This window comes from Anastrepha obliqua, chromosome 2, assembly GCF_027943255.1.
Source record: "Anastrepha obliqua isolate idAnaObli1 chromosome 2, idAnaObli1_1.0, whole genome shotgun sequence".
NCBI lineage: Eukaryota > Metazoa > Arthropoda > Insecta > Diptera > Tephritidae > Anastrepha > Anastrepha obliqua.
This window is the reverse complement of record NC_072893.1, coordinates 96,910,152-96,976,985: the sequence shown is the minus strand read 5'-3', so window position 1 is coordinate 96,976,985 and position 66,834 is coordinate 96,910,152. Positions and strand designations below refer to the sequence as shown.

At 37.9% G+C, this 66,834-nt stretch overlaps 1 protein-coding gene across 1 annotated transcript; it reads right to left on the bottom strand.

Moving 5' to 3' along the window:
- Window positions 1-21,912: 21,912 nt before the first annotated feature.
- Window positions 21,913-53,896, bottom strand: LOC129239399 (protein eyes shut). Its single transcript, XM_054874865.1, has 7 exons — window positions 53,765-53,896; window positions 41,665-41,803; window positions 36,561-36,719; window positions 36,168-36,359; window positions 23,520-23,580; window positions 23,285-23,415; window positions 21,913-23,163 (listed from the first exon to the last, which is right to left on the bottom strand). Exons 1-7 carry the CDS (start codon window positions 53,894-53,896, stop codon window positions 22,115-22,117), a joined length of 1,863 nt encoding a protein of 620 aa, XP_054730840.1. The 3' UTR covers window positions 21,913-22,114.
- Window positions 53,897-66,834: the final 12,938 nt, after the last annotated feature.

Genomic DNA, 66,834 nt, shown 5'->3' with positions numbered 1-66,834 from the left:
TGTGTGCAATTACAGTGGGATCCCGCACCTTTTTATTATATCCAAACTTTTCGAAGGAATTGTAAATTAAAAGATGTACTTTGCGACTAAGAGCTTAATTTCGCTTAGAGTTTCCAATCTAGCTGCTTTTGGTGAATATTGTTTTTCAACTTTTGCTGAAGGTTTTCAAGTCGACGGACTTTTCTAAAGGACAAAGGATTTAGTACCTGTTTTTTGTTTGTCACTTTTCTTCTACAAGTACAGTGGTCACACAATTTATTCGTACACTCACAGTTTACACGCACAATGTATACAAACGAACAAATTTTTGATATACATATATATATACAAAAAAATTTTGATATACATATTCGTAAAGAATAACATACCAATCCAAGGTGGAACAGCACACGCCGAGGGATGCATGGCTTAGGGTGAGCTAAGTCGTTAGTATGCGGACTCTGGGGCACCTGTTGCACCCCAGTTTCAATTCGACTTACCACGGCATAGGGCTCTGGCGTGGCGAACCTCATTATTTCCCTACCTAAATCCCAGGTTACGACTGCTGACACGTCAGCTGAGTGACCGCACCGCAAAAATGTTCAAATCAACAAACACGAAACAAACAACAAATCAAAAACAACAAATTCCTTCCCGACGCGGAAGACCTCTTGGCTCCACCAAACTTATGGCGGGGTCAAAAACCACCCCTTCGGTGGCGAAAGTGCTCGCTAAGAGCAAAACCGTCAAAGAGACACCACCGCATTCCCTTGAGGCTTCTACTTCCTCCAAAACCGACTCGGTTGCGGAGAACCAATTGATCACCAAATCTGTTTTGCCAGAAACTGGGAAAACAAGTCGGACAGAAGTCTCCAGAAAACCCATCCCTCCTCATCTCCGTCGATACAGAGATCGAAGACGCGCCACTTTCCTTATGGAAAAGCTCGGCAAAACCCCTGAGGAGGAGCTGTCCGACCAACAAAAGTCAACTCTCGATTCGGCCCGGGAGTTCCTTCGAAAGTATGAGACGTCCAGAGAAAAACCGAGTGGAGCTAAGCGGCAGCGGTCTTCAGAGGATCCTCCTAGTTCCAACGACCCCAAGAAGCATACAACTTCCTCTGAGGTCAAATTACGCAAGTTCTGCGAAGTTGCCAGAGATAGTCTTCAAAATGTTTAAATATAGATGTTTGTCCGTTTCATCATCAATAAAAACCATTTTTCCTACTCCAGATGTAACTATGCACCCCCAAACCACTGCATTTCCTCCTTCAAGCTTATCGGTAGGAATACGATTTTTTTCATTATGTTCTGTATTTTCTTTTCGCCAAACTTTTGGAAGGCAATCTGATGCGAAAACATTAAATTTCGACTCATCACTGAATATGATGTTTTCCCAAAAAGAATCTGGTTCATTTATATAGCGTTTGGCGAACTCCAATCTCTTCTTTCTGTTAATATCTGAAATGTAGGGCTTGCGGCGTGCCATTCTACTATGATAACCAGCGTTTTGCATACAATTACGGACTGTTTATGGGCTTACTTTTTTATACAAAGACTCTAGAATATTTTGGCATAGTATCGTGGATGTTATTTTGGGATTTTGCGCGACTGATGCTACTATGTTGCGTTCCGCGTGTGAAGTCAATATTTTTCGCTTTCCGGCTTGGTGGTGATTAGCTTCCAATTTACCAGTATTAACGTAATTTTTTGTCGATTTCGCACAGAGACTTCTTTTCCATGTACAATTTAATAACAATTTTACGCATTTCTAATGGTAAATCCGCACTTCGTCCCATTTTGCCACTTTCAATGGAGATATCATGTGCAACTGAAACTGAATCAGCGAGTAAAACTAAAAAAAACCTCTACAAATAAATTGAATGACCATTGTATATGCTGATGATTTGCAAATATTTTCTGGGATTAGAATTACTGAGGATCCGAGGATGACCATGCGTGACCTTTGACCCTTGCTTTTCAACTTCTATATTTCGAAGCTCCCCCAACAACCATAGGGAGTATTATTGGTCTCTTTTGCTGACGATTGTTCGATAATGACGTCGGGCAATGAATTGGATGGCTTGTGTTCCGAAGTGATTATATCACAAGCCTTTCTCATTTTTTCACTGTGAGGAATATCCAAATTGCGATAAATCTACGGTGACCCTCTTTACCACTTAAACCAAGGAGGTAAAAGGTGATGACCCACCAATACCCACAGTAAGCAATCCTAATTTTCGATGTCACATTTGATAGTTTGCTCTCATTTTCTGCGCACGCAACAGCAATTCCTACTAAGGTCCAAAACCGCAACAAGGTCCTCAAATCGCTTGCCGGCAGTACTTGGTGCAAAGACAAATAAATGTTGCTGGCGACCAGTGATTCGCAGTGGATAAAGCTACAGACATGTTAAAATACCACAATCAGGACAGCTGCGGGATGTCTTCTGATTCCCCCCTGCAACACCTGTACATTGAGGCACCATTGCTCCCAAATAAAGAGCACAACAAAATGCTAAGCAAGCAGTTTCTTCTTACACATTTGCTAAAGTCTGAGGTATCTTTTTAACTACAGGACAAAACACAATTAAAACTACTGAACTGGATAGTATACAGACAGATACTAAACGACATTCATCGGGAGACCCTTACCACCTTCCTAAACACACGACCCTCGAATGCCGTTATCGAAGCCCAACCAACACCTGTTGCAGACGAAGAGCTTGAGCAATTGCGATATTGTAGCAGCTCAAACTCCTACTTATCCAGAATCGTCCCCGAGATACCCAATATATGTTCAGCCTGTGAATGCACACCGCACGGCACTAACCACCTATTCACATTTCCTGTCAAACCTACTCACGTAACATTATTCCCCCTCTAGACTCAATCTGTGGAGATAGCATGTTTTCTGGTTCTAGCGTTAGATAAAGTAGACGAAGACGACCAGTCACTACATGGCACTGACAGGGTTTAGTAAGTTGCTACAACAACAACATGCCAGGATGAAATTAATGCGCTCGTTCGCTGGCGCAGTCACTCTGGCATCTCTCTAAATGCTTTCACGTTACTTCCGCCAATCTTCAAAATGTTTTTCAGTCATCTTCAGTCCTAATACTTTACTTCAATCTGCTCATGAATTTTATATGATCTGTGATTTCCATTTTCCATTCAATAGTCACATTAACTTTGTTGTATCCACTTCTTAATCAAGCCTGGATTTTATACGGCGCATTACCTCGAAGTTCTCGGACCTTTAGACTCTCAAACTACTTTTAACTTCCTTTGTTCGCTCTAGATTGGAGTATGCAACATTTATCTGGAGGCCTTGCCACTAATTCGCCATTGAGATAATTGAACGTGCATAGGTCGTTGAAATCCTCAAGTTCCTATCCCTTTCTATAATTTCAAGTCTGTAAAGAGTAGAAGGTCTATAATCTCCCTGTATTCTGTTTTTGGTGTCATTAAAAGAGAATTTGATTGGTCGTCTCTACTATGGACAAACAACTTTGTGAAAAAGCATTCTTTGTTATACCAAAATCTAGTGCTTTTAGTGTGGTAAAACGCTTTTTCCAAGTTTTTGATTACTGGCATCACGAATGTCACCACGACAGTTTGCGTGAATATGAATAAATGAAGTGTGCGCACATAAATGATATTATTTTCTCCAATATATCGTGACTGATAGCACATTATTTTTTTCTGATTGCTGTGACAGTTTGCTGGTGCCAGCTATTTGTTGCCTTTTATTTATTTAAAGCAAAAACGAGCGGTCGACCAATTTTTTATATATACCGAATATACTATGTGCTTGGCGGCCGCCGTAGCCGAATGGGTTGGTGTGTGACTACCATTCGGAATTCAGAGATAACATATGTTCGAATCTCAGTGAAACACCAAATTAAGAAAAACATTTTTCTAATAGCGGTCGCCCCTCGGCAGGCAATGACAAATTCTCCGAGTTTTTTTCTGCCATGAAAAAGTTCCTCATAAAAATATCTGCCGTTCGGAGTCGGCTTGAAACTGTAGGTCCCTCCATTTGTGGAAGAATGTCAAGATGCACACCACATGAGGAGGAGGAGCTCGGCCAAACACCCAAAAACGGTGTACGGCGCCAATTATATGTGTATATATATATACTATGTACTAAGTCTTGTCATATTTTCTGTGACAAATTTTACAATGCATACGGCGAGAACAAATTTATTTTTCCGTTTGTTCATATCCGTTGTATGCTCATAAATTATACTCAGTTTCGTTGCAAATTTCGCTTGTTAAAAATGGAGTAGGGTGCTAAGGAAAATCCCATTGCAGTGATTGCATTAAAAAGTGTGGTAAAGGTGCAAGCGAGATTTACAAATCGCTGAAAAACTTAATATTTCGAGATTGTTTGTTTCCGTACGATCAATTGTTTTTACCAAATGTCTGAAGTGATAGACAGAAAAAGAAGCGATCGTCCTTACGGGCTTCGAACCAGTGCATTCATAAAAACCATTCAAGAAAGAATTCGCAGAAATTCCCTTAGAAAGCAGACCAGATCCATGTCAAGACTAATTAGAGATGATCTCCACATGAAAGCCTTCCGACGGTCAACTAGTCATATTTCGACAACGCACTTCAAGAAAATTAGATTCGACGCATGCAAGTAGCTTCTTCGGTGGCACGCGGTCAACGAAAATTAAAATATTCTTTTCACAGATGAGGAAATGTTCACTGTTAAATAATTTTTAAATAAGGAAAATGACAAAATCTGTGCTAAAACTTCTAAAGACGCAAAATATGATATTCCAAGGGTTCAGCGTGGCAATCATGCAGCCTCCGTAATGGTTTGGTGGGGAATCTGGTAATTTCTGTGAAAAGGCGGTTAAAAGTGGGGCAAAAGTATACCAGGAGGATGTGTTAGAAGGCGTGGTGAAGAAGTTGAGCAGTACCTTCTTCAATGGAGAGCGTTGGATGTTCCAGTAAGATTCCGCTCCATCCCATGAAGCAAAAATCACCCAACAGTGGCTAAAACGCAATATTCCTGGGTTCATAGCCTTAGAAAATTGACCGCCTGGAAGTCCTGGTCTGAATCCATTGGACCCCAGTTTGTGGTCAGAAATTTGGGCAGTCTCAAACAATCTTTGGTTCGAGCAGCGACGTCAAAATCCATGGAAACCGTGCGTGCTGCAATATATGACTGGCTGAATCGTTTGAAGAGGATGGTTCCATATGTAGAAGTCTACGCAAGTGGGGAAAGTTATTCATCGCCATTCACTTGGGAGTGGCAAGGTGGATTCCGAACATCCGTTTGGGGCAGTACTCTCTGAGAGCAGGAGTGAGAGTCGGGTGGCGAATCTTTTTAAGTGGCGGGTCCCTAACCCAGCGCACAACCAGCTATCCTAGAATGTTTCGCCTTCTCACGTTAGCTCACTCCCGAACGGGTGTTCGGAAGTTACCTAGAGGATACGTGGGCTAATCCCAGACGTTGTAAGCTGCTTGAACCATATGCGGAAGAATCGTCCTGCCCACTCCCAAGTGAATGGCGGTCAGTAACTTTTCCCTTAACTTGCGTGGACTTTTACACATAGAACCATCCTCCATATCTATACGTACATTTTGTTAAATTGTGAACCAATACATACACCAATTCATTTATGCTCAAATTGTTAACATTATACCTAATTAGATTGGCTGGCGTAACAACTAAAGTGAATATTTAAATAAATGGTAATTTATTTACTTCTTCTTTGCTTAATGTTTGAGATCATAATTGTTACAGCATTTCGGGTTTCCACAATCGACTAACCAACCAAGCAGTCAACATAATAGAGATTTGAGCAAATGTTGCAACAGTGACGTTGACGGCAACAGTTGCAACATACTCATTGGTTGCCACTTTGTGGCCAGCGTACTGCTAACTACTGGTTGCAGCCTCTTTGTCACTGTCACATACTACTGGATGGAAGGACGGATGAGCGGATAGACACCTGCCTAGCTGTTTGCTCATTGGAAGCAAACATCCATAAATACTCGTACCTACATAGCAAGCAGTTGCAACAAAAGCAAGCGTGGCATAAATCAACAGTTAACAAGCACAATGCGTGGCATTTGCTCGAACTTGCTTACTCGCATTGCTATGTGCTGTATGTTTGTACGCAGCGTAGCTGTAAGACGCTTTCTCAGCATTGCTTGCTTAGATTCGTTGCTTACTTGGCTGCTTACATGTGCCAAAATATGATAATAGTAAATATTGCTAAGACTTAACCATGTAATTATGCCGTGAACAGACTCTGAGCTTGCACCTGCACTCCTCCACTTCCATTTCGCAAGCTGCTATTTCCTCGCAGGAAAATCAGTATGGGAAGCATTCTAGTTCGGGTACTGGTATTTAATAGAAGAAGTCATACTGGTTTTTCGTTGACTAGAATAATACTTACTTACTTGTGTTATCTGTTTCTGTCCTGCACTTGCTGATGCCAGATAAAAATCTCGTGTGTTGACAGGTCCTGTAGCGGAGATGTGGTCTCCCTCTTCCTGGTCTTCTTTTCAGGCACTATGTCGTAGATTCTCCTTGCTGAGGTGCCTTCTTTCATACGCGTGAGATGGCAGAGCCAGCGTAGCCGCTGTATTTTTATACGCTTACCTACGTCCATGCCCTATATAGCTCATACAGCTCGTTGTTCCACTTGCCGGTACTTCTCACTAACGCGGATCGGGACAAAGATCTTACAGAGTATTTTTCTCTCGATGACTCTCACAACTTTCTCATCTGCTGTTCACATCGTCCATGCTTCTGCACCATATAGCAAGAAGGGAATGATGAGCCTTTTGTAGAGTACCAGTTCGGTCCTTTGAGAGAGAGCTCTACTTCCCATTTGCCTACTGAGCCCAAAGTAACACTTGAGTTATACTCCGTTTGATCTATTGGCTGACGTCAATTTTGTTGTTAATGGTTTATCCAAGGTAGACAAAGTCTTCCACAACTTCGAATTTTTGGTTGTCAACACTGACATATTGTTCAAGATGCGAAGACTCGTGTGTGTTGACAGTAGGCACTTTGTTTTGCCCTCATTCACCGCAAGACCCACATTGCTCGTCTCTCTCTTGAAACTCTCTGAAACAGAAGTATGCCGAGCATACAGCGTGGTTGGAAGATCTGGTGCATGGTGGACTTACCAGGTCTGAAGTCGTACTGATAAGGCCTAATCAGTAATAGAATAATGTCAGTGGTCGAATGATCAATTTGCACCAATGCTCGGTCGCACCAATGAAACGTGATTAGGGTATTTTGTACAAGTAACTTCTGCTCAAATATGAACGAGACGGTATCAATAAAACGGTCCGCGGATGACATATGGCAAAAATAATTTTTTTGTTTTTTGGTAGGACTATTATAAGCTTACATGGCAAACTTCAGCGTGATACGCTACATAGTTTGTTTTCTGTGCTACTGTAAACAAGTCAAGCTCGAGTGTGTTCTTCGAATTCTCTTTTATGACTTCAATTGTCTCAAAATATTTTCCACGGAGCGACAACTTGAGCTTGGGAAACAGGAAAAAGGCACATGGAGCCATATCAGGCGAATACGGAGCTTGCGGAACGATATTAACATTATTGAGCAGAAGTTAGATACTGATGAATACATTTATATAAAAACCCTTTCTCCAAGTGATCAAATAAAGGCATCAATAGTTAATATTTGCATGAAATTTATTTATTTTTCATGAAGCCTCGCGCCAGAAGGCAATAAGATTAGAGGAGCGGATTTATAATATCACTTCATAGCTCAGTTTAAGCTTTAAACCGCCAAAGGAAATAAATATTTCACACCATTTATGTACGATTTGTTTCCATACATTTACATATCAATTCAATAGACACCATTTTTGCACTCGGAGCAATTTTGTTCTCCACTTATCGCAGAAAAATCCTCGTAGCAACCGGTAATAATAAAATATGAACTCGAAATTTAACAAGCATTAATTTTATTTATGCTCCTCAAGTGCCTTAAATTTTATTTGTTTAATAGTTTTCCAAAGAATTTGCTTGGGTTTTTAGTGTAAGTTGAATCAATTACTGTACCTGAAATGAGTTGCATTTAATTTAAGAAAAAACATATTCTGTATATACTTTTAATATTAAATAAACTACTTTAAAACTTTGGAATCGAATTTTTTTATTTTTTTTTATTTTTTTATTCCAAACATTTAACTATATATAGGTATACAATGTTTGTTGACACTACAACTAGTTTAAGGGAAACTAACAAGCAGTATGATTTTAACAATTATGTGGGGTTTTTATGAAGAGAATTTTAAAATCTCTTCTTTACATTAACTTCCGATAAGATCATATGGTTTTTTTCGCTGGAGTCGTCGGGTTAGGCCTGCGGTGTTGAGAAGTTTGCTGGCTTCCTCGTTAATGTGCCTCTGGAGCCTCATAGAGTGGGCTTCTGCTTGAATTTTAATAACTTCAGCGACCGTAGGAATGCAGAGGTCACGATGAATATCTGCAGTGCGAACGTACCAATATTTTTGATAATTTTATTTTGAAATCGTTGAATTATGTTAATATTACTTTGACTTGCACAGCCCCAAATTTGAGCGCCATAAGACCACACGGGTTTGATAATTTGATTGTATATCATTATTTTGTTATATATGGAGAGTTTTGAATTCCGTCCAATGAGCCAGTTAATTTTTAATATTTTCAAATTAAGTTCGCTTCGTCTTCGTTCCTACTGCGTCTATAGCGGTTTGAAGTTTAGTTGCAGCTACTTCGGCGGTTTTTCCTGTTGCGAGGATTGCTGTGTCGTCAGCAAAGGTGGCGATCATAGTGCTTGGAGGTATTGGTATATCTTTCGTATATATAAGGTAAAGAAGGGGTCAAGGATACTTCCTTGCGGCACGCCAGCGTTTATTTTCTGCAATTCGGAATACTCATTCCCTTGTTTTACGCGAAAATATCGTTCAGTTATATACGATTTCATAAATGCACTATATTGAAGTGGCAGGCATGAGTTCAATTTGTTGATAAGGCCTTCATGCCAAACCTTGTCAAATGCTTTCGCGACGTCCAGGAAGACTGCTGAGCATATGTTTTTCTCTTCGAACGATTTTTCTATTTCAGCTGTAATTCTGTGCGCCTGATCTATGGTGGAGTGTTTACAGCGGAATCCAAACTGGTGTGAAGGTATCAGGTTGCGAAATTCAATTATTGGTTTTAAGCGATTTAGAATGAGCTTTTCTAGTAGTTTGGAAATTTGTGGCAATAAGGAGATTGGGCGGTATGAAGAAACAATGTGTGGATCCTTTCCTGGTTTGGCAATCATAATCATCTCTGCAACTTTCCACAGGCTTGGAACATACTGGAGTCGGATCGACGAATTGAATAGATTGGCTAATTTTACTAGACTTTTGTTGGGTAGTTGCTTTAATACTTCCGCTGTGACTAAATCAAATCCAGGTGCCTTTTTGTCTTTTAGTTGCTTGATTTCTCTTTTCAGTTCGCCCACAGTTATATGTGGGATTAGAGTTGTTTCTTGATCTAAGGAGGGATATAAGTCATCGGATTGGCTCTCGTTCGGTTGAAAGGTGTTGGATAGATGATTTGCAAATGTTATAGCTTTATCTTTATCACTTCTCGTCCAGGTGTCATTTGCATTTAAATATTTTGTGCATTTCCAAAGAGAGTAGTAATTTCTTTTATCAGCTGTCAACTCAGATCCAAAGAGAGTGGTCATTTCTTTTATCAGCTGTCAACTCAGATAAATATCGACTCATTGACTCATTTTTTAAATTATTTATTTCTCGTCTTAGTTCCTGAGAAGCTTTGTTAAGAATCGAATTGAATGGCTGTTTTTTTTATATTTATTTTAATTGGACCATAAATGTTTATTTTAGAAACATATTGGACTAGATTTTTTGAGGTGTTAAACTGAAGTGCCTAACTGATATTTGGCTGATGCATGGCCGGACAATTGACATTTCGTAGCAAATCGCGGAGTTAAAAACACCACCGGCGAACGTGGAAAAAAGATTGAGCCGTACTGGTTGCGCTGAAAAGTGAACTGGTAGTATTCTAGTTACCAACAAGTACTTTTTACTGCAGGGTTATTAACTCATGAGTTGAATAAAATATATTATATAAGTATATATATATTTCTATCTATAGCCCAGTGCTTAGTGTAGACATTGGAGCATATATTAATATACGTATTTACATATGTACATATGCATGTAGATTTATTAAGAATCTGCAGGAGTAAATAAAATACTTTGAGCACTCAGCCGTGTTACATTGTGGTCATATTTATGGGCTTCCTTTGTTTTATGTTTGCTTTATTTCACACTGATTAACTGAATAGTTATTTGTTCGTGAATTTAAGATATTTCAGCAGAATTTAAATTAACTATACTTTTAGAGAGTGGATATGTATCGTATGAGTTTGTACATACATCATAAATCAGAAAAGCTGTTTAGAAATGTGATGACATGGATATGTTGCTATTTTGTATAAAAATTTTCGAATAAAAAATAGGCGTAAAAACACATCACTTCACAAAATCACACAAATCCTGTTGCAATAAGCGTCCAGTAAACTTTGATATTTAAATTTACTACTATTTTTTATTTGTCTATTTTATCTGATAACTAGCTGTCCCGACGAACTTTGTTCCGCCCTAGAGGCAATAAAAAAGCAGGATTTTGATTTTATTAAGTTTATTTTTTTATTAATCAAGTATTTAATAAATTTAAGTTAGGGCTTTTTGTTGTAAGTTAAAATCCGGACAAACTATTATAATAATTCATGTTTGAAGTAAAATAAATAAAAATTTAAAACTAAAATACATATTTCAAGGCAGATGTTATTATACTGAAAACAAATTAGGTTTTATAAGGTAAATTATCATAAAAATGGTGGCAATCTGCTGGAAGAAATTTTTTTAGATCTTGCAAATGGTCCCACTTGTTTTTAGATATGGCTATTTTCTCTTTATAAAGACAATCTGGGGACACATTTTTAATCGGAAACTTCGATCTCTGTGGGAGTAACTGATATTCATCTGTTACATTTGTTTTAAAATAAATTGATCCTGACGAGACATACGCCAAGGCTCGAAGCATGCTTAGTAAGCTTAAGTATATATATCTAAAGAGTTGTTTCAGTGTGCAATATTCACCTGGTCGTATTGATGTGTATATCTATGAAATATTTTCGAAATTTAAAAAATAATCATAACGCAAATGGTGCGCTTGTAGAGGTGCTGGAACTTTTCTAGCTTCCTTAATGAGTTGAACAAATTGAGACGGCAAGTTTATTTGTTTTTTATTTATTTTTCTCTCTATAATGCGTTGCATCACATACCATTTACGTATGACCACTTATTAAAAACTTCTGTTCAATTGTTATTTCGGTTTCCTTTGAAAAATTCAACAAGGCGTTAGACAAAACAGTATTACAGTTTTGGTGAAAGCAACCATCCGAGTAAATAATAATTTGATGGGTTTCAGGCTATCGAGCATGGAAACTCCTTAAGTGCTTAATAATACATGTAGCAAAAACGGAAGAGACTAAATTTCCATCTGTTTCGTCCCACACATAATTATCTGATTCATGCGTTACAATATTATAGCCAGTAAAGTTATGTAGTTGAAGCTTCATTTTATAATATGCAGCACTCCCGTTTAGTTTAGGCACTAATTTAACTGCCTGCACATCCATACAGAATACTGCACATAGTCCGGATTCAGCATTTTTGATATCGTTTTGCTTTTCTACACGCATTTTTCCGATTTCTTCTCTATGTTTTTTTGTTTTGTTTATTGCTCATCGGAAACATTATTAGCTTTATGTGATACGCATAAATTGCACTGATATTTTCTTGGCTTAAAAATAGAATAATTGAATTCCTTTCTTAATTGCGTAAATATTGGGTACGACAATTTTAGGCCTCCATTTTCTTTTTCGGATTCACACTCGTTGACATAAAGCTTGTAAATCTCCTGATATGAGGAAAAATCTGATTCGAAGTAAAACTTTTTGCTATCTTTTCGACAATAATGTGACTCCATTTTTGGCAACTCCTCTAGCCATTTTTTTAGAAAGTCACGTCGGTTTTTGTTGCGCTGACCTATAACTGATCGTTTAGAATTTTTGCGCAAAATTAAAGCTTTATCGGGACTGCATTGAGTACCGTGTTTACCGCCACTGCTAATCCAATTTCGAACCATCTTTTCCTTTACTCCTAGTGTTGAATAAAACATTTCACGGCACACTTGTAATCGCTTTGAATTATGACTCAAGAAATATGATATGGACTGATTCCGTCTCGAATTTTCAGACGTTTTCCTTTTTGTTTCAGAAAAGCTTGTAAGACCTGCAACATACTGCCTCCTTTGCTCCCAGGACATCTCCCAAAACAAACTAAAAATTTCTTTTCGGGTGGACTCTTTAAACGTCGAACACTTTCTCACCGCACTTTTTACACAAAATCGTGATGAACATGGCTCTCCTAATTGTCTAGAAGGTTTTTGATAAAGTTCTGTTTTTGAGTATTTTTCCTTTTTGGAACACCATCTGAATCAGAATTTTCTTTTGCACAATTCATGTTATTAAAACTTTCAATAAAAAAACTGTTTCCAACACAAAAACGCACCGACGAACGCAACGTAGCACAGAAAATATTCTTGTGCTAGACAAACTCGGGAAATCCCTTTTTCTTTTAAAGTAAATACAAAAGCAGAACGATAAGAATAGACACACAATCAAGGCAACAAAAAAATTCGCCAAGCAAAAACCAATTTCTGTTGTGGCTTTGATTGTGTGTCTATTTTAAATTCAACTTTAAGTGACTTAGGGCTTTTTTCTTTCAAAAAAAAACTTCGAATGAGTTAGGGCTTTTTTTATATACACTATAAATCCGTTATTTGCGATCATAGCCCACTAATTTTTTAAGGGGAGGTGTATTTGACAGTGGTCTACCAGAATACATTAAAAACGCGATTTCGAAAAAAATGTAGATACGCCTTTTCTATATTAAGCCATCGATCTGTATTCTGAGCCGCTAAAATTGCTCGCTCACTCAACCATTCATTATTTTTGTAGTTATTAATGATGTTTGGGAATACTTTATTGATAAGTTCGTCTTTCGATGAGACAAAGTTACAGAAATTCTGAGGAAGTAAAGAAATCAATCCGCTCGATTCGTCGACAGGTACTCGACCATTACGGATAGTCAGTAATTACTCAGAGAAATCTTCAGTAGATGTATCATTAAGTAAGTATTAAGTAAGATCATTTGAGGCAAGCGTTTATTTCGACAGCAGCCGTTGATCTTGGAATTACTGACAGTGTTTGGCGGAAGTCGCCAGACAGTAAAATCATTGCGCCTCCAAAACATCTCGAGTCATTGCGTATATCTTTCAATGTTCGGTTAAGTCCTTTTAATGCACGTTTATGCGCTATTGTGCATTCGTCCCAGATGATGATTTTCTATGCTGATAAAACTTTGGCCATTGCTAAGTTTTTTGAAATATTACAAGTTGGTTCTTCAATTTTTTGAAGATTTAACGGCAATTTTAATGCTGAATGAGCCGTACGCCATCCTTCCAACAATGTGGCTGCTATTCCAGAAGAAGTAACTACAAGCGCAATGTTGGATTTCGCACGAACAGTGGTAATGATGATTCAAAGAGAATACAAATTACTGTGATTATATATTTTTGACAAAATTTATATTATCAAATTTTCTACTTAACCATAGACAAAATTTCGTTTAGCTGTCATTTGCGTTTTGTTATACCACATTTTATAGTGACTTCACGGAAACGCGTTCGAATGGGATAAAAAGTATCCGATGTCCGTCTCCTGGTCCTAAACTACCTCTCCACCGATTTTCAGCCAAATCGGTTCAGCCGTTCCCGAGTTATAAATAGTGTAACTAACATGACTTTCTTTTATATACAATATATAGATTAAAACTTTATTTTAATTTAAAAGGAAAAAGAAACTCTGTAAAATAATTTTTTTTTTCACACTATTACTGATCAAGATGCTGTCGTAAATTAACCAACTGAATTCTTAAACTCACTCGATTTGCCAGGCTTACCACCTCATAATTTACGATTAAAAATTGGAGCACCGATTATTATGCTGCGCAATAGTAATGTGCCCCGACATTGCAACGGTACCAGACTCGCTGTGAAGAAGCTAATGGGTAACGTTATCGAAGTAACAATTTTGAAAGGGATTACAAAGGAGAAGACATTTTGATACCCTGAATTCCACTGATCCCGATGGATTTACCATTCGATTTCAAACGCTTGCAGTTCCCTATTCGCCTTGCCTTCGCTATGAGAATTAATAAGGCGCAAGGACAGTCTCTACAAATGTGCGGTATTAATTTAGAATACCCAATTTTTTCTAATGGACAATTGTATGTAGCTTGCTCACGAGTTGGCAAACCATATTCATTATTCGAATGAAATTGTATCAAAGAATTTGCTTTGTTTCGTGTTAATTTTATTCTCTTTCAGCAAATCATTGAATTTATCGTCCAGCGAATCGGGCGAGGGTACGCTAGTACTTTATAAAGCGGTGAACAATGTTTCGCTTCGAAAAATGTTTGGATCTTTTTAATTTCAGTTTTGTCGGGTAGGCAAATCGACTTGCTCTTCAGTAGATAACTCATTTTTGACAACAATTAAATAAGTCTGATACTTCGCTATGTATGTAAAGGCGTTTGCTAATGGGTATTCAGAAGAATATATTTAATATTTTTTTGTTATGTCTATGCATCATTTTTGTATGGATTTACATAAATAAGGTTTTTAAGGGACGCAGCAAAAAATTTGTCATATTGAATTTTTCGATTTAGCAAGGTGCGGTGTACTGCGATTTTACTATATGCATATTGTTTTCTGTACGACTACGCGTGAATTTTCCGTGTGAGAATGACTATAAAATGTTCACGTACTGAATTTTCTTTCTTAGATGTGCTCTATACGAACAACTGATTCACATCGTCAATAAAGCGGTAGTCATGTGCGCTGAGTCAGTACCTCTGGTTTAGCTTCATCACAAAATCTAGCAGATGCACGCTGTAGTCTGGTATCCTTAGATAGTTTTTAACAATTAAACTAAAGTCTTTGTTTCTTCGCAAAAGAAACTTGATCATTTCCGTTGAAGAAATTCAGGCTTTATTTTACCTTTTAATGATCGGCTCCATCTCGCTGACATTAAAGCTAGTCCATTTCCATTACAAATTGAAGACCGTTCCAGTTGCTGTCCAAATGGCGCATATCGGAATGTCGTAATGATTTCATCGGGCTACTTTCGGCAACGTCGATTTAGGTCAGTGTCTGAATTCAAGAATCAAATCGAAAGTGATCTCGAATTCGGTGACCTTGATGAGCCACAAATCTAACGTACAGCTTTTGTGTAGACCTTTTTCCGTCCAGCATCTGCAGCGCAAACTCCAACAGCGCCAATTCTCGCATTCAATTCACAGCTTTGTGAAGCTTGGAGGAGCTCGTGCAAAGTGTATAGAAGTAGAAGCAAAGCCCTCGCAAGGTTACGGGACGACGAACCCAAATCTCTTGCCTTTCCAGCAGCGCACCTACTAGACAGATAAAACATCGTTACAACTTCCGGTGTTCGAGAAGCCTTTCTTTCATTTTTGGAGACCATCAATACCAAATATTTTTCTTGAGGAGATTCACTGGTGTATACTCTGGAAACGTAATTTTTATTTATTGAACTCACCCTGGAGGTGATTTTCAGCTCTAATGAAAATACACAGGCATACTATCGTGTAGTCGTTAATTAGCTTGATAATTTAGATACAAAGTACTATTAATAAATTTCATGCTTAGCTATCCGTAAAAGAAAAACATTTTGTTGTAAAAGACGCCAAACATCACACAATTATAAGCATTAAAATCCATTCAGCTGCCAACAAATAGACACAATTCCAATACCATTTAGTCCTCTTCTGGTTTGTTGGATGAGTTCAGCTACTCTATATATTCAGTTCCACCAACCAAATCCTATACAAAATATAATTAAATGAAAGTGCCAACAAAAGTTGAATGACAAAATGAATTCTTGATACAATTTCAAATTTGGAAAATAAAATTAAAGAGAGGGCAAATGCAAAGGACACGTACGGATGAGTTCATAAAGAGAGCAATAGTGATGGTGACAAGCAGACAGAGACACAAAACTGGAAGTGTGGTTTGGAAGTATGTTGAAGAAGTCGGACGGCAGCGCATATCTCACAGAACAGGGCGAAGCTAAGCAAAGGCAATTTCAATGGCCACGGCAACAAAAGCTCACCAGTTGTAAATGCGGTTAGCAATAGAATGCTAACAAATATTCAGATTAAATGCTACCACGTCACGCTGCTCTCTCATTATAAGTTCACTTGATTCACCTGCTTACCTCAAGTCCCCTTTTGTTGGCAACCAGTCGCCTGGGGCACTAATAAAGACGAAGAAGATTAAGACGAACGTAAAAAGACGATTGTGAAAGGTGAAATTATTAACTTGGCAGTTGGATCGCAAGAAGGCTAACTATAGCGAAAGCAAAAACAACAAAAATAAATTTAACGGAAATGGCATTTCCTCTGTCTGAGTGTGCGAAGTGATACAGCAGCAGTGGTACTTAGGTACAGAGCCAAACAATGCAGCCAACAGGAAATGCAATATTTCGTGGATGTGTTTGTGTGTGCGTTTGCTGGCAATAAATAGAAACTATTCATCTTGCATCGAAAATGAAACAGTCTCAGTGCTCAATAAAAGTGGATTTTCATTCAATGTCCGTAATTACTTCTTTGCGTTCCACTTAGTTTTGATGCGCCACCAAGCGAACCAAGCTAACAATGCCAAAAGTAGTGTGGCGGGTGTGGCAAGATGTTGATGATGATGGCGATGATGTAGGCGATGCTGCCAGGCAGCAAGCAAAGAAGAGAGTCGGGTGAATTTGGCAGGTGAAGAATTACGAATTTTAAAAGTTGCACCAACTTGTAAGTTACTGAACTTGCTGTTGGAACGTGCAACACAGGAGTGGCAGTATAATAACACAACAACAACACCAATAGCACCATGAATTGTGGAAGGCGATATGCACAATGTTGGCAATGGCGGGGGTGTGTGGGCTTTGGTGGTCGGCTGAGCAGGAAATTGCAATTATTGCAAGGAATTGCAAAGAGATTAAAAGTAGACAAGCAGCAGCAACAAGCGGCAGTTAAATGTGGCAGCAGCCGCCCTAGCTACAGCAACAGCAACAGCAACTCGCTGCCGACCAGCAGATACTGCTACCTGCCAAAAGCGTTGTAGAAAAGAAAGTAACATGACGCTATGCTGCTTCTTTGTTATTCTTCTTCTTCTCATTCCACTTGCCCCTTGCAACATTTGATGCGGCAATCAGTGCGGAAAGCTTTCGCGCTTCGTAACATTCTTCCTTCCCTTATTTTTGTTGTTATTGCAGTTGCTGATCTTATTCTTCATTGTTGGTTTTTCTGCACCATTTCACTGCTCTTATTCCTGTTGCAGCGTTTATTGTTGCTGCCTTGCTCATGTACGCAAATTAAAAATATTTTACAACAACAACATTGCTTGCATTCGTTTTTTATTGTTCTGTGTTGCAGCGGTCTGCGTTTATTTCGCGAATCAAGTTTTTCGATTGTAGTTTTTCATTTTAATTTTCATTTATGTAAATGAAATTTGCAGGGCTTGGCAGGATTTTTGTAGTTGGTTACTCTTTGGTGGGTTTAACGCAAACATTTCATTATCCTGACGGGAGTTTAATGTCGTGCTTGGAAAGTTTTATTTTTCGAGATGTTAAATGGTGGACATCAAGTCGTGGGAAATTTTTGATTTCAGTGCACAGGAATCACAATGACTCGCAAGCTCGATAAGTTGAAATCACGATATTTCGTAACAAAGTTCAATAACTTGTAAAACTGTGCAAAATTTTACCCCGAATTTATCCATTTCTTTAGCTCCGTTTTAAAGTTTGGTTCGCTTAGCCTTTCCCACGAGGATGTTATATATATAAGGTTGTCGAAAAAGGTATTTCCGCAAGCTTGTCTTTGCAAGCGCGTAGTTCTAGTTGTATTCGTCGCATCGGTTCACGCTAGAGCTTTTTGGAAAGCTCTTTTCACGTGCTAACACGTGTTTGATTAATTGTTGTTTGCTTTTTGTCGTTCGTGAGTTATAGCGTCGCAAACATGGAGCAAAATAAAGAGAAAATACGGCATATTTTACAGTACTACTACGATAAAGGCAAAAATGCATCTCATGCTGCCAATAAAATTTGTGCAGTTTATGGACCCGATACAGTTTCCATTTCCACCGCACAACGATGGTTTCAACATTTTCGTTCTGGTGCAGAGGTGATCGAAGATGCGCCACGGTCCGGAAGGCCTGTCGTCAAAAATTTCGATAAAATCGCTGAATTGATCTAAAGAGACCGGCATAGTAGCAGCCGTAGCATCGGCCAAGAGCTGGGCATGAGTCATCAAACCGTTATAAACCATTTGAAGAAGCTTGGATTCAAAAAGAAGCTCGATGTATGGGTGCCACACGACTTGACGCAAAACAACATTTTTGCCCGTATGGATGCATGCGAATCGCTTCTGAATCGCAACAAAATCGACCCGTTTTTGAAGCGGATGGTGACTGGCGATGAAAAGTGGGTCACTTACGACAACGTGAAGCGCAAACGGTCGTGGTCGAAAAGCGGTGAAGCTGCCCAGACGGTGGCCAAGCCTGGATTGACGGCCAGGAAGGTTCTTCTGTGGGTTTGGTGGGATTGGCAGGGAATCATCCACTATGAGCTGCTCCCCTATGGCCAAACGCTCAATTCGGACCTGTACTGCCAACAACTGAACCGCTTGAATGCAGCACTCATGCAGAAGAGGCCATCTTTGATCAACAGAGGCCGAATTGTCTTCCATCAGGACAACGCCAGGCCACACACATCTTTGGTGACGCGCCAGAAGCTCCGGGAGCTCGGATGGGAGGTTCTTTTGCATCCACCGTATAGTCCGGATCTCGCACCAAGTGATTACCGCTTATTTCTGTCCACGGCGAACGAGCTTGGTAGTCGGAAGTTGTCCACAAGAGAGTCCTGTGAAAATTGGCTCTCCGAGTTTTTTGACAATAGGGAAGCGAGCTTCTATAAGAGGGGCATTATGAAGTTGGCATCTCGTTGGGAACTCGTCATCGAACAAAACGGCGCATATTTGACTTAAATCGCATTATTATAACCAATTTTATGTACAATTGGAAATTCAATAAAAATACCGCAAGACTTTTTTGACAACCTTTTTGGGGTATTTGGCCGAGCTCCTCCTCGTATTTGTGGTGTGCGCCTTGATGTTGTTGCACAAATGGAGGGACGTACAGCTTCAAGCCGACTCTGAATGGCAGATATTTTTATGAGGAGCTTTTTCATGGCAGAAATTCCCCTCGGAGGTTTGCCATTGCCTGCCGAGGGGCGACCGCTATTAGAAAAATGTTTTTCTTAATTTTGGTGCTTTCACCGCGATTCGAACCGACGTTCTCTCTGTGAATTCCGAATGGTAGTCGCGCACCAACACATTCGGCTACGGCGCACACTGGGGATTTTTGTACAGAGATGCGGAAAAAAGTATACATCCCAAAAAATATTCACATTTTTACTACTAACGAAGTTGTAATATATATATTTGTGTATGAAAAGAATATGTTTAAAAACTATTTTTAAAAAAAAAAAACATTGTTTTTTAAAATTCATAAATTTTAATTTTTTTTTTTTTTTATTAATATAAGCCAGCAAATATTTACGCACAGGATACATGTAAGTTCATAATTCTGAATTACCCTCAAAATGTCAAAACAAAATTAAAAGTGTTTCGTTACCATTATGCACACACTAGAAAGCGTTTAGTTATTATCATTGCCAAAAAATAATCAGTGACGCCTGGTGGCACCTGCAATTGATTAAAACTGAAAGAGACGTTATTAAGCAACACGTTGATACTAGTTTCTGACCGTAGGTAAATGTAGCTCAACTTGCAGATCCAAGAATATGAAGGAATATGATTTTTTTTTTTCGTAAAATTAATTATAAATAGATAATCAAATGCTTCACAGCCTTTGTTCTTCCGGCTAAAATATATAAAAATATCGTACCCTAAATGAAAAATAAAAAATTGGAAGTCGGCTCAAGCAAAAGGAAAAAAAAAACACCTTGGGCTTTGAAGTTTTTTCTTAGTCAGTTCAATACTATAAAAAAATTATACTTTTGACATATCTATAAAAAAAAACTGTAAGTCGGAGTTTAGTAATTCTTTTTGATTTTATTTTTGGTTCTATTCTGGAATTTAGAAATACCATTAAACATTGCATAGGTGGTATGTTGCAAATTTGACTTTCTTCCGCTAAATCCCCAGTGTGCGGCGGCCGCCAATTAACAATCTTAAAGCGTCTAGCAAAACAGTTATTGATGGGCTTTCAGTTCTTTGAAAAACGGTCCCGCCTTAATTGTATCCTTACAAATAATTTTTAATTTGTCTAAATATTCGGGAACTTTCATAGATGATTGGACATCAATATTTTATATATATATATTTATCTCAATTAGCTCAATTCATAACGGTGGCAGTAAGAATGTTGGTAATAGACTTATTTCTAAGCTATCTACTGTGTCGAAACTCTATGAGAGTATCATTAAAAATAAGACGTATTTTGCGTAAACATTTCTGAATTCGCCAAACCAGCATGGCTTTTTTCTAAACGATGTACAGTTTCGAATCCTGCTGTTTTTAGTAAATACTGCATTTCGTCTTTTTTTGTTGGGTTTCAGCTTGATTGCGTCTATACTGATTTCTCTAAAGCTTTTGATAAAGTTTCGCATTCTTTACTAATTCTTAAGTTGTCTTGTATGCGCTTTTATTCTGTGTTTCTAAATCGGATTAAGTCATACTTATATAAAAGACATTTCTTATGAACCTTTCTTCGTTTCATCTGTTGTTCCTCAAGAGAGTATACTAGGACCGCTATTTTTTGTTTTGTTTATAAATGACATAAGTAGCTGGTTTCGTGTCGCGAAATTCTTCATCTATGGTGATTATTTAAAATTATTTCCCAGAATTTCGAAACTAGATTACGCACTTGAGCTTCAAAACGTCATTGATGTCCTGGAACTATGGAGTGCTTGTTCTTAGACTTCTTTAAACATCGAAAAAAGTTTGCATCTGTCATGGGAATTTTCAGCCACCCAATCCTGTTTCGCCATCGCTATGTATGAAGAAGCAGAGCTTTGCTGAACCACGTACGCTATCAATCCCGGGTTTCACTGTTGTCTCCAGAACCTGGATTAATGTTGCTCACAGAACCTAAAACCATAACAGTGCCACGACACTTCATGTACATGACAACACGATTGGAATGTAGGATTGGAACATAACCATCTGCTATTTGCCATCTGTCTTGGTCAATATTTTTTTCGTCAGAAAAAAACCATAACTGCTCAGGCGCTTCAATGGTTTTAATTTTGTTTACAAGTTGTTTTGATCGGATAACTTGCTGTTCTCCTGTTTGCTTCGACATAAACTGTCTTTGCGCATAACGCAGGATCATCTTCTGGACACCTTCTTGAATAATTCGACGGATAATACCCTCAGAAACATTAAGCTCCTTCGCTCCTAAGCAAAAGCCCTCAGTGATTTTGAAGGGGCCTCATCAATTATCGCTTGCACTTATTGAATAAATCCTGCTGATTGTAAAAAGTTATTATTGTTCCTTGTAAAGGGCTTATTGAATACACTTTTTAAATAAATACAGAAATAGATACTTTTCTTATAATTATTTTTTGTATATTTCACTATCTACTAAAGGTGCAATAAATAATTTCAAAATCGAAGTGCCTATGACATTTCGTAATACAAAGGTCATTCGTGCTTCCATCGGATTGCAAACGTTACTAATTGAGGAATAAATATTACTTGTATCTACACACATACATATATGTACATATGTTCCTATAAATACGGGTATATATTTGACGTATGTTCTCAAATAACCACTACAATGAGTAATTAAATGAAATCAAACGGCGTTAAACAGTTGAAACATTCGCCACCGTTACCAGAACTGATTATCTGCTATGCAACACTATTGAGCACATCTGGTATTAATTGGTCTTCATCATCCTCGTCCTCGTCCTCGTCCTCATCGTCATCGTCATCATCACCATCATCGTCTTCCTCGTTGTCATCATCGTCATCGCTCTCCTCATATTCATCACCGTTAGCACCTTCATTAGCCGCATTAGTAGCGGAAGGAGTTGCTAAATTCGAATTTACCGCAGCCACTGTATGAGTGACTTGATTATGAGTGGTTGGCTCGAGAAAGTGCAAGGGAATGGGTATAGGGCTTGAGAAGGCCGCTAGCGCGTATGGTGAAGAAGTGCTGGTGTGTTGATTGGGAGGTAAATAGGTGCTTTTCATTGTACTATTTTCTTCTGTCTCTCGGCTGGGCACTGATGCATCGTGCGACTTCAAAGTGACTGCTGTTGCATTAATTAAATTCAAATGAGTATCTGCTGTTTTTGTAATTTTTGCAGCTACTACATCAGACGTATTTCTTGTCGATGGCAATTGTGCAACATTACCTTCTGTAGTAGATGTTGGTGGCTTAGTATTATTAAAATCGTTGGCCAATGTGGACTTAATGTCATTTATATTCGTCAACTTGTCAACGGTGAGCACAGTTGATGCAGTTTCTCTATTGAATTGTGGTTGAGCTTGTGCTGGCTTTGTGCTTACACTGATGGCTGTAAAATTGTCGGCTATTGATGATGTTGTTGCTGCCGTTGTTGGACTTGCTGCAGTTGTTGCTGTCATTACCGCATTATTTGTGGGTTCTACTTTATTCCCCAGCTGGTGATCACCGCCGTCATTAAAATTGCCCACATCAGTGCCATCCATGTCATCGTCATTATTTTCCATTTCAGCTGCCCAACTGGGCATTGGTGGCGGTGTGATGTGCGGTGCTGACGTTGAAGTCAACATAAACTCATCTAAAATCTCGCAATTTTTACCCAAATACCCTTTTTTGCATTCGCAGCGATAACTGCCATCATCCTTGGTGAACGGTATGCAACGCCCTTCATTTTCGCACGTATTCGGATGTTCATCGCAGTACGTCAGCTCTGTAAAGTAGCAAAAAAATGGCAATAAAAGTGCATGAAAATTAAAGAATTTTAATGTTTTCGCCTGAGTTTATTACTGCTTCTGGTGCAATTATTGGTTGTTATATTTTATTCTACTCACTTTCATCGCACAGCATGCCACCCCAGCCAGGTTTACAATTGCACTCCCATGGCCGTTCACAATCGCCATTCACACAGCCTGGATAGGGAAAACATTGGTCACAATTTGGTCCTGTCCAACCAACTTTGCAGCTGCAAGCAAAAACAAGCCGAGTATCAAGTAACATCCACAAAAAGTGGTATCACAGTAATTCAATATGTTTTGTTTTGAAGCCATTTTCGGCGCAGAAACTCACCGGCATTCGCCCGGCTTGGCACAGTAGCCTCGCTGCTTGTGACAGCCCGTTGCACAAATAGCTAAACAAGAGTAATGAAAACAGTGAAAAACAATGAATAAATATAAACAACAGAAAGCCACAAACTTTCTTACGGCTAGATATACACACAAGGTCACACGAACCGTTACACTTCTGTACGAAACTAACATAATCTGGTGTTACAGAAGAATTGTTTTTGATAAAAATATTGCCAAACCATAAACATCATAAAAGTCACATGTAGTTCGCTCCATTTGTGAAACAATATCAAAAATTCAAGAAACTTTGCGAAGTGCTTATGCATACATATATACAATGACCAAAACCTTGGCAGTTGGAACAAGAATTGAAACCAACCGTTGATCGTACTCGATGTCCGTTTATTAATTGAGTTCAATATTGGTGGCTTTGTGAGAATGAAACATTTGGAAACAAATTATTGCGACAAGTCTTCGTAGATAGTCATTTGGATGTAATGCTAGGCTAATATATGGTTAGGAGCTGGCAACAAAAGATCAATCTAAAATTTACAACGAATTTCATGATTAAATATTTCCAGAAAAAGGCAACCCTATCGTATTGGGTGTAAGTTTAAGTTTCGACAAACAGATTTTCTTTACTACCAATTCCTGTTTACTCCATTATTAATTTGTAATTGTGGCGATTATGTTATGAAAAACTTTCTATAAAACTAAAACTGTAATATTCAGGGTTAGGATTTTAAGGCATTTGCCTATTTTGTCTGCGTGATCCTATCTGTTAACGAAATCAAGAATTACGCGTTTGACATCTTTTGACGTGATAACGTCTTATAATTCGATTTAACAGGCTGCACGCACCAAAAAATGCGTTTTTATCTTGCTCATGCGTCGTTACCTTGCTTGAACAGCATGTTATGTTATGTTATGTTATGTTATGTTATGTTATGTTATGTTATGTTATGTTATGTTATGTTATGTTATGTTATGTTATGTTATGTTATGTTATGTTATGTTATGTTATGTTATGTTATGTTATGTTATGTTATGTTATGTTATGTTATGTTATGTTATGTTATGTTATGTTATGTTATGTTATGTTATGTTATGTTATGTTATGTTATGTTATGTTATGTTATGTTATGTTATGTTATGTTATGTTATGTTATGTTATGTTATGTTATGTTATGTTATGTTATGTTATGTTATGTTATGTTATGTTATGTTATGTTATGTTATGTTAAATATTATATTATGTTATGTTAAATATTATATTATGTTATGTTAAGGGGTTATACGAAGTTATGACTTTCAAAAAAATCGATTTTTTATTGCATTTTTGTAATGTACATATATTCAAAAGTATACGCACGAAATTTGAAGTAGATCTAAGCAATACTTTCGGAGTTATACCTAAATATGTAGAGATGCCTCGGCACGTTTTAAGGTAGGTATTGAAACTTTAAACGTGTTTTTTTCAAAACGGTATTTTTCAAGTTGGTTTACACGATATCTCGAAAACGGCTTGTTTGATCGGTCAACCGTTTTAACTCAATCTTTAAAGACACATTTTCTAGTAATTAATCGTTCCTTTTGTAAATCTGATACTTATTTTCCATTTTATAATCAATTTACGGCCAAATTTTAACGTAAAAATCGAAATCATTTCTTTTAAAAGCTGCCATTTTGTGAAAATTCACTATTTTGATTAGCCGAACGATTAATTACTAGATAATCTAATATATTAACAAAATTTGTTTGGTTTTTTGATTTCAGATAATCCAATCCTGAGTTACGATGTACATCGTAAATCGTCTTTTTTTAAAGGAGGTTCCAGAAATCGCCTGCAGCGCGCTCTATAATCAACATTTTCATAAATAAAAAATTTTGTTACGTTCTTGAAGGATGCTTTTATAACCGCCAAAAATTTTCAAATTAATATAAAATATTCTGAAGTTTCTTCAGGATAAATCCTTGACAACCCGTCTTTTATTTGCTTCATAACTGCGTATAACCCCTTAATGTTAACTTATTTTCTATATCCATACAAAATATCTATCAAACAAATAAAATTAAAATTTTCTTTTGAAAAATGCAACCATTCAATCAGTATTTTCTTATGACGTTATCACGTTAAACTATCGTCAGTAAACCGACTTTACAGACAACCTCTTTTTTATACAAAATATAAATTTTTATTTTGCCTTTCTTGTGCCTTTTTTGATTTTATCGCCTTTTTCCGCCTTTTCTAGGTGCTTTACCTTTTTCTTGCCTTTTTATATTTAAAACCTGACAAAGTACCTTGGATTTGGCACAGCTTTTTTGTTTTACAACACTGCTCTCTACTCTTCAGCTAATTGCTATTCCTTCTTCAGCTTGCGATATGATAAGTTTATTTTTTTTTTGTAGATAAAACTTGACATTTTCAAAATCGTGCGTTAATTTTCTTCGTGACTTAAATATTTGCGATAATTTAAAATGCTTAAGGCACATTCTTATAATTCCGTGAAAATCCGCGGCTATATAAAAGAATTTGGGGAAGACATACTTTCGACTGACGAAAAGATTCTCATTTGTTCATGCTGTGGAATAAAAGTAAATCACGACAAAAGACATCATCTTCAATCGGAAAAACACAAAAAAGTGGCGATATTGAAACTGGCTCCGAAGGCACAATCTATAACTTCATTTTTAAATAATGCCACATCAAACGAGTTTTTCAGAGATCTCACCAAAAAGATGGTAGCCTGCGATATACCTTTGATAAAAGCCAATCATAAAGAGTTCAGGTCGTTTATGAAAAAATATGTCCAGAAAAAAGTTCCTGATCAATCGACTATGCGGAAGTACTACTTAAAAGAAATTTATGAAAATGTTTTGGAAGAAATACGGTCGCACATTGGAAACAGTAGCATTTTTGTGTCAATTGATGAGACTACGGACAAAGCAGGCAGAATCGTTTGCAATGTCATTGTCAGTCCTTTACGGCAAAGTGGCCGAGGTTTTCTTCTAACATCGGAAGTAATACAAAAGGTAAACGCTTCGGAAATTGCTAAACTCTTTGATGATGCCTTAGTAATTCTATGACCAGAAGATGTAAAACGGGATAAAGTGCTGATATTTGTTACAGACGCTGCACCATATATGAAAAAAAGCGTAGTTGGGCTTCAGTTATTTTATCTACGAATGATTCATATTACATGAGTTGCGCACGGAGTTCACAGGCTATGTGAAAAACTGCGAAGCCAGTTCTGCCAGTTGATTCCTTAGTTGCAAATATGGAGAAAATATTTTGAAAAAGCCCAACAAGAATTCGATTATTTCAACAAAAGCAACCAGATCTACCTCTACCACCTCAACCAGTAAGTTTTTTTTTTAAATCCATGTATGTATAAATGATTAAAAAATTTGGCCTTTTTAAAGGTCTTGACACGCTGGGAAACTTGGTTGGAGGCAGTATCATATTATGCGAAAAATTTTAACGGAATCAAAGATATTGTTGCTGGTCTCAATGACGATGCGGCTTGCGTTATTTTTGCAAAGAAATTGTTTTCAAACAAGGGAATTCGAGCGGACTTGGCTTATATTCAGGATAACTTTGGGTTTATAGTAGGCGAGAGAAATTCATTCGAAATTCTTCAGAAAAGAGGTTACTTTTACACCTAAACATATTTACATACTTTTATATACAGGGTTGGCCATCTTAAACTGACCCATGTGATTATTAAAAAAATATGGAAAAAGAAACATTTTTTTGTGTTTCATTGTGAAAAACATTTAATTTAGTTCAAGGAGATTCGTTTACATCACTTTTTGAATATGATATCGCGCAAGTGGTCGCCCTTAGCACGTATTTGGATATGTACAGGGTTGGCCATCTTAAACTGACCCATGTGATTATTAAAAAAATATGGAAAAAGAAACATTTTTTTGTGTTTGATTGTGAAAAACATTTAATTTAGTTCAAGGAGATTCGTTTACATCACTTTTTGAATATGATATCGCGCAAGTGGTCGCCCTTAGCTCGTATAGCGTAATGTGCCCGTTTTTCGGCGTTTTCCATAGTTTTGGCCAGCGTCTCGGCCGATATGGCGGCTATTTCCCGTCGGATATTGGCCTTAAGTGCGCCTAGTGTCTTTGGCTTGTTGACGTAAACCTTAGATTTCAAATTACAGTAAAAAGTTATAGGGTTACTCAATGGGTCAGTTAAATATGGCCAACCCTGTACTAGTTCAATCCGCTCTTAACTTGTTCATCATGCATTGTCTTACGGACTATTTATATAAAATCGTTTTAATTTCAATATTTTCAAGTGCAGAACACATTTTTATTTCAGGACGATTTTAAGTGACTTAAAAGTTGGATTTCAGAACGTAGATTTATACCGATTTTCTACTTTTAATATTGAAATTAAAACGAAATTACATAACGACCGCTTTCACCATCTTCAGTTAACGCTAAGTGGCACTATATTTGACAGAAATCGTCGGTGATCTGCCAGATAAGGTGCCAGTTAGCGTTAACTGAAGATGGCGAAAACGGCACTAATAAATATTGAGTTGAAAAATGCACGGTCTACGAATTAGTAGTGGATTACGCTGGTATATACTAAGATTGGTTTTTTAATAATTAATATTTAGGCGAGCCAATAAATAATGTATTGGATGTACTGCAGAATATAGAACACAATTTAAAACAGGCCAGAGGGCCAGTAGCTACAACAATATTGGAAAAATTTAACATGGTATTTCAAGCGAATCAAGGTCTGCAAGTGATAAAAAAAATTGCCGGGATTCTGAATGGTGAAGTGTCGGTAGCATGGCCAGAAAATATAACCACAAACGAGGTGGAGAATTGGGCACCATTAGTGTCTGTGGATGTCGAGAGGAGCTTTAGTTCATTCAAATCAATGCTTCGTGATAATCGCATGAGGTTATTGCCCGAAAATTTTAAAATGCATTTAGAGGCACTGTCCTACTATGATGGCAAAGGCGAAAAATCATAGTCAACCTCTTTATATATTTTTAAATATATTTAACTGTACGTAAAAGAGTGTACATATTTATAAAATTGAAAAATAAATGCCTTTTTTTTGCCTTTTTTGAAAACTCATTTTGCCTATTTTCAAATGTTTGCTGCCTTTAAATCCTAACCCTGGTAATATTAGTTTGAGGAAAAAGAAATATAATATATTATTTTCTCGGTAGATTGCTGTAGTGATCGATATTTCGTAAAATTTCGTAAAATATCGATCAACAATTTAAAGTTTAGGCTCGTTGTCAAGGTGACATTTAATACTAAACAATGCTTTTGATGCTTTTTGTTTGTTCCACTCCGTTGTTAGTTAAAGGGAACAATGGAAGTCAACAAAGAGAAAATTCGGTACATTTTACAGTTTTTCTTTGATAAATGCGAAATTGTGAATGATGCTTATGTTGCCGATACTGAACAGCTAATTAATCACAATTTTGGTTTCGTCAATTCCGTTTAGTCATTTTTGATGTTAAAAAAATGTCGAAATAATCGAAGCTGACCATCGACCATAAAACAGTTTTAAACTATTTGCGCAAAAATAATGGATTTCTTTTACAAGCACCCAGAGCTGTTGATAAGTTTTAATCTGCTGTGTAGATTATGTTCGAAGAAATCATATGGAGACTTGTGGGTGGAGGACTTCCGTTTTCTTATAAATACCGGACAACTGTGCAGTAAGTAAATTTTCAGCATTCCCATATTGTGACGTAATTCGTTCCTATTTGAGATCATTAAAGAGTAATTTCTAATTATCTAGGAATCCCATTAAGTCAAGCTCGTGGAGTAGGTGTTGAAATAAGTGAGACCGAATTGAAATAAGTGAGACCAAATTGAAATAAGTGAGACCGACGCGCTTTCCATCTAAAACTGCACTGCTTTATTTAATCCTTTCATTTCTATACAGAGTTGCATAATTTGCCAGTGTTACCTAAGTAATAAGGTGTAAGCAGTGTTGCATAACAACTTACATAATATATAAGTTATATACATATAACTATAATTTATAACACTACTTCACCCTGAAAGAAAATGAGTACATAAAAGATAACTTAATATAACTGTATACAATACAAAAATTCATTGGTATACAAAATAATACAAAGCAACATTTTACGATTATTTACGAAAATCTTTCGCTTCATAGCGATTAATATTCTGTCGAGTACGTGCACTTCTGCGAAGTTGGAGATCACCTTGTGATGAGCCATCTTCCATAGGCTGCCCGTTCGGTTCGTCAGGTGTCGATGTAGAGTCGTCTGCTTTCGGAACCCAAGTTACCAAATCTGATTCTTCTTGAGAACTTACGTTGGTGCTAACCCTGGATTTAAGTTGGTTTACATGTCGTTTCAAGTACCCGTAGGAAGTCTTCACGACGTAGAGCATTTTTCCGAGTTGCCTTGTAATTATGCCTTGTAACCACTTTTCCCCTTTAGCGTAGTTTCGAGCGAAGATCGGTTCGTTTATGCAGAACTTGCTTTTTCGTGCTCCATCTTTTGTTTTTACCGTCGATGTCTCGAAAATCTGGCTTAACAAAGTTCGTACCGGTCTGCCATGTAGAATTTCGGCAGGCGATTTTCCCTCAGCGTTAGGCATGGAACGATATGTCGATAGGTACTTTGTTACAGCTGCTCTTAGCTGTAGTCCGTCGTCAACGTTTTTCTTCACGGCGGATTTGAACGTCCTAACAAATCTTTCAGCAAGACCGTTAGATGCCGGATGGAACGGTGCGCTAGTTAAGTGCTTAATACCCAGATGAGCGCAGAAAGTCTTAAACTCCTCTGATGTGAGCTGTGGACCGTTGTCACTTACGAGAGTGTTTGGAATTCCTTCGATAGCGAAAATTGCAGCTAGCGCAGAAATTGTATCAGCTGTAGTTGTAGTCGTCAGTTGAGCAATGAATGGAAATTGCGAGAATGCATCCACACAAATGAGCCACATAGAACCGAAAAACGGGCCTGCAAAGTCGACGTGGACCCTTTCCCATGGATGGTTTGGTTCAGGCCAACCTTCGTATTCTCGTGCTGGAGCAGGGTTTACAGCTTTGCATATGTCGCACTTTGCAGCGAGCTTGGCAATATCGTTGTCGATGTCCACCCACCATACGTGTTGTCTGGCTAATTGTTTCATCCTGGATGTACCCCAGTGACCATCATGAAGTAATTGAAGAACTTGTTGTTTCAAAGATGCTGGAATAACTACACGGGTATGTTCCGCTTGAAAACATAGAAGATTGTTAATTATTGTCAAAGAATTTTTCCTATTGAAAAATGAACGAAGATCAGAGTCTTGAGGAGGTAGCTTTTCTGGCCACACATTTTTTACAAAGGCTGTAACTCGGCGTAGAATGGCATCTTTCCCGGCGTGCTTTAAAATAACGTCTGGATCTATCGGCGTATTAATTGTTTTAACGTTTAAACAGGCTTCTTGTTTGTCGAATTCTCCATCAGGCCCTAGCGGTAGTCGTGATAGCGCGTCTGCATTTCCATTTTCAGTAGTTTTGCGATATTTGACATCGTACTTATATGACATGAGCGTTATGGCCCAGCGTTGCAACCGATGTGACGTCATTGTTGGTAATTGGCTGCTTGGGTTAAATATGCTAACCAGCGGTTTGTGGTCAGTTATTAACGTGAATGGTCTACCATAAAGATATTGGTGAAACCGTTTAACCCCAAAAATGATAGATAAGCCTTCTTTTTCTATTTGGCTGTATCGAACTTGATGTTTGTCAAGCGTCTTTGATGCAAAAGCGATTGGCCGCTCACTGCCATCAGGATAGGTGTGCGAAAGCACTGCACCAATGCCATAAGATGAAGCATCAGTGGCAAGCACTAGAGGTAATTGCTCGTCGTAGTGCGCAAGTTGCGTAGCGTTAAGAATATGCTCCTTAAGTGATATGAACGCTTGTTGTTGTTTTGGGCCCCACGTAAATGGGACGTTTTTTCGGCGTAGCATATTGATAGGGGCAGATATCTGGGAGAAGTTTGGTATAAAATTATGGTAATAGTTAACCTTACCCATGAATGCTTCGACCTGCTTGATGTTTTTTAGTGGCTTAAGATCTCTTACCGCTACCAGGCCGGATTCGTCTGGCAAAATTCCACCTGCGCTGATTTGTCGACCCAGATACTCGATCTTTTCCTGGAGAAAAAAACACTTTTGCTGTTTGCATTTAATACCGTTGCTTTGAAGAACTTGGAGAATGTTTTCGACGCGTTGCATGTGCTCATCGAATGTTGGCGCTGTGATGATGATGTCATCAAGATAATTGCCACACCCTTTGATGCCTTGTATAAGTTGCTCGAGATACCTTTGAAAAATTGCTGGCGCGCTGGCTATTCCATACGGAAGACGTTGATACTGATATAGCCCCAACGGCGTGTTGACTACCATGATTGCTTTTGAATCATCGTCTAGCTCCATCTGCAGATACGCGTCCTTAAGATCAATCTTAGAAAAGTTTTGACCGCAGCGAATTGCGTGAAATAGACTTTCACGTGTAGGCAATGGATATTGCTCTATATCTATTTGCGCGTTGACAGCTTGTTTAAAATCACCGCATATACGTACTGACCCATCAGGTTTAGGTACAAGTACTATAGGCGATGCCCATTGCGAAAACCTGATTGGTTTCCAAATTCCGGCGTTTGTAAGTCTTTCTGCTTCTTTTTTGAACGCAGACATTTGCGAAAATGGCATTTTCCGGCTTTTGAAAAACTTAGGCGTTGCGTTTGCTTTTAACTGCACGGTAGCTTTGAAATTTTTTATTGTGCCAAGTGCTGGAGTAAACACCTCACTATACTTCTCACAAAGCGCGTCCACTTGTTTCACTTCTTTCTGGGTGATTTTTGAAATTTGCTTTATTTCAAACCCAAATTGTTTGAACAAATCCACACCAAAAAGATTGTCACCACTCTCAACGTTAGCTACCACAATATCGACTTGTTTTATTTTGCTACCACATTTCACAGTTGCACACAGTTCACCCAGCACTGGAATATGCTTTTCACCGAACCCGTATAAAATTCTTTTAGTTGCGCGAAGTTTTGGGCTATTTATTTGTTTATATGTATTTAAGTTCATCACCGAAATTGTAGCACCTGAATCCATTTGAAATTTTATAATTTTTCCGAAAATTTGCAAGTTAATGTAGTTTTTATTATTTTCTGCTTTTACAACTCCTGTTACACTGTGCACTGTATCGATATTGTGAATATGTTGATTTGCTTTTTTGTTTTTATTTTTGTTCTCATGGAAGTTTTTGCTTTGTTTACTCATACACACTTGCACTATATGGCCTTTTTTACCACATTTGTTACATATTGCGCTGAATTTGCAGCTTTGTCGCGAATGAGAACTGCCACAACCCGAGCAAGATTTAAATTTTGACAAATTCCCGGTAATGCAATTTGCGTTTGTTTTTTGAACATTCACAGCGTTAACTGGAATTTCTTTTTCACTCACTTCTTCTTTGATTGCTTGTACTGTTTTTGTTGTTGCTTCAAACGACTCAGCTATGAGCATGACGTCGGCAAGGGTAGGTTGTAATTTTTGAAGCGAAGCGGAGCGGACAGCGTCGTGTGGTGTATGCGTGATGAGTTGGTCGCGGATCATCTCATCGATGTATGTGTGAGAGCAGTTAATTGCGGAGCACACGAACTGACACTCTCTTGCAAGACCACGAAGTTCGGCTACATACTCTCTGTAAGATTGGTGCGGCTTCATGTCCCGTTTAAAAAAATCGTAACGTGCTGCGATGATGTGTCGCCTTGACTGGAAATGTTCTGTTAACTTTTCCGTTAATTCTTTGAATGTTTGTTCTTGCAATTTAGTACTTCCAAAAAGATTTTTTAGAAGTTCAAAGACTTCTGCACCAATCCACGACAAGAAGAATGATTTTTTCTTTTCCGCACAATTGACACCGTATGCACTAAAATGTTGGTTGAGTTGTTCCAAATATGACTCCCATGTCTGCTGGTCTTTGGCAAACTTCGGGAATGAAGGCACTATGGTAGAAGTTGTACCATCTGCTTGCTTTTCAAGCAGCGCCTTCATCCACTTATTTTGCTGTTCAAGCAAATTTTTCGCGAACTCTTTCTGTTCGCTTAAGAGTTTTTTTAAAACTTCGCTGTCGTTCGACATTACTCATACACAGTTTTTTCCTCGTCGCCAATTGAAATAAGTGAGACCGAATTGAAATAAGTGAGACCGAATTGAAATAAGTGAGACCGACGCGCTTTCCATCTAAAACTGCACTGCTTTATTTAATCCTTTCATTTCTATACAGAGTTGCATAATTTGCCAGTGTTACCTAAGTAATAAGGTGTAAGCAGTGTTGCATAACAACTTACATAATATATAAGTTATATACATATAACTATAATTTATAACAGGTGTAATAAAGCAAGAATGACGAATACAAAATTGAGCCATACCAAAGGTCATGACGCGGGTACAGAAAGTAAAAAACGAAAAGAAGGGGAAGCAAAAGTAAGTGGAAAGCCTAGAATGATTGCATGAGTAGTGCGCTCATATTATATATTTCACGAGCTTATGTTTGCACACAAATGTTTGTTTATTTTCTGTATTAACGCCACTCAATTGTCTAATTCGCCATTAACAAAGTAGCGGCAAAGGGATGGCATCATTTTTGTATTCGGAAATACGTTGGATTCTTCTTTTGGAGACATCTTACTTACAGACCTAAGAACTTCCCTTTTTCATGCATTTAACTATGGAGAAAAAGTTTCAAAGAACCTGTGCATAACATAGTAGATAATAAATAATAAATATTGTAGGCGTCGATGCCATGGCCTTACTTGTAAAATTTACTTGCTTTTAAGATTTACTCTTTAAGTTAATTTTATAAAAAAAAAATAAATAATAATAGTAAGTACCAGTGCCCTCTTCTTCCTGTGGAATGTTCCTTTGGTTTCATATGCCAGGTAGGCATAGGTAGCTTGAGTAGAGTGACGATCCTCAACCATGGTTATGCTCAACCTAAGGTTTATTTTTGGCGAAGCCAATGCGCATCGTCTTCAACTTCATCTCGAAATTGATATTTCACTTTGGCCTAGAATCTAGTATTATTCTCAAATACCTAGCTTATTTATTTGGACTCTACGAGTTACATAAAATATAGAGATTAAAAATCAATGCTTTCAAAAATTCTATAAATCTTAAAAAGTGGATATCATACCGACAACCTCAAGCAGACACATTTACTAATAACGGGTGATCAATCATGAGGTGCTTTTTTCAATAGTTAAAAAAAAAAACAAAAATGTAAATTATGTTCAAAACCTTTATTTATCATTTGAAAGGACATTCTTTGACATTTACTTTTTGAATATGACTTCATTCAAATGTTGGCCGCAACTACGCTTATGGTGGTCCATTCTGAAGGTCCAATTTTCATTTCGACTGGCATGTCGTGAATAACACGTGTAATGTTGGCTTCCAGAGCTTCAATCGTAGCTGGTTTATCAGCATAGACCTTGGACTTCACGAATCCCCAAAGAAAAAAGTCCAAAGGTGTGATATCACAAGATCTTGGTGGCCAACTCACAGGTCCTAAACGTGAAATCAGCTGCTCTCCGAAATGACTTCTCAATAAAGTCATTGTTTCACGAGCTGTATGGCAAGTGGCTCCGTCTTGTTGAAACCAAATGTCGTAGAGATCATTAGATTCAATTTCAGGTAGCAAAAAGTCCGATATCATGGTACGGTAGCGAGCACCATTCACAGTTACGTTGCGGCCATCATCATTTTTGAAAAAATATGGACCGATGATTCCACCAGCCCATAAACCACACCAGACCGTTGTTTTCTCTGGGTGTAAAGGTAGCTCTTGAACCTGTTCTGGTTGCTCTTCATCCCAAATACGGGAATTTTGCGTATTGACGTAACCATTGAGCCAGAAATGCGCCTCATCGCTGAACAAAATTTTGCTTCAAAACAGCGGATCTTCTTCAATCTTTTCAAGAGCCCAATCAGCAAAACGGTGACGTGCAGGAAGGTCATTTGGCTTTAGTTCTTGTACAGGCTGTATTTTGTATGCTTTTAAATGAAGATCCTTCCGTAAAATTGACCAAGTTGTTCCATACGACAGTCCAAGTTGCTGAAAACGGTGCCGAATCGATTCATCGCGGTTTTTACGTACACTCTCTGCTACTGCCGCTATATTCTCAATGCTTCTTGCTCGACGTGGTCTATTTGGTCGAGAATTATCCACCAATGAATATTCGGATTCAAATTGGTTGATGGTATGTCGAATAGTGTTTAAGGCAGGCCGATTATGTTGACCATAATGCGGTCTAAGCGCACGAAAAACATTTGTCACAGAACGCTGATTTTCATAATACAGTTGAACAATTTGTAGACGTTGTTGCGGTGTGAGTCTTTGCATGATGAAATGCCAAACGCTGTTCAACAAATCCACGATGACAGTTTGCCACAACTCGCGCGCGATCTGTAAAAAAACGAAAATGAAAAAAAACTCCTCTTAATTGATCACCCGTTACTACAACTATTTTCTTTGGAAATTGATCAGCTACGGAATTTTTCAATTAATTCTCACTTAAACCACACACCCGCACTCCGAGTTTGTCCTCACCTGTTTGGCACAACAGTCCAGTATAGCCTGGCAGGCAATTGCATTCGAGTGGCTTTTGACATGTGCCATGTTGGCAGCCGGGCAACACGGCGCAATCACTACAGGTGCGGCCCGCCCAGCCTAGACGACAGCGACACTCACCAGGTGCCTCACAGTAGCCGCGTGTACTATGACAGCCCGAACGGCAGGTTGCTAGAAACAAACAAAAACAGCACCGAAATAAAATGCAATTGAGATTGGAGCGGCTTTAAAAAGCAAGTAGCCGTATTCACTTTTGTTGTTATATCTACATTTGTGTTTGTAAGAATGAATGATCTGCTAAAGACCTACATAAATTTTGCTTGAATATGAGAAATTTTAGCGAACACACATACATATATTATATTTACTTACGTTCGGTACAAAAGAGACCATCCCAACCAGGTTTGCAGATGCATTCGAATGGCCGGTTGCAGTAGCCATGTTGACAGCCTGGCAGTGGTATGCAGCGTTCACAAAATTCTCCTGTGTAACCGATGCGACAGCGACACTCGTCCGGACGTTGGCAGTAGCCTGAAATGAATACAAATCTTTTCATTTGTGTGTTTACAAGTAAAATGTTTTGGTTAGTGTAGATTTGCGTGCATCGAGGTGTGTATTCTGTGATAAGCCTAAATAAGCCTGAAGAAGTCTGCAGTTGAGTTTGATATTAATAATTGGTCAATACCGATACCAACCAAAGTGGTTATACCCGCACATTTACGATAATAAATAACAATGAAAAACGATAAAATTGATTACTTGCATGTGGGAAAAGCTAAGAAAAGGAATTGTTGAAACTTGTGAAAAAAATAGTTCAAGCAGAAAATAATTTGGTTTATTAATAGGGAATCTGATGTTATTTTGATAGAATTTTCTTGCTTGAAATCTTGGTCATTCCGAAATTAAGTAAAGCGCAGCTTAATCGGAGATTAAGATATACGTAGAGAAGAACTTGCCACCTTAAAATGAAGATCGTCTGAGATAGAACCAGAAATCTTCAATAATGCCGTGGAAAGTTGGGTTGATAAATTTTAAAAACCAGAACGAAACTATGAAATGGGGTAGTTAGAAAAAACAGGCATATTTTCTGAATACTTGAATTTCATCTTACAACAAAATTTATACATTTAACTCCCATACAATTGTCGTATTCAAACGAGGATACTTATAAAGATACTGCATAAAAGGAAAAATGTGTAAGGTGTCGTTGGTACGTACATGAAGTATGAGAATATTGTTGCTACAACAATAACATTGTACTACATGCATAAACTGCAAACTATAAATAAGAGCTATTTTGTGCACAGAGTGTTTTAAATGTTCATATTGTACTGAATGACGCGGCGTATGAGTGATCTCAATGGGCAAATAATGGACTTTTCATTGTGAAGAAACTGCTTTCGATTTTTCTAAAATGTGACGTATTCTTAACCCCAAGTAAATTTAAAAGCAAGAGCTAGCTTATTTGAAAAGTATTGAAAGTAACACCAATGATCAAAATGTATGCGCCATTTTATTATTTCATATTTCATTTGAATACATAAACATTTTTATTATATTATTAGTTCAATTTTTGTTACAGGTCGTTTGTAGTTAACGTGTTAGTGTATCTTTTACAATGGAAACAGCAGAGTGAAAGGGAAACGTTCTGTGATGAAGTTCTTTGTTTTAGAAGGTTTATCATTAACACTGCGTTACAAAAACGAACTTTTTTTCTGTCCTATGAACCAAATATACTTTTTCAGAAAGGGGAGAAAAAATAAATTTACACGTGTATCGGCGATTTTCATGTACACGTCAGAATTTTTTTTTTTTATGTATAAAATATAGAGCTCGTAGTCCGCCTGTGTGAAAAACTTTGGATCAATTTTTAACCCTTTTTCCGTGATCCAATCGCGCTGAATTTCTGCAGGCAGACTCGTGGAAATGTTTTTATTATGTAAAATTAAAAAAAAATGTTATCAATTCTCAGATTTTCTTGAATTTTTTGTTTCTAAAAAAAAAAAAAAAAATTTTCTAAATTTTCGGCTACCACGTACGGAGCACTGCAGTGAAATGTGCTACTTTTGCGTAACTTTTACTCAAACTAAAGGTTACCAATACTTTCGCCGCAACAAAATTCGCTACGCTAATGTAGAATCGGTTATTCCAGCGGTTCTGTACTCACCAGAAGAACGTATAGCGGCTTCAATCGAGATTTTTGATGATATTCCCGAATTAAGGGATGGAGAACCAACAGTAGCGCCAACAATGCTATCAACATTTCTTGCATCGAATGCGAGATGCGGGGAACCAGAAGTATCGGAATTTGTACCAACACCCAGTGAACTTGGGACTGCAGTGCCGCATTTAGTAACGCAAGCCGACTTCAATGACCTTGTACGAGAAGGAAATTTGTCAAAGAGAGCAGCCGAGCTCTTTGCATCACGTTTTAAGCAGTGGAATATAGTGGCGGCTGACTTTAAAATAACAGCTGCTCATGATCGACGTAGTGGTATTCCATATGACGAATTTTTTAAATTGCACGAAGATCGGGAAAAAAACCTGGCTTATTGTTGTGATTCGATGTTTGAAAAAATTGGTTACCCTCATATTTCAGAGGAGTGGCGACTTTTCATCGATACATCAGTCAACAGCCTTAAAGCTTACCTGCTTCATATCGGTAACAAATATCCAGCTGTCCCGATCGCATATGCCACCAACCTCAAAGAAACATACGAAGGCATGGAATTAATATTACAGCTGATAAACTGCCAAGAGCATAATTGGAAAATATGCTGCGATCTAAAAGTGGTCGGATTACTCATGGGTGTTAAGCGTGGATTTCCAACCCACCAGTGCTTTTTGTGTACATGGGAAGGTCGCAAAAGAGATCAGCATTACACTGAATTTAAGTGGAAGCCGCGCACATGCTACAAAGTAGGCGTAGAAAGTATAGAAAATCTACCATTAGTGCAGCCATCTCAAATCATTTTGCCATCACTACACATTAAGTTCGGTGTCGTATCAAATTTTGTTCAAAAACTGGATCGTGAGGGCGAGGCGATTGCAAGTTTGCGCAATATTTTTCCGAAACTGAGCGGCGCAAAGATTCATGCAGGTATTTTTTTTACGAAGGCTTTTAGTAACTTTATTTTTTTAATGATGTGTATAATTTAAGGTGTTTTCAGTGGTCCGCAGATAAAAAAAATAGTTGCAAGTTATGAATTTTCATCAAAATTGAATGCTATCGAACAACGTGCATGGAAAAGCACAGTTGCCGTTATTGAGCAGTTTCTTGGCAACAAACGAGCTCACAATTATAATAATATTGTTGCAGAAATGATTTCGGCATATGGCGAAATGGGCATATTAATGTCGCTAAAGATCCATTTCCTTCACAATCATTTAGATTGATTTAGGAGCTTGTAGCGATGAACATGGCGAAAGGTTCCATCAGGACATTGCGGCTATTGAAAAGCGCTTTAAAGGACAAGACATTACGCATATGCTTGGCGAATACTGTTGGTCTATTTGTCGCGATACTGACACAAATGCTTACAAACGCAAAAATAAATTGTGACGTGTACATGAAAATCTCCGATACACGTGTATTTTTATTTTTTATCCCCTTTCCGAAAAAGTATATTTGGTTCATAGGACAGAATGTGTGTAACGCGGTGTAATAAATAAATCTATTCAAAAAGTTGAATACGTTTTAAAAAATTCATAGGTGTTGCATTTTTCATACAGCGGTGCAATTTAGATACATAATATTTTTTTGATGACATTTGTTTTTCGACAGTAGCGGTGTGTTTCTGCTGACAAGTCCATTTTTATTAAAACGCCTTCGCACAAGTCTGCTTGAAATATTCATTTATTTCCAGCGTAACCGCTGGATAGTACTAAAAAGGGTCACGCTTACTTTTTTTAATGAGGGCCTTGTCTTGCTGAACTGTTGTCATACTCAGCGACTGGCATCTCAGCGTGCTCTGTCTAATCTACAAGAAAGGGGACATAAAAGAGCCTTTCAAGCGTACTTTGTAAAAGACAAAAACCCTTCATCACAAAATGATTGGGCCTTATCAGTATGGTTTCAGACCTGTGGTTTCGACCAAATATTCACATTACGCCAAGTCCTGGAGAGTACTTAAAAGAAGCAGATTCACACTCACCACCTTTTCGTTGATAACAAAGCTGAATTAGAGAGTATGATAACGGATCAGCTGTATATCGCCATGTCTGAATTTGGTATTCTCGCAAAGCTCATCCGGCTTTGTAGGATGACTCTAATAAATATTACCAGCGCAGTGAGTATTTGAAAAGATCTTTCCGAGTCATATGAAACATAGCGGAGATTCAGACAAAGGGATTCCTTATCAAGTGACTTGTTCAACTTGGTGATGAAGAAAACTATTCGCATCGCCAATATCGGCATCTCCGGCAATATTTTCTATAAAAGAGTCATGCTGCTCGCTTATGCTGATGATATCTGAGTATTTTTTCGCTTTATTTCGAAGGTAAAATTGGCACTATTAAAATTATCTGATTTATAGCAGATATACATAATTTTGTTCGATAACTTTTGTCCCATCTGAAACTAGTTTCCTGATACCGTGACTCAAGCAGCTTTTGTCCTCATTAGTCAAAAATATAAGGAGCCCATTTTCACAAGCCTGCCATGAAGCCAGACTAATACCAGTAAAAAAGTTTTGTATATGATTAAGAGTTTATGGCGGAGAGTTTAAGATGTGTACTATTCTCTATAAATGAACCGACATTTGTACTCTCTGTAATGAATTTTGGGCGTTGTTGATAACATTGACATAGCAAAACCTTTTTGTCTCAGGCTACATTTACATGAGGCGATTTTTTCTAAGCGTTTCAACAAACAAAAATCGCTCTTGTAAATGGTGATTAACCAAAGTATCCGGCGAAAATATCGCTCGCCTTAAAGTAGGCAGCAATTCTTCCACCAACTTTTTCTCGGTGCCACTCTGAATTTCATATGTGTAAATTTTTTTTCCGAAAAATACACTCTAAAAAAGTTACCAAGTTACTTAAATGTTCTTTTTTATACATCTCTTAACAGTTAGTTTCTCTTTAAACTCTTTCAACTTTAGTTGCTCGCGTGAATGTTGTAGACGTGCAGCTAAAAAATTGTCAAGCGAAACAAATGGCATCTGTGATATTAAATATTTATTTTTGGAACTAAATTTATAAGTAGGTCTATACATATATACGAGTATACTACATGCCTTAATTTTGGCGCACAGAGCATGAATTTGGGAAATGAGCTTTAACAATTTGCAAAAGCAGAAATGTCCAAAAATGTATTTATTTGCTTGCCATGTGGTTTTATTCGTTTAATTCCACTCATTTCCTGATACTGCTGCACTTGTTTTTATTCAAATAAACCTATTTTTATTGTGTTCATCAATTTATTGTAATTATGGTACTCCTTGATTTATTTTTAGATTTGCCAATTTCATCTTACCATTCATTGGGTCGCATCCTTTTCGGCACTGCGGCACTTGACACAGGTCACCCTGCCATCCGGGCAGACATTTGACATTACCCTTTTCATCGCAAATGTAATGTAAATTAATTTTTTCCCGTTGCGTTTTTTGACAAGCCTGAAAATGATATAAAAATTTTCAATCATTGAGTTATGAATAGTTGTTCATATATTTAGAATTTTTATAAATAAGGAAATATATATTTTTAGTTATGAATCATAAATTATGGTTTAGAGTTGTATTTTTAACACGAGCGCCGATGTCAACGATAGGGTAAAACCGAAATGTATTTGCAAGAGATAGTAAAGGCGAATAGAATACAGAAGGTGACGCCTTCCGGAAGCCGTTACTTTATTTTTCGTAATAATATAAAACAAACAAACGGAAGAGATAGTATATGCTTGTAAAAATTCAGTGAACGGCTTGGTGACATTTAAACAAAAGAATTTAATGAGAACTAAGTGCGGCATGTTAATTTGTGAAAAGACGAATTACAAAAATACCTCAAAATACAGTTGTGGGCGTTTTAACCGATTACGCCGTGTGAAGAAAGTATTTGTGCCCATTCCAATCGACGAGACTTGTCCGCAGGCAACAATCCTTGCGTCAATTGAATCTTATGCGGAAATAAATGCAAATCAATGCGGATAATTCGTTGTAAAGTGGTCCGAGCAATGCCCAACTGCTGAGAACGGCGATTTTGGGATGTCCTTGGCGACGTCTCAACACTGGCCCGTACAAGAGCAATATTCTCATCCGATCGCCTTGGTCGGTTTTGATTTGGCCTCTTTGGATTAGAAAGAGCATCACAAGTCGAAAACCTTTAGTACACACGTTTAATGGTATTCTTAGAAGGCACACTTTTCAAATTATTAAATTTTTTATACGCACGTTGAGTTTTCGCAATTGACTTCTTTTGTTGAATGTAAATTTCAACAATTTGGGAGCGTCGCGTGGCATGTACTGTTCCATGGTAAAAATCTGCTTGGACTGACGCTTCCAACGCGGTATGTTATTAAGCGATCTGACGTCTTTGTCAAAAGATACAGGGTTGCCAGATGGGTCTGTCGAATATTAGCATTCCTGTATTTGGCAGTTTATATTGCTTTCGCCTACTCCTCCTCTTCACATGCTAGTATATTCCCGGTATATGACGTCGCAGCGAATTCAGAAGGCGCAAACTTTTATTTTATCATTCTTGAGATGTGGAGATATTAGAACTGCCGATTTGATTTTTTTCTTCGTTCACGGTTTAATATGCCAAATTGGAATTTGTACATTAAGCGAATTCTCCTTGCTTATTTACATCTTTATTGATTTTATCTTGTTAATTAATTCATTGCTTACATCAGATTGCATAGAGTTTTTCTTGTAGTGTGCATTCTGTTTTTAAAAATGGTTCACCAGATAAAGTACAAAGATGTATTGCCTGATGTTAAAAAAAATTAAGAAATATTATGCATAACAGGCCGGGTCGATTTGTGGGGAGGCAAAAAAATCGCCCATTGCTCTGTGAAAATCATATTCTAGGGATCAAAATAAGAAACTTTGCCGAAGGAACCATACCTCTAGAACGAATTCTCATGTCCCCCAATTTGGGTCGAACTTTTTAGTTTCTTTTCTCATGTAAAGGCCAAAAATGGTGATATTTTGAAATGATTCTATGGGGAACCCCCCAGGGGAGTTCCAGGGGGTGTGCCACTGGCATGGGTGGATCGGCCGTCCAAAGTTAGTGGGGGTCGGTCATACATTTGGACTCGATTGGAGTACTCTAAATGGGTCAAAGTGGGAGTTTTCGTTCGACCCAAATTGGGGGACATAAGAATTCGTTTTAGAGGTATGGTTCCTTCGGCAAAGTTTCTTATTTTGATCCCTAGAATACGATTTTCACAGAGCAATGAGCGATTTTTAAACCAACCCGCCCTAATTCATAAGCTAGAACTCCAAATCCAAACTATTCATTCCATCTATTTTACGATAGCCCTCGATATGTTGACTGAATTCAGTGCGCGTGACGTATTATAAATAAAAATATGTGCCTATGCAGTGTGTATTATTATAAACCATAATTACAGAAATCCGTCTATTTGCTCTAGGTTATAATTGAGGTACTGTTAGGGCACGGTAAATCAACATTTGCTTACGTTTGGCACATAACTCGAAAAACTGTGCACAAATTTTTGTATTATAAAGGGTGGTTTTTTAGCTATTATCTTTTTAAACAGTTGGTTTAAACAGCTGACGCACGTTTCGTGTTTTGTTTCACTGTCAACCATCTTCAGTTTGGTCTATAATTTAACCATGAATCGTCTTACAAACGAACAACGCTTGCAAATCATTGAATTTTATTATAAAAATGCGTTAAGAAAGTTTATCGCGCCTTCTTCCATTTTATGGTCAGTTTAATCGACCCACTGAAGCGGCTATTCGAGCTATTGCAATATATTGTGACTAAATTTAGAACCAAATTTACAACACGCTTACGTAGAGTGCGAACTGAAGAAAATATCGCAGCTGTATCGGCCAGTGTTAATGATGACCATCAGTTATCGATTCGCCGCCGTTCGCAACAATTGGGCCTCTGTTACTCAACAACGTGGAAAATTTTGCGAAAGAATTTAAGTGTGAAGCCTTTCAAAATACAGCTAATGCAAGAATTGAAGCCGAACGATCTACCGCAACGCAGAATTTTTGGTGAATGGACTCTTGGAAAGTTGGCCGGAGATCCTCTTTTTTATGGAAAAATTGTGTTCAGCGACGAAGCTCATTTTTGGATCAATGGGTACGTAAATAAGCAGAATTGTCGATTTTGGAGTGAAGATCAGCCAGAAGAACTGCAAGAGCTACCAATGTATCCAGAAGGGGTCACAGTTTGGTGCGGTTTATGGGCTGAAGGTATCATTGGACCGTACTTCTTCAAAGATGCTACGAATCGTGAATGCTGTGAATGGTGAGCGGTACCGTAAAATGATATCCAACTTTTTTCTGCCCAAAATGCAAGAGTTGGACTTGCATGACATGTGGTTTCAGCAAGACGGTCCCACGCGCAACAATGGACTTGTTGAGAGGCGAGTTCGGCGAACATTTTATTTCAAGTTCGAGACCTGTCAATTGGCCACCCAGATCGTGCGATATAACGCCTTTCGATTATTTTTTGTGGGGCTATGTCTAGTCAGACAAGCCTGCTTCAATTAACGCATTGGAAGACAACCGTAAAACATTTATATGTGAGATACCGGCCGAAACATTGGAAAGAGTATGCCAAAATTGGACTAAGCGGATGGACCATTTGAAGCACAGTGGCGGTCAAGATTTGCATGAAATAATCTTCAAACATGGAGTGTACTATCGATTTAAATAAAAATTTCATGCATTTTTCTGAATTTTACGTGTGTTTTTTTGAAACACTTTCCTATAGCTCTTAAAAATCACCCTTTATATATCTTTATTTATTTATTTAATTTTTAGTCAAAAAAACAAAGGTTCTTACTGACTATTGACTTGTTGTTGTTGTTGAAGTGGTTGAGTAGTTCTATTTATCATAAATAATCTTAATTAGCGACTAGCGCCGTTTTATTACCACTGTTCTCGTGCAAGGTCGTGTTTTTTGTTTTTTAAGTGGGATCCATTTCGTGAGATCCAGATATAATAGCAAATTTTTAATCTCTATGTCTGAGATTCACACAATTTGCTGTAGGAACTGTTTACCGAATTAGGGAAGTCTTGATCTGGCTAACCCTGGGCATTCGCATAAATAGTGGAAAAGACTTTTTTTCAGATGGAATTGAGTCTAGCTGCATGATCCCCTACCTTTCAGTGACCTGTAAGGGTTGCAGTGATACGAGAGATGCTTGGGCGAGAGCATCCCAACAGGTAATTCGTTCTCTGGATGCTGTAGGACGGCTATATTTTTTTTGTCGTGCGACGCAATGGATGTTTTTATTGTATTGAATGGGGTAGCAACTGCCACCGCCTCTGCTATATCTAGAGCCGACCCTCTTCTGGCTAGCTCGTCTGCTCTCTCATTACCCTCTACATTCCTGTGTCCGGGAACCTATATGTAATTTGAAGCCAATGACCAAGCAGTTTTAGCTCCTCTTAACAACAACAACAACCTTCTGCATTCAATCGCTTTAATCAAATTAATAACAAGCGGGAGCTATAAGAGGGATATAGGATAGAAAATTGTATAGGGGCATATTTAAGAAACATCTTTGTACCCGTTCTGTTCTTCTGATAGGAAATTTGTGATAATCGCTCCAATTAAATGAAGCATATTCCAACTAGACCGAACAAGCGCGGTAAACAATAATTTCATTTGTCTAAGGGTTTAAGAAGTTTGAACTGCTACGTCTAAACAACCCTAATATCGAGTATGATTTTGTAATGTAATTGATATGACTTGAGAATAAAACATTTGTGTGAAAAATTATTAGAAGGTCTTTGATGTCATCCTCAAATTGGACGACTTTATTAGAGATATATATTAATATGACGATTGTAGAATACCACCAGATTTGGAATATGTATTTTTCAGCCTGAAGCCTAAGCACATCCTCTGGGTGTTTTTTGAGGCAACAATTTTGTAGTCGTCTGCATATAATAAACGCAAATGAGAAGCATATCTTTTATAAAAAGGACGAATAGCAATTGCCCAAAACTCTACCTTGAGGTACCCTAGAAATGGCAATGAAAAGGCGGAAAGAACCCCTTCAATTGTAACAGGACAACTCCTTTCATTCAGATAAGATTTTAACCATGGGAGAAAAACCGAGTGAGAGAAAGTCCAGTTTACACAAAAGAATTCTCTGTGACACAGTGTCAAAGACCTTGGAGAAATCAGTGTAGATAGAATCAACTTGAAATCCAATCGAAAATGATTCAATAAGATGTCCCCGGTACAGAGACCTAAATTACCAAAATTAAGGGATGAAAACTAAGCAGATAGCGGAATATGCATATATATTATATATATACGTATTATGATACATATTATATACAGGGTGGGCCATATAGCGTTTGCTTTTTGAACCACCTATTGTTTTGAAAATGGAAACACAAATGATATGTCAAATGTGTTCATAATTTACTTAAAGGTTTGACATTTACGAAATGGGACGCTATACGCTTGAACAAAATTGGGAAATATTGAAAGCCTATTTCCAAAGTGGTCAGTCTTCTACTCAAACTGTGAGAAATTTGGAAATAAAATTCCAAAAAAAGATTTGCCAACAAGACAGTTTGTGGATCAATTTGTTAATCGTGTTCGTGAAAGTGGATCGTTAATGGATAAGACAACACGTGAACGTGCTCCTACAGTGCGTACACCGGAAAACATTGCTGCTGTAGCCGAAAATGTGCGTGAACATCCAATAACCTCAACTAACATTTTTACCGAAAAATCATCTTTTCTGATGAAGCTCATTTTCACATCGGTGGCTACGTCAATAAGCAAAATTGTCGGATTTGGGGCTCAGAAAAACCGCACGTTACTGTAGAGAAGCAAATGCATCGACAACGAGTCACTGTTTGGTGCGGTTTTTGGTCTGGCGGCATCATCGGGCCATTTTTTTTCGAAAATGAGCGAGGAGCCGCGGTTACAGTAAATGGCGAGCGTTACCGTGACATACTCAACGAGTTTTTGTTTTCAAAAATTGAAGAGGATGACATGGACGACATTTGGTTTCAACAGGACGGTTCAACTTATCACACTGCCAAAGTTTCACTCGAACTTTTTGCTATCGTTTTTGAAAACCGAATAATCAGCCGAAATTCCGATATCAATTGGCCGCCTCGGAGCTGTGATTTAAGCCCGTTGGACTATTTTTTGTGGAGAGCCGTTAAGGACAAATGCTATGCGAACGATCCAGAGACGATTGATGCTTTAAAACACGAAATCGAAGTTGCCATTCATGAAATTGGAGACCAACCAATCGAAAATGTGCTTAAAAATTGGGTTGATCGAATGGCCTACCGTACAGTCAGTCGTGGCAGCATTTGAAGGATATTATTTTTCATTCATAAATGACACTGTTCAATCTTCAAAATAAAAAAAAGAGTGAAAAAATATTGATTAGTTTTTTTTTGTATAGCCGATTCAAAAAGCAAATTTTACATGGCCCACCCTATATGTATAGCAATATAAGTACCTGCAGTTTTAGGCCGACTTCACAGTGTTTATTGCCTGGGGCTTTGACCCTGCACACTTCCGAATGGTAGTCACGTATCAACTAATTCGGGTACGGCGGCCGTCCTAATTGTATTATTTATTGCTTTAATGTTTTTGTATACGCTTTCTAATGCTATTGCATTTACGTAGCATTTACATATGTACATACATATACACGATTTCTGTTAAAAAATAAGGTGAATTTTCAAATTTCGCGGGCTACGTACAGTCATTTTTCGATTATTATTATTTTTTATAATATGTTGGTACACTCGTCTCGAAGATAATATTTACGGTTTTAGCAATATAGCATTTTTAGTTTGTTTGTAAGACGCATAAATAAGTTAAGTGTTTTGCGTGTTACGCGATTTTCTGCTCAAATTTTTTCGTAAGTTTTTCATAAAAATGCGCTCTATTTTATGACAAAAACCTCATAAAATAAACTTGAAAATTTCTATAAAAGTCCCAAACATTTTAACAAATGCAAAAATTGCCATTAAATTTTTCAACTTTTTAATACAATTTTTTAGAAAATTTGTGGGTACGCAGTTTTCTGTCCATTCAATTTTGGCACATGTTTGGTAGTCTTTCTCAACATCCACCGTTGCGGATGAGTTGGTGCGTGTCTACCATTCGGTAGTACCCTTTTCGAGTGCCCGGGCATGAAACATCAAATGATAGCAACCGTTTTCTATAATCGCAGTTGTCCCTCAGCTGGCAAATGTTTGAGTGTACTGCTTCTTATAAAGAACGATCTTCCGTCCGGATGTGAAAAAACCTCTAACTGGTGGATGAGCTCGGTCACCAACCAACAAAGGATATAGACGCCATATGTTGAAAAGTACGAGTATTGAGGGCAAATATTAAAGAATATGAATTTTTATGTGAATTTAGTTTATTTATTCAATATCCTTCAACTTCTAATGGTCGTCCAATAATTTTATATAGCTTCTGTAATCCTTTTCCGGAAGCTCTGAAAAATACTGAAAAAAAATTATGGTAATACTGTAATTACCATAATTTTTTTATGAATTTCTGTTTTGATAAAACTTTCAAAATGAAAGATTTAATTTTTTTGTGCCAAAATAAATTACTTTATCACTAATAGGACTATTGTTAAGTTCGTGCGGTTTTACAACAGATGGCGTAACTTGATTATTATTCCATCGATCCACATTTCCAAACATTCATTGGAGAGCTACTGTCGTAAGGCACAAACGTCAGTATAAGTTTTTTATTTGAAGCGTAAACAACAATATTTTTACCACACTTGAAAATGTCGAATTTCGTGCCAAATAATGTGTTTTTGCGGGGAATTTTTTAATATGAAGAAAAAAGCAGCCGAAAGTCATCGTATCTTGGTGGAAGTTTATGGTGAGCATGCTCTAGCTGAGCGAACGTGCCAGAAGTGGTTTGCACGCTTTAAAAGTGGTGATTTTGGCTTGGAAGACGAAGAACGCGAGGGTGCGCCGCCAAAGTTCATGGATACCGAATTGGAGGAATTGCTCGATCAAGATCCGGCTCAAACGCAAAAAGAGGTTGCAAAAACTTTGGGAGTTGATCAATCAACCATTTCCAAACGTTTAAAAGCCATGGGAATGATCCGAAAGGTAGGCCATTGGGTGCCGTATGAATTGAAGCCAAGAGACGTTGAACGCCGTTTTATGGCATGCGAACAACTGCTTCAACGGCACAAAAGAAAGGGTTTTTTGCATCGAATTGTGACTGGCGATGAAAAGTGGGTCCATTACGACAATCCAAAACGTCGGGCAACGTATGGATACCCTGGCCATGCTTCAACATCGACGTCGGCGCAGAATATTCATGGCCTGAAGGTTATGCTGTGTATCTGGTGGGACCAGCTGGGTGTTGTGTATTATGAGCTACTGAAACCGAATGAAACGATTACGGGGGATGTCTACCGATGACAATTGATGCGTTTGAGCCGAGCACTGCGAGAAAAACGGCCGCAATACGCCGATAGACACGACAAAGTTATTTTGCAACATGACAATGCTCGGCCACATGTTGCACAAGTGGTCAAAACATACTTAGAAACGCTCAAATGGGATGTCCTACCCCCCCCGCCGTATAGGCCAGACCTTGCGCCATCCGATTACTATCTCTTCCGATCGATGCAACATGGCCTGGCTGACCAGCACTTCCGTAATTACGATGAAGTCAAAAAATGGATCGATTCGTGGATTGCGGCAAAAGCGACCGAATTTCTCACAAAGGGAATCCGTGAATTGCCAGAAAGATGGGAAAAAGTAGTAGTAAGCGATGGACAATACTTTGAATATTAAATTTGTAACCATTTTACGTCAATAAAGTTTCAAATTTCGAAAAAAACCGCACGAACTTAACAATAGTCCTATTAATTGATATTCAGCTTATTCTAGTAAAATAATACACTAGCACTTAAACTTTAAATGGCTTGTAAACAAATAAAGATTTGACAGACCAAAATAAAATTTTTTGCGTGGTCAAATGAAAGATGAGATGAAAACGTAGCGGAGAAATTTTCCTCTACTGGCTAATAAGTGTCTCCTTCAATAATTTTCAGACAACCAGTAATGATTAAAACAGTAAAGTACTTCTTTCTTAAAAAATATTACTTTGCACATATTTTGGAATTTCTAGTGGTTCTATGATACCCTCTCTGTGACAATAAACAATCTCCTAATTTTTGCATATTTACATAAACTCGTGTGCATAAGAGTATGCACCCAAAACAGAATTAAATCCTCTCAATCGCTTGACAAGCTTAAAGCCGCTTCGTTTACAGATTATTAAGCTTCACGAATTTTCTACAAGTCTGTAACAATACGTATCGTGCGCTGTGTGCCTAAGTGATGCCTTCACGCGGTAACCGACTTCTGGCGGAAGTTCTTCACGAACCACGAGGTCAGCTATGAACCCTTTTATTTCAGTATACATATGTATGTACAGTTAGTAACATAATATAAATAAGTATACAGGAGCCTCATTTATGGAATTTGACGCTAAAGCTTTCCTTAATATGTAATCAAAATATTTCATACAAGCTTTCATATGCGCCTTAATTTAGCGGTAAATTTTAGGTACCGTTATCCACGCTTTGCTTTGTCTTTGATGCCAACGAAATTTATGTCACAAAAGTTAGTATACAGAAAACAATTGTTCAGTTAGCATAACATTTACTTTTACGTATTGATTAAAGAAATTAAAGCTACTAAAAGGAAATAATTAAAGTGAGTATAAAAATTTAGGGAAGTACGTTTTGTATAAATTTTTCCGACATTTTTAGTAATGGCACCAAAAGGAAAAGAGCTTTCTGATGATTTAAGAAAACTGATTATAAAATACCACAAGGAACGTAAATCATTGCGAGAAATCGGTTGTTTGATAGATAGGAGTTTTGTTACAGTTCAAAAGATTGTGAATAAATATAAAAGTGCGGGAAGCACCACTAATAAAGAGCGTTGTGGGCTTCCGCCGCTCTTAGGTCCCAGAGGAAAAAGCTGAGTCGTTCGGAAGATCAGGACAAACCCCAAAATAAGTGCCCCCAAATTGAAATCTGGAGTTAAAAATGAGACTGGAAAACAATTTAGCACCGAAACTATTCGCCGGGTTTTGCATAGTGCTGGTTATCATGGGAGCAATGTTAGGAAAAAACCCTTCGTGAGTATTGTCAATCAGAGTAAACGGATTTCATTTGCAAAAGATCATGAAAAATATGACCAAACGTTTTGCAACCACATCATATTTTCTGATGAGTGTAAGTTCAATATCTGCGGATCTGATGGCCGTGAAAACGTTTGGAGAAAAGTTAACGCGGAATTGGATCCAAACAATATGACCGGCAGTGTGAAGCATGGAGAGGGCTCTGTGATGGTTTGGTGATGTATGGCTGCGAACGGGATTGGAAACTTGATATTTATCGAAAATATTATGGACCGATATGGTTATTTAAAGATTTTGAAAAAAATATTTTAAAAGAAAGCGCTACGAAATTAGGCCTTGGAGGAACGTTTATCTTTCAGCAGGATAATCACCCCAAGTACCCACTCAATATTGTACGAGCGTGGCTGTTATATAATGTGCGAAATCAGCTGAAAACACCGCCACAGCCCCCGGATACCAACCCAATCGAACATTTATAGGAACATTTAAAGCGGAAAATACTTAAACATCCGAGTAGAAATAAAGAACAACTGAAAAAGTCCTTCAAGAGGAATGGAATAAAATACCACCAGCTGTAACTGCAAACTTAGCGAAATCAATGCCATCACGACTTAAAGCGATTGTAAAGTCTAACGGTTATCCTACCAAATACTAGGATTTGATTTTAATTATGTTTTTGATCTCACAAATTAATAATAAAGATTGTCAAAAAAGTCTTGCGGTATTTCCGCAAGCTTGTCTTTGCAAGCGCGTAGTTCTAGTTGCATTCGTCGCATCGGTTCACGCTAGAGCTTTTTGGAAAGCTCTTTTCACGTGCTAACACGTGTTTGATTAATTGTTGTTTGCTTTTAGTCGTTCGTGAGTTATAGCGTCGCAAACATGGAGCAAAATAAAGAGAAAATACGGGATATTTTACAGTACTACTACGACAAAGGCAAAAATGCATCTCAGGCTGCCAATAAAACTTGTGCAGTTTATGGACCCGATACAGTTTCCATTTCCACCGCACAACGATGGTTTCAACGTTTTCGTTCTGGTGAAAAGGTGATCGAAGATGCGCCACGGTCCGGAAGGCCTGTCGTCGAAAATTGCGATAAAATCGCTGAATTGATCGAAAGAGACCGGCATAGTAGCAGCCGTAGCATCGACCAAGAGCTGGGCATGAGTCATCAAACCGTTATAAACCATTTGAATAAGCTTGAATTCAAAAAGAAGCTCGATGTATGGGTGCCACACGACTTGACGCAAAACAACATTTTTGCCCGTATGGATGCATGCGAATCGCTTCTGAATCGCAGCGAAATCGACCCATTTTTGAAGCGGATGGTGACTGGCGATGAAAAGTGGGTCACTTACGACAACGTGAAGCGCAAACGGTCGTGGTCGAAAAGCGGTGAAGCTGCCCAGAAGGTGGCCAAGCCTGGATTGACGGCCAGGAAGGTTCTTCTGTGTGTTTGGTGGGATTGGCAGGGAATCATCCACTATGAGCTGCTCCCCTATGGCCAAACGCTCAATTCGGACCTGTACTGCCAACAACTGGACCGCTTGAATACAGCACTCATGCAGAAGAGGCCATCTTTGATCAACAGAGGCTGAATTGTCTTCCATCAGGACAACGCCAGGCCACACACATCTTTGGTGACGCGCCAGAAGATCCGGGAGCTCGGATGGGAGGTTCTTTTGCATCTACCGTATAGTCCGGATCTCGCACCAAGTGATTACCACCTATTTCTGTCCATGGCGAACGAGCTTGGTAGTCGGAAGTTGTCCACAAGAGAGTCCTGTGAAAATTGGCTCTCCGAGTTTTTTGACAATAGGGAAGCGAGCTTCAATAAGAGGGGCATTATGAAGTTGGCATCTCGTTGGAAACTCGTCATCGAACAAAACGGTGCATATTTGACTTAAATCGCATTATTATAACCAATTTCATGAACAATTGAAAATTCAATAAAAATACCGCAAGACGTTTTTGACAACCTATATGATGAACTGTATACTTACTTTTGAGACATGCATTTTTATAAAGTTTAATACAAAAAGCTATAATTTTGTTCCTTTTTAAAATTTTGTCATTATTTTGATTAAATATGATTTTTGTATTTCATTCATGTAAATAAAACACAATTTTGCTATAACAGGTTGTTTGAAGGAATCGATTGGGGGAAAATTGAAAACGTATCCCGTGTATACTTACTTTTGTTACTAACTGTACATACTTAATCCATTGATTCGTTAAAACTTACCCTTTGCTTCCATTGTGGCACATCCGAATTTGCATATCTCAAATCATAATTTCGTTTGTGATATGAAATTGCCGACAGTAGTGCTGGTGTCAGCATAAAAACGGCCAAATAAATTGGCCAATTGGAACTCATCATGCGTTTCTATTATTTTTGTTTTTTTTTTCACATGTAATCAAACAATTATGTAATCAAAATATTTTTTATAAAATTTTGGCGAGTGCATTTATTTATAATATTTTCATGCAAACGCCTGTAATACAATTCGCACTTTCTTCTGGCACAAATCCAAACAATGAAACCGGTATAAGTATACCAATATGTATGTATGTATGTACAAGTAAAAAATAAATAAATAAGTAAAATATGAAAGCAGAGCAAACGCATAAAATTAAATCAAAAAAATCACAACAAACAATAAATAAACATCACATGCGGGTAACTATAATTTGTGGTTCGTGTGTTTATGTGACATACATACATACATACGACATGAAAGTGAGAAAAAAGCGACGCGTAGCATGTTAAATTCTCGTTTAGCGCGTCTTGACTAGTGAAGCTACAAAAGCTCGCCAATGCGTCTGCGCGCACACCAGTCAGGTAAATAATAACAACAGGTGAATATAACATAAAAAAATGAAGTAAAAATAAAAACACTTTCGACATGTAGTAAATATGTAGGTATTGGGAGAAATTTCGATGACAAATTTAAAGTGGCTAGCCGCAATAATGAACGAGCACACAGTTTCGGCTTGCACGAAAGTGCAAAACGATATTTGTTCACGAAATTAGTGGATTTCATTTAACTTCTTGGACTTTTCGAATAAACTAAAATTAAATATTTTATTTTGCACATATTTTCGAACCTTAATTTTAATATTTAAATTAATGCAGTAATATCCCGTTAGTTTCAAACAGGTAGCACATGCAAATGTTTACAGGCCCAACACGCATTTTACTTTTATGACCAAAGTCAATAGAACTAGATTATGACGGCATATAAGTATTGAAGAAAGTACATACATACATATGTAAGTAACCTTTAACAAAAAACAAAAAAAAAAATCAATTCAAACAGCAATAAGAGCTTCCGCATACGTATGTATATGTACGTATGTGTAACTAAGAAATTCAGTCACTATTTCGTAGATTATTTTTCATGTATTGGCACACTGATATTTAAATGAAAACAAATCATTGTTGGCTTTTTCAAAAATACCACTTCACAAGATTTAAAATACGCACACATACGCATGTATGGATTTTTTAATTTTTATCAATGATTTTCACTGTTGCTTTCTTCCGTTACCGATTGTCCAACTACTGCGCGCAGCTCTGTTCAAACTAAATTATTTTTGACCATTCAAATGCAGTTCAAGTCCATGGCCACGTGAAATGTGGCTTGAGTGTTTTTGATTTTCACTTCTTTATCATTTCGCAGAAGCCACAGTAGCTGAGCTTGAGTTTGAGTGAAAGCAGCGGAGTGCGGCTTTGTTGATAAGTTGATTTTGAAGTATGTCAACTAGTTTGTGTAAATCAGCTTTTGGAGTTGCTACAAGTTTTTCGATAGATTATATGGTTTTTGTTAAATTTATGTTGTCGCTTTATTATATGGACACTGCGAGGCGTACGCTGTGCGGAAAAGTCGTTCGGTATACAGTGTGTGGTGAAAGTGTCGCTCTTCTGAAAATTAATCCGCCGACACCTTTCCTTATGCGCCTTCTTTGTGCCTCATTAATATGGTTTTCTTAATATATTATGGCTGCTGAAAGTGAAAAGTTTGTATAAAGCTTATAAGTTTTATCGCAAAAGATCCGATTTAATACTCATACTATTTGTTTATATCTGCATATATTCTTCTTTCACAGCATTACAATACGGGGGATGCGTGAAAGCTTCTTCCACAATGCTCCTCCAAAGCGTTCGATCTTGAGCTTTTGCCTCGCAGTTACGTATTCCCAAATCCTTGAGATCGTATTCCACTACATCTATCCATCGGTTCTTCGATCTGCCTTTGGCCTCTACGCCCATCAGCTTTCGTGTCATGGCTTTCTTCACTGCACAGTAAGCAGGCATAGCGGTAAGATGACATAGCCATCTTATGCGCTACGCTTTAACAAAACACACAGCTGTGTATCGTGTAGTTCGGAGTTGTACCGGATTTTATAGGTACCATCATCCATTCGCATTAGGCCAAAAATCTTTCTTAAAATTTTTCTTTCCACGCTAGCAATCAGCTCGCAGTCAGCAACTTTAAGAGTCCATACCTCACATCCATACGTTAAGATTGGTCGGGTAAGGGTCTTGTGCATTGTTAGCTTTGTAGATTTAGACAAAAGACGGGACTCGAACAAGATAAAGTGGGACTAATACGTTTTGTTGAAGGCGTTGATGCTATGCCTGACTGCAGAAGTTGAATCACCGCTACATGCGAACATAACTCTCAAATACTTAAAATGCTGCATTGCTACTAAAGTATAAGCTCCCACATGAAAATTTTGAACCTGTGTAGTCCCGCCACGGCTTCAGTAAATATTTGCTATTGCTATCGTTTACAAATTTCTTTTCTTTAATTTTTAAAAAGTTTTGTTTTTTTAATGTAATCTACATACATACATAGTATATTAAATTTTATACATAACATACAGAGTTACCGGCTAAGTCATCCTAGATTCTTTTACAAAATTTTTTTTTTGGCGTACCTCCATTTTCGGTCACTACATCATATAACTAAATTAACCAGAAATGACATAAATGTAATGTCCTTCTATTTCTAGAACAATATTCCTGGTACTTCAGTGTATGTATTTGATTAATTTTATTCTTTGGTTGCAATATAACAGCTAAGTTATGCGTTATATTTTTGTTTCACTAAATACATTTTTTTATTTCTCATATATTATCAACCCGGGTGCAATCGGACATGGGATGTGCTTGTCATCGAGCTTCTAATTGGAAGCTCCTAATGAATTTAAGTACTTCTTTACCATATACAGAACGAATTTGCTCCCAGGGTATTACAGCATTTATCAAAGAGTTTAGATGGTGTATGAGATTGCCGTGCAGACTGGGCTGCCTGGCTGCTTGACAAAATAGATATAGTCTTCGAAGTAGTACCTGACAGTTTCTGCTAAAAAATTCTATGCTATGGATCTGGGATAATTGCTCGTTGGTATCGGTCTTTTAAAGTGTGGCCAAAGACACCCCCACAAGTCCTACCGTCTGCCAGTTTCGACGAATTTGTGTACCAGATTTCTGAAACAGGTTTAATGTATGGATTACCTATCTCGCAGGGCTCTCGAACTAAAATAGACAACTTTTAATTTCTAGACAGCTTTAGTACAGGAGTTAAGGCATCACGCATTTACACTAAAGGATTTGTCATTAATTTAATTTCAAGTTCCATATGTCCTGGGCAATTTTCGAAAATTGTGATCAGAAATTTTATTAAGTTTTAGTTTCCTGAGGTAATTTCCAACGATACTTCTCTATTATTTATTAGTTTAATTTAAAAAAATCAGATCGAGTAAACCATCATGCTAAGGAAGGATAAGCTACTGACTATTTTTGACAAAGAAATAAATTCCCAGTAAGTCATTCTGTGGTGTAGACCCCATGTGGACAAAAACGATCCTGGTCACCTTGCTGGTAACGGCATCGTAGTGAATAGTCAAGGTTATTTCCATCAAGAACAACGCAATCATTCTAGTGCCGCTCTAACATTTCAATACCACTTTTGTAGAACGAGTTATCTTTTGCCTCAAAATAGTACTGAGATTAAACGAGCGACATTTCTTAGCGGCGTGCATGTTTTTAGGTCTGCTGGCTGCCCAATCTGGCGCACACGATGGATGTGGGAGCAATTCGAATTTTTATTCATATAGTTTTGCCATTGTTTCGATTGACTTATGACACGGTGCGTTGACTTGATGAAACAAAGCGTTAGCAAACGCAGCACCCACTTTGAACAGAGCTTTCTTTTGATACCTTTACGATTTCAGCTAACCCACGCAACTTCGATCACATTTTACTATTACTTACTCTAGTAGTTATTGCTCACGTTATTGATAACCTAAAGGACAGAACCTTTTACCCACTACGAGTATTAAAATCCTACCGCCACTTTACCGTCTCAAAGTGACGATAGTGCACACTTTCAGTCAGTCAAAAACTATATAATCATCGAAGACCAGCAATTTCTGTAGACGGTGAAGCTGAACGATTATTTTTCGCTAATAATAAAAGAATATCCTTCATTCAGTATACGAGGGGTGCCTTTTATATGTCGGGATTTGGCAACCCTGGTGTTGCAATCTGGCAACTGACAGCTGTATCGCAAAGTTTGACATTTTTTGGTTTTTACGTACTCAGAACGTTTTGAAATACCAGCGCTATTTGTGTTGTTTACAGTAACTTAAAAGATTCATCTCGGTCCAAAAATAGAATTAAATCGTGAACATTTTCGTGCGATTATTTTTTACAACTTTCGACGTGGATTAACTCAGCAACATTGCATGGATGAACTTAATTCATTTTTTGGCGATGAAGCTCCATCAAGGACCAGTGTTTATCGATGGTATGGTGAATTCAATCGTGGTCGTAGTTCACTCCAAGACGAATTTCGTGAAGGTCATCCAAAATCAGTTGTTGTTCCGAAAACCATTGATGCTGTGCGTGAACTGATGTTGCAAGATCGTCATGTGACCTATCGTGAGATTGAGACAATCTTAGGCATTAGTGGGACCAGCATACATTCAATATTGCATAAACATTTGACTGTCAAAAAAATTTGTTCGCGTTGGATCCCACACAATTTGTCAATCGATCAAAAAAAGGCTCGTGTCGATTGGTCGAAGGAAATGCTCAAAAAATACGATCGCGGGGCTTCGAAATACGTCTATGACATCGTGACAGGTGATGAATCATGGATTTACGCGTATGAGCCCGAAAGTAAACAGCAGTCCACTGTATGGGTGTTTCAAGATGAGCCAAATCCAACAAAAGTTGTTCGCGCACGAAGCACTTCTAAGCAAATGGTCGCCTGTTTTTTCGGAAAAACTGGACATGTCGCAACCGTACCACTAGAACAACGCAGAACAGTAAATTCTTAGTGGTACACAACCATTTGTTTGCCAGTTGTCTTCCAAGAAATTAGGAAAACCAATCGCCAAAGACGGATCACTCTTCACCAGGACAATGCGGCTCAAACAACTGCATTTTTGAGCACCCAAAACATCGAATTAATGGGTCATCCGCCGTATAGTCCTGACTTGGCACCGAATGACTTCTTTTTATTCCCGTACGTAAAAAACAAACTGAGAGGTCAACGTTTTTCGACACCTGAAGAAGCGGTTGCGGCATTCAGAATGCATGTTTTGGAGGTACCTCATTCAGAGTGGCAAAAGTGCTTCGACAATTAGTTCAAACGCATGCAAAAGTGTATAGAACTTCATGGAGAATATTTTGAAAAACAATAAAGTGATTTTCGATGATTAAAATTTGTTTTTGTTCTCTAATCCCGACATATAAAAGGCACCCCTCGTATAGATATGGTTTCAGCAAGATGGTGTCACGCCACACACGGCGAGACTGCGCGATTTCTTCTCTAACAAGCCGATAAGCCGTTCCGGTGACATATCCTGGCCTCCCAAGTCGCTCAATCTTACATCTATGGACTTTTTTCTGTGATCACCTCAAAAGTAAAGCCTATAAAACAAACCCAGCGACCATCTCAGCACTAAAAGAAAATATCGTTAGCGAGGCTTATGGCATCCCGACATCACTTCTCCAACGAGTGGCTGGGAGTACGAACGCCAGATTTCAAAAGTAAAGCCGACATTTAGAGGAAATAATTTCTAGAAATTAACTCCGCACTTGTTTTCTTTGTAATACCTGTAGTTACTGAAATACAGTTTTATCATTGGTAACTGCTTTTTAATTTAGCTTTTCTTAAGGGGGGAGCCTGGTTTATGAGGTCTAAAAATAGCATCTGTTTGCGATTTTTTTTAAAGGAAAAAATTAATTTAGCACTGCGAAGTTTTTTCTACCTTTTAATGAACATTTAAAAAGTGTAAAAAATGTTTGTACCGGTTAAAATATGTTGAAAAAAATGTTTAACATAGAAATTAGTAGAGCGCTGCAACGCTGGAGTTTCCAACTGGCGTACAAGATACAGCTCGTAATTATTATCTAAAGCAAAAAATTCAAATGGATTTCTAATTATCATGATTTTTTATTCTAGATGAACTAAGAAAACAGAGAGAAATTCCAAAATTTCAACTTTTTGGAGGTTTTAAAGAAAAAAATGCCTTTCTATAAAAAAAAAATTCACTTAAACTTGGTATAAAAATCTTGAAAAATTTAGTAGTAGTAGTAATTCTTACTTATTTATTTATAAATATTTCATCTTACATTACAATAATTTTTACAATAATTCGTTTAAATATACATATAAATAAATAAAGAAAGAAATAATAAATTTGTGGCAATAACAACGTTGTCTGTCACAACTCAAAAATTAATCAAAAATTGAACTCTGCAATAAGAAAATTTCTATAGCGTAAGGCTGAGTATATAAAGCAAGTTAGTATTTTCCAATTGTGGCCATTAAGTATATCTATTACTTCTGCTTCATTTAGCTTCGCTGCGTTTAGGTATTTTATTCTGATCTCCTTCAGTACCGGACATCTTCCTAAGAAGTGCTGCATATTTTCTTCCTCGTTTAAATTGCAGAGGGTGCATATTTTCTGAGCATTTCCATACGTAGTTGCATTTAGCTTCAGTAAACCACATCTTGCTTTCAAAATTGTCGTAATATCAGCTAGCCGCATATCTTCTTTAATATATGATTCCCCTTTTGAGTAGTCTAAATGTTTATAAATTCGCTTCTCGCTTGACTGTGCGTAGGTTTGGATCGCTCTGCATACCGCTTGGAACAGCTTCCATTTTGATTTTAATGAAATGAATGGCTTCGCTAAAAAATCGTTCCATGTGCAGTTAATACTAGCTTTTGCTGAAGTATTTCTGGCTTCTAAGTGCTTGCCGAATGCCATTTTGGGTGTGAGAATGACACCAAGATATTCGAAAATTTTTTGTTTATCTATTTTGTTAGTTCAAATAGAAGAGAATTTAATACTGAAGGGAACAAGCTATGATTCATTTCAAAAGGTTCATTAGTTTTTTTTCATTCATGTACCCCAATTCAAAGAAATCATAAAAATGAAAAGTAGAGAAAAGAAGATAAAGTTTGTACTATAGCTGTCCGGTCACAGTGTAACTACCTAACACTCGCCTACCTTTGGCTTTGTATCTACGGAAATATTGAGAATTAGGCTCTGTAACTTTGTGTGAATATTCTGAAACATATTAGGAATCGCTTAAAACGAAAAAAAAAAATTGATTTTTTTGACCTTATAAACCAGGCTCCCCCCTTAAGTATATTTCCAAAGAGCGAATTTGGGTAGCACATCGAGTGTCTGTATTTGATGCATCCATTTTAGGTCGCTACTAATTTATTAAATTTTTCATTTACACGACCGAATATAAATCCTAGTTCTGTATATATGTATGTACGTATGCATTGTAGTAATATTTTTAACTCGGCATGAAATTTATACTGACCTGCTACAACAGTTCTAAAAGTTTTATTGTCTGTTAATGCACTAGTATGTGTGTGTTAATAAACGTGTGTATATTAGGTTTATCTCTGTTGTCAGCATGTGGCTCAGATAAGTTTAGTTAAGATCTTTTTTGTAACGGTTGTATAAGTTTCGCCGTATTTAAGTTTAAGCTCACATAAGTCCACATTACATATGTACACATAGCATATGCGCATATCTGATTGCCCATCATTTACATAAAAGGACAACTTACGTTTCGGGCATAAAATGATTACGTTTTTGTTGTAGCTTCTTTTATATTTCTGCAAGATTTTCATTTGCATACTTTCTTCAAATGCTTGAGCTGTGATTTTGTCGATTTGCTTGCGAACTCAATTTTTCCATCTTTTGATTGAGTAATATGACTCAATTCAAGGAAAACCTTTTTGAATTTCACGCAATGGTACTCTGAATACCAATTCGAATGCTCAACCGCGGCAAATATATCTGCGCTGCAAATTATTTTATCTTTATTTGGAAGTCATTAAATAAACTTTTGCGGAAATAAGTTTTTGCTGCTACAATTGCCTCAATAAAATGTGAAACTATTTTGCATAAATTTGCCCCAGCAGCAGCTACTTGTGCTTACCACAGCGATAAGTCGAAAGCCACCTCAAATATGTGGTCAGTCCTCTTGAACTTGTGTGAGTTGCTGCGCCGGAAAGAAAGTGTGTGCTTGTCGTCTGTCTGCCAGTAACAGTATCACCCTCTCAAATCCAATTATGATCTTTGTTGTAACACTTTGCAACACTACGGAATTTTCGGCATAAATTACACACATGTTGCATGAGCACTGTGTTCACTTGGGTCGCATTGTGCGGCCACTCAAAATTTCCATATTGTTATATCTGCATTGTTATGTGTACGCATGTGTTAGTAACCACATAAGTACGTTTATTCTCATCGCCCAAATAGGGAGTCAATGAAATATTGTATATGAGCACCAATATAATTGTTGCACACACATGCACATACATGCATGCATATATTTGCATTTAGGTATTTACATACATTCTACATGCTACTTGATTACATTATTTGTTGCAACGAGCTTCGATCCAATGTTTTTGGTTCCTCGCTGTTACGACACCACAACACTGGACACAGATTTTCCAAATTTATTTGGCCAACAGGTGGCGAGAGGTCCTTGTTCCGATACCACATTGTGGCACTTTTGGAATGTATGGCAATTATTCTAATTTCAGTATTAATAGTATGTGCTAAGCTATGGCTTTTTGTGTGTACAAAAACAAATGTTTAATAACGATGCTTGTGTTGGGAATAATGTGACATGCAATGTGCAAAATATTGTTGCGGTCGATTCTTCTCGGCTTGCAAGTATTTGATGTAGAGAAAACAAAGTTTAAATGGCACTTTGTGTAAAAGTATACTCGTACGTTGTTTGCACTTTGTTAGAATTATAGTAAACTACACAGGATGCGCTCAATAGAAATTTCCTATTGGAATTTATAAATTCATCAGTGAACTACATATGTAGGGCATGCTTCTGCTGCTACATTCCGGAATTTACTGAAACGTTTTATAGCAGGTGGCGCTAAAGTAATCCTCCTATCAGAAAATGGTATAAATTTTGCGATTGGCCCCTAATGTCAGTTCTGTTTTGACAATTGTATAGTAAACACATGCGAAATACACGTTAATAAACAATGTTACGCTACACTGCTCCAGAACGCGGAATATTGCTGACTATTTATTTGATCAATAATCGGTCGGTGACTTTGGCACAACGTGAATTTCGTCGCAGATTTCCTCGCCGTCCAACGCCCACTGGTGAAACACTGCGACGTTTAGCCGCTCGCCTCGAAGAGACTGGCACAACACGAGATGCTGCCAAGCGTGGCAGACCCCAGAGTAGCCGTTCTGCAGAGAATATTGCTGCTGTAGCCGAGGATGTCATGGAAGCGCCGTCGACATCGACCAGACGACGTGCCACGCAAATGGGTATCAGTCGACGGTCTTTACAGCGAATTTTGGTACAAGATTTGAAGATGTTGCCGTACAAGTCAGCTGTTAGCTGCTGACCGCTGCTGAGTGATGAGGCCCATTTCCATCTTAGCGGGTACGTAAATAAGCAAAATTTACGCTTCTGGGGCACTGAAAATCCGCGTGTAATCCACGAAGAGCCATTACACCCGCCCAAAGTCACTGTATGGTGTGCTGTTTTCGCTGGAGGAGTCATCGGACCTTTTTTCTTCGAAGACGTCGCGGGCCAAACGGTTACTGTGAATGGTGAGCGCTACAGAGCAATGATCAACGAGTTCTTTTTGCCGTAACTTGATGAATTGGGATTGGAAAACATGTTGTTCCAACAGGACGGTGCAACGGCACACACCGCACGTGCCATAACCGATATGCTGAAGGAATTTCCCGGGCGCCTAATCTCCCGTTTTGGCGATTTGCACTGGCCAGCAAGATCGCCTGATTTGACCGCTCCAGACTTCTTTTTGTGGGGCTTTTTGAAGTCGCGGGTTTATGTCAACAAGCCTCAGACTCTTGCAGCTCTTAAAGACAATATCCGTCAAGAATGTGAGGACCTATTGCCGGAAAACATCGCAAGGTTACTTTTGCGCCACCTTGTACAAAAGTGCGCCGACGACAAGAAGCTTTGTTCAACGATGACAAGAAGCACTTTCACGTAGGCGCAAATAGTACACCGCGGCTAAGGTATGAGTAAGCTCCTCGACTTCTGGCAGGAACATTTAATGGAACAAATTATTGATAGTAAAAGATCCTCTTGGTATGTGTCTTTGCTTAGTTTCTCCTCAAGCTAGTGGGGTGAGTATTGAAATACAGATGATTTTATGGAAAACACTCGGAGGGGATATCAGACAAGGGAAGTCCGAATGCTTTGGTATTAATGTTCTTTGTGGTTTTGAGGCTTCATTTCATAAATAAAAGCTGGATGGTGAAAGATGGTTATTCGTATTTTTATTATTATTATGAGGGAATTTGCACTGCCACTTGGAAGATCAATTGAGCCCCTTCATGTATTCAAAGAGTTTCCTCAATAAATTTCAGTAATTGTATTTATATTTATTTTCTCTTCTGGTAAAATATGTTTACCCAGGTGTTTGTGTCGCTTATATGGGCACGAAGACAGTATATGGTTTGCGGTTTCATCTTTCTCCCTACAGAACCTGCAGGTTCCATTGAAGTACATTCTCGGTTCTTCTTCTTCTTAATTGGCGCGATAACCGCTTACGAGATTTTGGCCGCGTCAGTCTTTTCTTTCTCGTGCTAACCGGCGCCAGTTGGACACATCCTTCTCCACCTGATCTTTCCACCAGCTGGTACCGCATCGAATAATTTCAGAGCCGGAGCGTTTGTATCCATTTGGACGACATGACACAGCCAGCGTAGCCGGCTTTTTTCGCTGTGTTATGTCTATATCGTCGGAAATCTCATACAGCCTGCGATATTCGCCGTTGCCAACGTGCGAAGATCCAAAAATCTTGCGCAGAATCTTTCTCTCAAAAACTTCAAGCGTCGCTTCATCAGATGTTGTCATCGTAGACGCTTCTGCGCCATGCGTTAGGATGGGCATGATGAGAGTCTTGTAGAGTGCTAGTTTCGTTCGTCGAGAGAGGACTTTCCTACTAATTTGCCTACTTAGTCTAAAGTATAATAGCACTTGTTGGCAAGAGAGATTCTACGTTGGATTTCATGGCCGACATTGTTATGGGTGTTAATGTTGGTTGCTAAATATTCTCTAGTAAGATGATAGTTCAATCTACAACACCCTGTTAGAATTCCTGTGATTATTCTAAAATTATTTTCATTTAATTCCATACAATCCTTAAATCGGTTAAAGCCACCTATCATTAATTTTGATTAAATGCGATTGTCCCAGGATCATCTTCTTTGATGGCTCAAGCTGCGAAAGATATTATACGGTTGGCTTTATAGCGGCCCATACTATTGAATTTATTTTTCAGTACATAAATATTGGCTTTATTGAAAATGTATTACATTGTTATAATATCAAAGCGCGCATATTGACCTGTGTGGTCTTCGTATGTTTTCTATGACATTCAAATGGAGAACGAAATAGTTTAGAGTGCATTGCATGAGTTGTAGCATTTGTAGTATGTTTTGGAAAATTTCTGGCGAAGAGTTCACCAACGTTTAAATCACACCGAGTAGTGAGCTTATGGGGACGTAACCATACCTCAATAATGCCTCCGGATTTTATTCACCCTAAATCGGGCAATTTTGCTTGTTTACGTGAGATCTTCTTCTTGGCGCGTGGTCTCTTGAGTGTCAGTTGGACACACAAAGTGAAACCAAGTGTTCTTCGCCTGATCTTCGCGACGCAAAGTAAGCTTTTCTTACTTAGTCTATGGACTAAGCATTTGTTGGCTGTTAGCTGCTGACCGCCAATTGCGTCTAACATACGCTCAAGCCATCCTTAATCAGCACCAAGAGGATAATGATTTTTGATCAAAAATAATCATGAGTGATGAGGCCCATTTCCATCTTAGCGGGTACGTAAATAAGCAAAATTTACGCTTCTGGGGCACTGAAAATCCAGGTGTAACCCACGAAGAGCCATTACACCTGCTCAAAGTCACTGTATGGTGTGCTGTTTTCGCTGGAGGAGTCATCGGACCTGGCCCTGCACTGGCCAGCAAGATGGCCTGATTTGACCGCTCCAGACTTCTTTTTGTGGGGCTTTTTGAAGTCGCGGGTTTATGTCAACAAGCCACAGACTATTGCAGCTCTTAAAGACAATATCCGTCAAGAATGTGAGGACCTATCGCCGGTAGTTTTGGCCAAAGTGATGGAAAATGCCATAAAAAGGCAATCAACTGTGGCGGCGGCCATTTACATGACATCATATTCTCGACTTGATGTAAAAAAAATTAAAATACCAAATAAATATAATCCACAAGAAGAATCAAAGTTTTTTATTTTTTTTTTAATTACATCCAAAAAACATCGCAAGGTTACTTTTGCGCCACATAATAGTTTGTTTACTAAATATTGTCAGGTTTCATAGCTTAAGAGCCCTTTTAAATTATTGAAATTTGCGTTCTGCCCCATCTACGAACTTTTTATTAAATGCCCAAAGTACACTTTGTGTGTGAACAAATCTTGAAAGCTGTAGAGAAAATCATTGTCACGTACTATTACCACACTCGAAACTGAAACTTCATAAAATAAATGCAAAAATGGCTGAATGTTGATATAGAGGGCTCATATGGCTGAAAGTAAAATATGGAGTTGCCGCAGTAATGCAGCGGTTACACAAAACTGGAATAAAATGGTGGTAGTTTTTAATAAGTAGTTTGAATGTTTCACACTTCAACCAAGGCAAATGTCTTTCCGAGTACAACCACGCATAAGAAGAATTAAATTATAAAAATGTGTGGGCGCTGACAAAAAAGTGAAAAT

What these genes read in the sequence shown, in the direction of transcription:
- LOC129239399 (XM_054874865.1), bottom strand. Translation starts at nt 53,896, where the DNA reads ATGAGTTCCAATTGGCCAATTTATTTGGCCGTTTTTATGCTGACACCA. An exon ending in TGGACTGTTGTGCCAAACAG is followed by an intron (nt 23,581 to 36,167) that starts GTGAGGACAAAC and finishes ACTCTTGTTTAG; the next exon opens with CTATTTGTGCAACGGGCTGT. An exon ending in GCCAAGCCGGGCGAATGCCG is followed by an intron (nt 23,416 to 23,519) that starts GTGAGTTTCTGC and finishes TTTTGCTTGCAG; the next exon opens with CTGCAAAGTTGGTTGGACAG.